The sequence below is a fragment of the Nicotiana tomentosiformis genome, chromosome 1 (genome assembly GCF_000390325.3).
Source record: "Nicotiana tomentosiformis chromosome 1, ASM39032v3, whole genome shotgun sequence".
NCBI classification, from domain to species: Eukaryota; Viridiplantae; Streptophyta; class Magnoliopsida; order Solanales; family Solanaceae; genus Nicotiana; species Nicotiana tomentosiformis.
This window is the reverse complement of record NC_090812.1, coordinates 1,948,331-2,020,419: the sequence shown is the minus strand read 5'-3', so window position 1 is coordinate 2,020,419 and position 72,089 is coordinate 1,948,331. Positions and strand designations below refer to the sequence as shown.

At 37.5% G+C, this 72,089-nt stretch overlaps 3 protein-coding genes across 3 annotated transcripts; all 3 read right to left on the bottom strand.

Annotated features, from left to right (window-relative positions):
- Window positions 1–32,564: 32,564 nt before the first annotated feature.
- On the bottom strand, window positions 32,565–43,247 carry LOC138892292 (uncharacterized). The gene is made up of 2 exons (XM_070176000.1): window positions 42,596–43,247; window positions 32,565–40,035 (listed from the first exon to the last, which is right to left on the bottom strand). Exon 2 carries the CDS (start codon window positions 39,160–39,162, stop codon window positions 38,110–38,112), a length of 1,053 nt encoding a protein of 350 aa, XP_070032101.1. The 5' UTR covers window positions 39,163–40,035; window positions 42,596–43,247; the 3' UTR covers window positions 32,565–38,109.
- Window positions 39,225–39,980, bottom strand: LOC138891538 (uncharacterized). The gene is made up of 2 exons (XM_070175107.1): window positions 39,609–39,980; window positions 39,225–39,503 (listed from the first exon to the last, which is right to left on the bottom strand). The coding sequence occupies exons 1-2, from the start codon at window positions 39,978–39,980 to the stop codon at window positions 39,225–39,227; spliced, it is 651 nt and encodes a 216-aa protein (XP_070031208.1).
- Window positions 43,248–47,507: 4,260 nt separating the features above from the next.
- Window positions 47,508–61,403, bottom strand: LOC104103475 (furcatin hydrolase-like). Its single transcript, XM_070175996.1, has 13 exons — window positions 60,966–61,403; window positions 58,680–59,922; window positions 58,530–58,599; window positions 57,996–58,054; window positions 57,791–57,866; window positions 55,661–55,738; window positions 55,457–55,544; window positions 55,120–55,363; window positions 48,464–48,579; window positions 48,105–48,325; window positions 47,926–47,957; window positions 47,715–47,817; window positions 47,508–47,615 (listed from the first exon to the last, which is right to left on the bottom strand). Exons 2-13 carry the CDS (start codon window positions 58,827–58,829, stop codon window positions 47,509–47,511), a joined length of 1,344 nt encoding a protein of 447 aa, XP_070032097.1. The 5' UTR covers window positions 58,830–59,922; window positions 60,966–61,403; the 3' UTR covers window position 47,508.
- Between the last annotated feature and the right edge of the window lie 10,686 nt (window positions 61,404–72,089).

The window sequence follows — 72,089 nt, the reverse complement described above, 5'->3', positions numbered from 1 at the left end:
CTCAACTGGCAAACTTGCCGGGTTATAATTGCCACCGGCTCCTCCTCGTAAGTCAAATCCTTGTCCAACTAGACAGAGCTGAAATCTAACACATGGGACGGATCGCCGTGATACTTTTGAATCATGGACACATGGAATATCGGATGAACAACTGCTAATCTAGGTGGCAACGCAAGCCTGTAAGCCACCTCTCCCACTAGCTCTAGAATCTCAAAAGGTCTGATATACCTAGGGCTCAACTTGCCCTTCTTTCCGAACCTTATTACACCCTACATGGGTGATACTCGAAGTAACACTCTCTCCCCGACCATGAATGCAACATCACGAACTCTACGATCGACATAACTCTTCTGCCCGGACTGAGCTGTACGAAGTCGATCCTGAATAATCTTGACCTTATCCAAGGCATCCTGTACTAAGTCGATGACTAACAACCGAGCCTCTCCCGGCTCGAACCACCCAACTGGCGACTGACACCACCTACCATATAATGCCTCATAGGGAGCCATCTGAATGCTCGACTGGTAGCTGTTGTTGTAGGCGAACTCTGCAAGGGGAAAGAACTGATCCCACGATCCTCCGAAATCTATAACACAAGCGCGGAGCATATCCTCCAAGATCTGAATAGTACGCTCGGACTGCCCGTTTGTCTGAGGATGAAACATTTTGCTCAACTCAACCCACGTACCCAACTCATGCTGAACTTCCCTCCAAAAGTGCAAGGTAAACTGCGTACCTCGATCAAAAATGATAGACATGGGCACACCGTGAAGACGGACGATCTCACGAATATAAATCTCTGCTAATCGTTCCGAGGAATAGGTAACTGCCACATGGATACGCTCTCACATCCACTCAGGAATCTCCATCTGCTAAAGCAAACCACAGGGTCTTTGATGCTCGTATTTCACCTACTGACAATTTAGGCACCGAGCTACATAGGCAACTATGTCCTCTTTCATCCACCTCCACCAATAATGCTGCCTCAAGTCCTGATACATCTTGGCGGTGCCTCAACTCACGAAGTCCATCCACATTAGGCACACAAATACGACCCTGCATCCTCAAAACTCCGTCATCTCCAACAGTAACCTGCTTGGCACCCTCGTTCCGTACTGTGTCTCTAAGGACAAGTAAATAAGGATCGTCATCCTGCCGATCTCTGATGCGTTCAAATAAAGAAGATCGAGCAACCGTACAAGCTAGAACACGGTTGGGCTCAGAAACATCTAACCTCACAAACTGGTTGGCCAAGGCCTGAACATCCAATGCAAACGGTCTCTCAACAACTAGAATATATGCAAGGCTACCCATACTGACTGACTTTCTACTCAAAGAATCGGCCACCACATTGGCCTTCTCGGGATGATACAATATGATGATATCATAGTCTTTCAATAGCTCCAGCCACCTTCTCTAGCTCAAATTTAGTTCCTTCTGCTTGAACAAATACTGCAAGCTCCGATGATCAGTGAATACCTCACATGGCACGCCGTAAAGATAGTGCTTCCAAATCTTCAGCATGTGAACAATGGCTGCCAGCTCTAGATCATGAACAGGGTAATTCTTCTCGTGAACCTTCAGCTGCCGCGAAGCATATGCAATAACCTTGCCACCTTGCATCAACACCGCACCCAGACCAATACGGGATGCGTCACAATATACTGTATAAGATCTTGTACCTGTGGGTAACACCAATACCTGTGCCGTAGTTAAAGCTGTCTTGAGCTTATGAAAGCTCGCTTCACACTCGTCTGACCACCTGAACGGGGCACCCTTCTGGGTCAATCTGGTCAACGGGGCTGCTATGGATGAAAACCCCTTCATAAATCGGCGGTAATAGCCCACCAAACCCAGGAAACTACAGATCTCTGTAGCTGATGTGGGTCTAGGCCAGTTCTGGACAGCCTCAATCTTCTTAGGATCCACCTGAATACCCTCTGCTGATACAATGTGACCCAAGAAACTGAACTCAACCAAAACTCGCATTTTGAGAACTTAGCATATAACTGGCTGTCTTTTAGAGTCTGAAGAATGATCCGAAGGTGCTGCTCATGCTCCTCTCGACTGTGGGAGTAGATCAAGATATCATCAATAAACACAACCAAAAAGGAATCCAAATAAGTCTTGAACACCCAATTCATCAAATCCATAAATGTTGTTGGGGCATTTGTCAACCCAAATGACATCACTAGGAATTCGTAATGCCTATACCGAGTTCGAAAAGCTATTTTAGGGACATCACAAGCCCTAATCTTTAACTGATGGTAACCAGACCTCAAATCGATTTTCGAAAATACCTTGGCACCCTGAAGCTGATCAAATAAGTCATCAATTCTTGGCAGCGAATATTTATTTTTGATAATGGCATTGTTCAACTGCCGATAGTCTATACACATCCGCATAGAGCCATCTTTCTTCTTTACAAATAATACTGGTGCACCCCAGGGGGAGACACACTAGGTCTAATGAATCCCTGGTCAAGCAAGTCTTGTAACTACTCTTTCAATTCTTTCAACTCTGGCGGGGCCATACGGTATGGTGGAATATAAATGGGCTGAGTGCCCGGAGCCAAATCAATACAAAAGTCAATATCTCTGTCGGGTGGCATCCCCGGCAGATTTGCAGGAAATACCTCTGGAAATTCACGAACAACTGGTACTGAGTCCATAGAAGGGACATCCGCACTGGGATCGCGAATATAAGCCAAATAGGCTAGACACATTTTCTCTACCATACGCCGAGCTTTCATATAAGAAATAACCCTGCTGGCAGAATGACCAGGAGTTCCTTTCTACTCTAACCGAGGTAACCCCGGCATAGCTAGGGTCACTGTCTTGGCATGACAATCCAATATAGTATGATAAGGGGACAACCAATCCATACCCAAGATGACATCAAAATCTACCATATCAAGAAGTAGAAGATCCACACTAGTCTCAAGATTACCAATAGTAACCACACATGAACGATAGACATGATCTACTATAACAAAGTCTCTCACCGATGTAGATACACACACAGAAGCACTCAGAGAATCACAAGGCACAACCAAATATGAAGCAAAGTAGGAGGACACATAGGAATAAGTAGATCCTGGATAAAATAGAACTGAAACATCTCTATGGCAAACTGGAATAATACCTGTGATCACAGCATCAGATGACTCAAACTCAGGCCTAGCTGGAAAAGCATAAAATAGGGGCTGGGCCCCACCACTCTGAACTGCGTCTTTGGGACGGCCTCTAACTGGCTGGCCTACACCTCTAATGGTCAGACCTCCACCTCTAATAGCCTGACCTCCACCTCTAATGGCCTGACCTCCCCCTCTAGCTGCCTGACCCCTATCTCTAACTGGCGGAGCAGGCGGTGAAGCAACCGGTGCTGGTATAATGGCACGAGAATCTTGTCGAGATCTGTTCCTCGCCAATCTAGGGCAATACCTCTGGATGTGACCAATGTTTCCACACTCATAACACCCATCCTGATGCCGTGGCTGCTACAGCTGAAGCTGACCCAGATGGGCCGGATAACCACTGTAGTAACTCTGGAGTGGTGGTGCACTGATAGGAGCTAAATGTGCACTGAATATTGGCTGCCTAGAGTAAGGCATAATAGGGTCGTGACTCCTTGAAGCACTGGGAGATGCATGAAGTGATGAATGAAATAGTCTAGGAGGATGACCCCTACCAAAATTACCCCTGCCTCCAGACGAGGCACCACTGAAACCACCGAACTGACGAGGCCTCTTATCGGACCTCTGCCTTCTCTCCTGTGCAAGAACCATCTCGATCCTCCTTGCGACATTAGCAGCCGCCTGAAAAGAAATCTCACTTCAGGTCTCCTTGGCCATCTGAAGTCTGATAGGGTGAGTGAGTCCCTAAATAAACCCCCTCACTCTCTCTCCCTCCGTAGGTAGTAAACGGAGAGCATGATGGGCCAAATCCATAAAATGGGACTCATACTGAGTAACAGTCATACTACCCTGCTGTAGACGCTCAAATTGCTTGCGGAATTCCTCTCTCAGTGTGATAGGGAGGAACTTTTCCAGAAATAGCTGAGAGAACTTCTCCCATGTAAGTGCAGGCGATCCGACTGGTCGGGTCAATGTATAATCTCTGCACCACCTCTTGGTGGAACCCGTCATCTGAAATACAGCAAAATCAACCTCATTGGTCTCAACTATACCCATGTTCTGCAGCACCTCATGGCAGCGTTCAAGATAATCCTGTGGGTCCTCAGAAGGTGTACCACTGAAGTGAACTAGAAAGAGCTTGGTAAACTTATTCAGTCTCAATAAGGCCTCAAAAGACATGGCGGGCATATCACCGATCTGTGCTGCAACAACTGGCTGAACTACCCCAACTGGCGGGATTGCTGGGGCCTGATTCTGGGGAGCCATCTGCTCCTGAGCGGGAGTAGTGGGAGTTTGTGCTCCTCCCCCAGCCTGTGAGACTGTTGGTGCCACTGGAAATGTACCATTCTGGGCCACGCCCTCCATAAGACTTACTAGACGGACTAGAGCGTCCTGAAGTACTGGAGTGGCTATGAATCCTTCCGGGAACTGAACTGGTCTAACTGGTACATTCTGAACTGGAACCTCCTCCTGAAGGTCCACATGAGGTTCTACAACAGGTGCAACTGCTCGAGCTCTGGACTGAGCTCTACCTCAGCCTCTGCCTCGACCTCTAGCACGACCTCGACCTCGACCTCTACCCCTGGCCATAGTTGCCACCGGGGGTTCTGGTCCCTGTCCATCGGTAGAGGTATTACATGTTCTCACCATCTGTGAGAGAATAAGAGAAGAATGGTTCAATCATCGATGATAGAATTAATTCGCACGACAGAATAAGAAAGAAGTGATATTGTTCCTAAACTTCATAGCCTCTGAAGGATAAGTACAGATGTCTCCGTACCGATCTTTCAGACTCTACTAAGCTTTTTCGTGACTCGTGAAACCTATGTAACCTAGTGCTCTAATACCAACTGTCACGACCCAAAATTTCCCACCGACGAGACTGTGATGGCGCCTAACATATCACTTGCTAGGCAAGCCAACGTTAGAAAAATTGTTAAACCAATTCCTTATTTCTATTCAGTAAATAACAATAATTAACTAAGATGAAATATAATAAGTGCGGAATATCATAAAACTATATTAATTACTACCACCCGGATCTGGAGTCACAATTCACGGTCTGTAAACGCCAACAGATCTACCTTGAGTCTCCGGACAGCGAACCAATAGCAAATCTTGATCAACCTGAGCCGGTATCAAAATCTGCACAGAAAGTGCAGAGTGCAGCATTGTGATGACCCAAAATGTTATCTTTAAATTTAATAATTAATTATGTGTTCTAAGACCTTGAAAAGTACTATTTATCATTCCTCCACTTGCTCTTACCACATCTCAGGCTGGGGGAGGAGCGCATACTCCCACCACCCGTACTCCAAAGCCACGTGCCCAAGTTGATCATACCCTAGAGGTTATACCAGTGCAACCAGTTGTCCCAGTTAGACCTGAAATTAGGACAGTAGTTTCAGAGGGGGAGCAGCTCAGGCTCGAGAGGTATAAGAAGTACCACCCTCCCACTTTCAGCGGTTTAGCTTCAGACGATGCTCAGGGTTTTCTGGAGGAATGTCACCGTATCCTTCGTACTATGGGTATTGTGGATTCCATTGGGGTTTCTTTCACGACATTCCAATTTAGAGGAGCAGTCTACCAGTGGTGGCAGGCATATGAGTTGGATAGTCCCGCTAAGGCATCTTCACTCACTTGGACTCAATTTTTGGATATGTTCTTAAGGGAGTATGTTCCTCAGAGTCTTAGGGATGCATGGCACGTAGAGTTTGAGCAGCTGCGCCCGGGTTCTATGACCGTGTCAGAGTATGCGGTCCGATTCGGTGATTTATCTAGGCATGCACCAGCCTTAGTTGCTACTATTCGAGAGCGGGTTCGTAGATTTATTGAGGGTCTTCACCCTAGTATCAGATACAGTATGGCCCGAGAGCTAGAGATGGACATCACATACCAACATGTGGTGTTAATTGCTAGAAGATTGGAAGGTATGCGGACTCGGGAGAGGGAAGAGAGGGAAGCTAAGAGACCCCGAGATTCTGGAACATATAATAATTCTCGTGCCCCAGTTGCAGCCCGTCATGGTAGAGGTTATGTGAGCCGTCCTATTTATTCAGTACTTCCAACTTCCAGTGGTATTCCGACTACTCTTAGACCTCAGGTTCCATATTATGCACCACCAGTGTCTTCTGTACCTCTTGTATAGGGTGCTTTCAGCAGACAGTCTAGTCGATCAGGCCCGAGCCAATCCCAACAGCCACGTCCTCCGAGGGCTTGTTTTGAGTGTGGTGACGCTCGTCATATTTTGAGATATTGCCCCAGATTTAGGAGGGGTGCACCTCCACAAATTTCTCAGGCCCCACCTATTCCACAGGGTCCTCAGGCTTCTCAGGCCATGATTACTGCACCAGTTGCCACTCCACGTGCACAGCCAGCTAGAGGTGGATGTCGGGCAGGTAGAGGTCACCCTAGAGGGGGAGGCCAGGCCAAATATTATTCCTTTCCTGCTAGGACAGATGCCGTTGCATCCGATTCTGTTATCACAGGTATTATTCCGGTCTGTCATAGAGATGCATAAGTTTTATTTGATCCAGGCTCCACTTATTCTTATGTGTCATCTTATTTTGCCCCGTATTTGGGCGTATCACGTGATTACTTGAGTTCTTCTGTTTATGTATCTACACCCGTGGGTGAATCCATTATTGTGGACCGTGTGTATCAGTCGTGTTTAATTGTTATTAGTGGTTTTAAGACCAGAGCTGATTTATTATTGCTAAGTATGGTGGATTTCGATATTATTTTAGGCATGGACTGATTGACGCCCTATCACACTATTCTTGATTGTTACGCCAAGACGGTGACATTGGCTATGCCGGGTCTACCGCAGCTAGAGTGGAGAGGTACTCAGATCATGTTCCTAGCAGGGTTGTTTCATTTCTTAAAGCTCAACGAATGGTTGAGAAGGGGTATGATGCGTATCTAGCCTATGTGAGAGATGTTAGTATTGATCCTCCTACTGTAGAGTCAGTTCCTGTAGTAAGGGATTTTCCTGATGTATTTCCAGCAGATCTTTCAGGTATGCCACCTGACAGGGATATTGATTTTAGTATTGATTTATTATCGGGTACTCAGCCCATTTCTATTCCACCATACCGTATGGCCCCGACAGAGTTGAAAGAATTAAAAGAACAGTTACAGGAATTGCTTGATAAGGGTTTCATTCGGCCTAGTGTATCGCCGTGGGGTGATCCTGTCTTATTTGTAAATAAGAAGGATGGTTCTATGCAGATGTGTATTGATTATCGCCAGTTGAACAAGGTTACAGTGAAGAACAGGTATCCATTGCCACGTATTGATGACTTATTTGATCAGCTTCAGGGTGCCAGGGTATTCTCTAAAATTGACTTGCGTTCAGGCTATCATCAGTTGAAGATTCGGGAGCCAGATATTCTGAAGACTGCTTTCAGGACTCGGTATGGTCATTACGAGTTCCTTGTGATGTCTTTTGGGCTGACCAACGCCCCAGCAACATTTATGCACTTAATGAATAGTATATTTTAGCCTTATCTTGATTCCTTCATCATTGTGTTTATTGACGATATTCTGGTGTATTCCCGAAGTCGGGAAGATCATGAACAACACCTAAGGACTGTGCTTCAGATTTTGAGAGAAAGGAAGTCATATGCAAAATTTTCAAAGTGTGAATTCTGGCTTGATTCAGTGGGATTTTTGGGTCATATAGTTTCATGCGAGGGGATCAAGGTAGATCCAAAGAAGATTGAAGTAGTGCAGAGTTGGTCCAGACCGTCCTCAGTTACGGAAATCCGGAGTTTCCTTGGTTTGGCTAGGTATTATCACCGATTTGTAAAGGGTTTCTCTTCTATTGTTGCATCTATGACCAAATTGACCCAGAAGGGTGCTCCGTTCAGGTGGACCGAGGAATGTGAGGAGAGCTTCCAAAAGCTCAAGACAGCTTTGACTACAACCCCAGTATTGGTATTACCTACAGGTACATGATCTTATATTGTGTATTGTGACGTGTCGCGTATTAGTCTCGGCGCAGTGTTGATGCAAGACGGTAGGGTGATTGCCTACGCGTCCAGACAGTTAAAGGTGCATGAGAAGAATTATCCTGTACATGACCTGGAGTTAGCAGCTATTATTCTTGCTTTAAAATTTTGGCGGCATTATTTGTACGGTGTCCATTGTGAGATCTACACCGATCACCGGAGTCTACAGCATCTGTTTAAACAAAAGGATCTTAATTTGCGGCAGCGGAGGCGGTTGGAGTTGCTTAAGGATTATGATATCACCATTCTCTATCATCCTGGGAAGGCCAATGTGGTGGCCGATGCCTTGAGTCGTAAGGCGGAGAGTTTGGGCAGCTTAGCATATTTACCGGTAGCAGAGAGGCCTTTGGCCTTGGCCAACCAGTTTGTTAGATTGGATGTTTCCGAGCCGAGTCGAGTTTTGGCTTGCGTGGTTTCTCAGTCTTCTCTTTATGATCGTATCAGGGAACGCCAGTATGATGACCCCCACCTGCTTGTCCTTAAGGATATAGTTCAGCATAGTGATGCGAAGGAAGTCAATATTGGAGATGACGATGTATTACGGATGCATGGCAGGCTATGTGTACCTAATGTAGATGGCTTGCATGAGTTGATTCTCCAGGAGGCTCACAGTTTGCGGTACTCCATTCATCCGGGTGCTGCAAAGATGTATCAGGACTTGAGACAACACTATTGGTGGAGGCGGATGAAGAAAGACATAGTGGGGGTATGTATCTCGGTGTCTAAATTGTCAACAGGTAAAATATGAGCATCAGCGACCAGGTGGATTACTTCAGAAGTTAGAGATTTCAGAATGGAAATGGGAGCAGATCACTATGGATTTCGTTGTTGGGCTCCCACGGACTCAGCGGAAGTTTGATGCAGTTTGGGTGATTGTGGATAAGCTGACCAAATCACCTCATTTCATTCCTGTGATTACTACTTACTCTTCAGAGCAGCTGGCTCAGGTATATATTCGCGAGATTGTCAGACTTCACGGTGTACCAGTATCTATCATCTTTGACCGGGGTACACAGTTTACCTCACAGTTTTGGAGGGCAATACAGCGTGAGTTGGGTACTCGGGTAGAGTTGAGTACAAAATTTCACCCTCAGACGGACGGGCAGTCCGAACGCACTATTCAGATACTGGAGGATATGCTTCGTGCGTATGTGTTAGATTTTGGGGGTGCTTGGGATCAGTTCTTACAACTTGCGGAGTTTGCTTACAACAACAGTTACCAGTCAAGCATTCAGATGGCTCCGCATGAGGCTTTGTATGGTAGGCAGTGCCGGTCTCCAGTGGGTTGGTTCGAATCGGGCGAGGCTAGACTATTGGGTACAGACTTGGTTCAGGATGCCTTGGAAAAGGTTAAGTTGATTCATGATCGACTTCGTACAGGCCAATCTAGATAGAAGAGTTATGCGGATCGGAAGGTTCGCGATGTTGCATTCATGGTTGGTGAGCGGGTATTACTCCGGGTTTCGCCTATGTAGGGTGTGATGAGGTTCGGGAAGAAGGGCAAGTTGAGCCCTATGTATATTAGGCCTTTTGAGATTCTTGAAAGGGTTGGAGAGCTGGCTTACAGAATTGCGCTACCACCTAGTCTCTATGCGGTTCATCTGGTATTCCATGTTTCTATGCTTCGAAAATATCACGGGGATCTGTCTCATATGTTAGACTTCAGTTCGGTTGAGTTGGACAAGGATCTATCTTATGTTGAGGAACCAACGGCTATTTTAGATAGGCATGTTCGAAAGCTAAGGTCAAAGAACATTACTTCCGTGAAGGTTCAGTGGAGGGGTCATCCGGTCAAGGAGGCGACTTGGGAGACTGAGCATGATATACGCAGCCGTTATCCACACTTATTCACCAGCTCAGGTACTTTTTCTAACTCAGTTCGAGGACGAACGTTTGTTTTAGAGGTGGAGAATGTGATGACCCAAAATGTTATCTTTAAATTTAATAATTAATTATATGTTCTAAGACCTTGAAAAGTATTATTTATCATTCCTCGACTTACGTGCACAGTCCGTAAAATTTTTCGAAAAGTTTTCAGGTGAAAAATGGATTAAAATATGAATTAGATGTTTAAAACATAACTGAGTTGACTTTGGTCAACCTTTTGAGCAAACGGACTCGGATTACTGTTTTGATAGTTCCGGTAGGTCCGTATCGTGAATTGGGACTTGGGCGTATGCCCGGAATCAAATTCTGAGGTCCCTAGCTCGAGATATGAAAAACTTAAAGTTTAAGTTCAAATAGTGACCGGATGAGTGACCGGATGTCGAATTATGTATAAATGACCCCGGAATAGAATTTTGATGATTCCAACAGCTCCATATGGTGATTTTGGACTTAGGAGCATGATCGAAATTTTATTTGGAAGTCCGTAGTGGAATTAGGCTTGAAATGCCGAAAGTTGAATTTTTGGGAAGTTTGACCGAGGGGTTGACTTTTTGATATCGGGGTCGAAATCTGATTCTGTAAATTTTCATAGCTCAGTTATGTCATTTATGACTTGCGTACAAAATTTGAGGTCAATCGGACTTGATTTGATAGGTTCCGGTGTTGTTTGTAGAAATTGAAAGTTTTAAAGTTCATTAGGCTTGAATCTATGTGTGATTCATGATTTTAGTATTGTTTGATGTGATTTGAGGTTTCAAATAAGTTCGTATGATGTTTTAGAACTTGTTGGTGTATTGGGTTGAGGTCCCGAGGGCCTCGGGTGAGTTTCGGATGGTTAACGAATCAAACGTGGGACTTAGCTGCTGCAAAAGCTGTTGCAATTTTTCTGCTGGAAATGCTGTCAAAAATCGGGTTGCCTGCCAAAATCGGGCTGCCTTTCAAAATCGGGCTGCCTGCCAAAATCGTCTGCCTGTCAAAATCGGGCTGCCTGTCAAAATCGGGCTGCCTGTCAAAATCGAGCTCCCTCACAAAATCGATCTCCCTGTCAAAATCGATCTCCCTGTCAAAATCGAGCTCCCTGACAAAATCGAGCTCCCTGACAAATCGAGTTCCCTAACAAAATCGAGCTCCCTGACAAAATCGAGCTCCCTCACAAAATCGAGCTCCGTGACAAATCTGTAAGTTATAAAAACAGGGGACTTCGTCTCATTTGCCTTTTTGACGAATTGAAGCTTGAGGAGAGGCGATTTTGATATATTTTCAAGGAAAACATTTGGGTAAGTGATTCTAACTTGGATTTGGTCGATATACACGAATATATCATTGTTTTCACCATTTAATTAGTGTTTTGAGATTGAAATTTGGGAAATTTTAGAAATCTCATAGAAACGAATTTTTGAGATTTCGGTGTCGATCCGGAGTCGGATTTGAGTGAAACTGGTATGGTTGGACTTGTAATTGAATGGGTTATCGGATTTTGTAAGTTTTGCCGGATTTCGAGATGTGTGCCCCACGGGCAATGTTTGAGCTAATTTCGGATTTCATTGAAAAATATAATATTTTCTTATGAAATTGATTTCTATAATTTTTGTTGACTGTATCGAATTAATTATGACTAGATACGAGTCGATCGGAGTCGAAAAATCGAGGAAAAAGCATAATACTTGGTTAAATTGGAGCAAATCGAGGTAAGTGACTTGTCTAACCTTATGTGGGGAAAATTTCCCCTAGAATTGATATTAATGTAATTATTGAAATGTGTTGAAAGTGGTGTACACAAGGTGACGAATGTGTACACGGGCTAAATGTGAAGGATTATATTTTTAAATTGTGTAGATCATTGTTGCGCATTTATTAAATTATTTTATCTTGTTGTATTCTTCATCATTTATTTGAGATATATATTTTAAATTTGTTTGACCTTTTCCTGCTAATTGTTTTACCTGTTTAATTGAAACTTGGTTTCTTTTATACTGTGCATTATTTGAAGGTCGATTTTCTTTAAATTAAATATTATTAATATGAAGTATTTGACATTTTTAAATTTGATATTGAAGCAACGTATTAAAAATTTGAAATATTATTTTTCTGAATTATTTATTCTTGAATATTTTCGTAAGATTTTTTTTGGTACTCATTGTGATGGAGCCGTGAGCTCTTTATTGTGAAAAAAATATTATTGTTGGATTATTCTAGCATGAGCCGTGAGCTCTTTATTATTGAAAAATATTGTTGTTGATTTATTGTGAAAAACTGAAATATTGGGCACTTGAGGTGCAAATTGTGATATATTGTGATATTAATACGCATGCGGTGGTATAAGATCTGGGTATTGAAACGCATGCGCTGAGATAAGGGTGGCTTGATACGCGTGGCTAGTAGGGGTGACTACTAGAAGTCATGCGGTGTGATAAGGATGGCTAAATCGCGGGATGCTATTTCGAAAAAAATATTTTCTTTAAATAAATCGTGAAGGCTCCTGCGGTGATATAAGAAAATGAGATATTGTGAAATTATTTATAATTTGGGACTACGAGGCGGTACCTCCTACGGAAGGAATTTGGGGTCGTGACAAGCATCAGTACAACCGACCTCATGTACTGGTAAATGTCGAGCCTAACCTCGGCGAAGTAGTGACGAGGCTAGGACAAGACACCCACATATAACCTGAACAGTATAATCATGCTAGTGGCAACAACAGTAAATAAAGAAATAACGCAGAAATAATGGGAGGGGAATATACAGTGGGGGAATACAACATAAAGAGTGAGAATAATCAAAAGATATAATTAAACCGGAAATCCTTAAACGAATTGAGCAATTAAGACAGCAAGGAAAACTGCACGGCATCACCCTTCGTGCTTTTACTCTCAACCTCACCAAATAATAAATAAGACTGCACGGCATCACCCTTCGTGCTTTTATTCTCTTCCTCACAATATAAATAATTCATGCACGGCATCACCCTTTGTGCTTTACACTCTTCCTCACCATCTAAATAAATCATACACAGCATCATCCTTCGTGCTTTACACTCTTCCTCACCATCTAAATAAATCATACACAGCATCATCCTTCGTGCTTTACACTCTTTCTCACAATATAAATAAATCATGCACGACATCACCCTTCGTGCTTTACACTCTTCCTTACCATATAAATAAACCATGTATGACATCACCCTTCATACTTTACACTCTTTCTCACAATTCACAGAATCAATAACAACGGATAGAGAGAAGTTTCATAAAGAAATCAATATTTCATCAATGATTATTTTCACAATTTAACATCTCAACCTCAAATCAATATTCACAACTTTATCGACCTTGGTGGAACCGGATACAATTCTCCCAACATTTCAACAACAACAATAAGCATGGATAATAAGATTTAAGATTACAAATTTGCAAGAATGGAATTTCACTCGCATACTATGACTCGACCATAACGTATAGATGCTCGTCACCTCAACTATACATCGTATTCAACAACAAAACACGTAGCAAATACTCACACAATACCTATTCCCTCAAGCCAAAGTTAGACACAACACTTACCTTACTCCGAAGGCCATTTAATTCTCAATCACAACTTTTTCTTTAGAATTCACCTCCAAATCACTCGTATCTATTCACAAATGACTCATTAATATCAAATATTGCTAAAGGAATCAATTATATTTCATAAATTAAATTTCTCAATTTTTTCCTCCAAAAAGTCAAAAAATCGACCCCGAGCTCGCTTGGTCAAAACCCGAGGTTCGGACCAAAATCCTTTTACTCATTCATCCCCGAGCCCGAATATATAATTGGTTTTGGAATCCGACCTCAAATTGAGGTCTAAATCCCCAAATTCCCGAAATCCCTAGTTTTACCCTAACCCCTTATTCTACCATGAAAACTCTAGATTTTAGGTTGAAAATTCAAGAAATGTAATGGGTAATTGAAAGAAAATGGTTTAGAATCACTTACCAACAATTTGGGGAAGAAATGGCTCTTGAAAAATTGCCTCTCACCATTTGGTTTTTGAGAAAATGCATTTATGGCTAAAATCCCGTTTTTGGATTCTGTTAAGTGCTTGGCGACAATTTTCATCGCGTTCGCGAGAGCACTGTCGCGTTCGCGAAGGGTACTAGCTGCCAAGCCTACACGTTTGTGAGACCCAGCTCACGTTCGCGAGACCCAGCTCGCATTCGCGATGGTTACTCCCCCCTGGCCTTCGCGTTCGCGAGGCATTGCCCGCGTTCGCGATGAAGGAACGGCTGACTCCCCCTCCCCAATGCCTAACACTATGCATTAGTGATGGGCTTGTCATGTTCACGAAGGGTAACGCCCCCATCACTTCGCGTTCGCGACCAAGCCTTCGCGTTCGCGAAGAAGAAATCTTCAGCTGCCCAGTTTACTCTCCGCGTTCGTGAGAGTACCTTCACGAACGTGAAGAAGGACATGCCAAAACACCTGTTGCAGCAAAATACCAGATTTCCAAAGTCCAAAACATCCCGTGGCCTATCCGAAACTCACCCGAGCCCTCGGGGCTCCAAACCAAACACGCACACAAGTCTAAAAAGATCATACGAACTTGCTCGCGTGATCAAATCGCCAAATTAACACCTAGAACTACGAATTTAGCACTAAATCAAATGAAATTCTCAAGAACACTTTAAAATTTCTATATTCTCAACTGGACGTCCGAATCACGTCAAATCAACTCCGTTTCTCACCAAATTTCACAGACAAGTCTTAAATATCATAATGAACTTGTACCGGACTCCGAAACTAGAATACGGACCCGGCACTAACAATGCCAAACATCAATCAATTCTTAAAAACAATTAATTTTTAGACTTTTAATTTTTATAAAAATTTATAACTTGAGCTAGGGACCTCCGAATTCTATTCTGGGCATACGCCCAGGTCCCATAATTCGATACGGACCTACCAGGACCGTCTAAATACAGATCCGGACCCGTTTATCAAAAATGTTGACCGAAGTTAGCTAAAATCAACTTTTAAGGCATAAATTCTTATTTTCATCAATTTTCAACATAAAAGCTTTTCGGAAATCTGCCCGCACTACACACGTAAATCGAGAAGGGTAAAAATGAGATTTTTAAGGCTTAAGAGTGCATATTCGAGTTCTAAAGCATAGGATGACCCTTTGGGTCATCACATTATAGGTCGACCATTACACTTACCATGAGGGTATCAAGTGTAATTATGGATGTAAAGTTAAACATGAACTTGAGTTCCCCTCTTTCGAGGATGAGGTATCGAATAACTATCTATTGGAGTAGCAGGTGATGTCTGAGTATAACGAGTAATAAGATCCTCTTGTTAGTAGAGAATCCTTTCCGAATGTGATCGGATTTCTACATAGAGATTTAAAAAAAACTTAATTGGTTTGAAATATATTATATTTCTTGATGCTCGTAGTTCGCACGAACTACTTGTCTATATGAATTAAGTATGTTATTTATTCATGATACTGGTTTGAGTCCAGCCCATCATGAGCAAAGTGGGTATGGAATTCAGATACGGGGTTGCTCTATGTGGGCTGACCCAACCCATTTTGGGAGATATGAAATTTGAGAATAAAATAACTTCTCTGGAGAGGTTACTACACGTTTAGGTATAGTTTAGAGCACTTTTCCCATAGCAGTTAATTCCCTTTTCTTTAAAAAAATGGATTTGGCCTTCTTCTTCAGATGGGCAAGAACGAACAACAAAAAAGAATTACTCTCCCTTCCTCCTTAATCTTCTTCTTCCTCAACAGAGAATATTTCTCTTCTTCTTTTTGCAAAACACCCAAAAAAGAAAGGCATTTAGTTTGTGGAACTAAACTTTGTTTTTCAAGAGAATAAAAGTTGAACTTAGGGGAAATCTTTCTGGGTTATGATTTTACTCCACTGCGTAACAGGTACATGATTCTAATTTATGTTTTTACTATATTTTATTAACACTTTTTGTGGCATAGATTTTACTTTGAGTATAATATGTGACAGTCGGAACTTGACTCTTCCATGCTAGGCATTTTATCGTTTTCTTTTAACTATTATCCTGACAACATATACATAAGATAATGGAGAAAAAGAAGGAAAATTAAGAGGAAAATAGTGAAACTTCGAAGAAAGGGTTGAGTGAACCTTTTACGTAAAAAGATTAGGCAAATCTCCCTAAAGATCAAACAATCAATAAGTCGTACAATTTCAATCCCAAAAAACATTAGCTAGATTATAACTCTTGACTCTCTTCTCTTATTTTTCCCGTTGGATCTTCCCATAAAAAAACCTCTTCTTCTCCCAAGGTTCGACCACAGAAGAAAAGGAAAGGTAGAAAAGACAGCGGGCTCAATGCCTAGACAAATAGAAATTATAGTGGTTAGAATGCCAGTATCTAAAGTGGAAAAATAAAACTACTAACTCAGCTTAGACTAAAACCTCCAAAAGAATGGCTTTGTCTTTTGGGTATTCAGTGTGGTAATATTTTAAAACCTTTTAGACAAGTATCTTACCCAAAACCATGTGGTAGCCCATCTAGAAGCCATAAGATAAATGAAAAAATACTTTTGAAAAATGACAATTGTATTTGCCACGTTCTTTCCCCTCGGCTTGATGGATCTATGCACATGTGCCTATAAATCAGCTCTCAACTAGACAAGAACATCATCATTAGAAAGAAAAAGAAATTGACCTACTTCTTTCCTTTTAATTTTGTTTTTCACCAACTTCCATTTATTGTTTTTCTTTTCATTTTATTAGTCTAATTTCTCTTGTTCCCCTATTTTAAAATACCTGGGTTTGTAATTTTTTTTTCCTGATTCTCGTATCCTCTAAATAAATAGGGGTAAGCTCGTTTAATCCCGGGAGAAATATTTCACACTGCTGAAATAGTTTCTTAGGACAGTGCCCAACACCACTCAAGCCAATTCGTGTATCTACTCATAGATAATACTATAGTAGTGTTATTGTTATTTTTCTCATGTTATTTTACAACAATCTAAGAAACTATGGAAAACAACACTGATGCTTAAAATACTACTACTACTACCAATACTGGCGCTACCTCCGCTGCTCTAGTCCCAATGTAACGACCCGACCGGTCATTTTGAGTATTACAGCTCTGTTCCCCCATTTTCTGCTCAATTTATGCCTTAATGTTGTTATATGACTTGCCGGGGTAATTGGTTCGGGTCCGGTGAGGTTTTAAAATGAATTGAGACACTTAGTCTCCAAGATGAAACTTAAGTTGAAAAGGTTAATCGGATATTTACTTATGTGTAAACGACCCCGAAATAGAATTTTGATGATTCCAATAGCTCCGTATAGTAATTTTGGATTTAGAAGTATGTCCAAAAAATTATTTAGAAGTACGTAGTTAAATTATGTTTGAAATGACGAAAGTAGGAAATTTAAGTTTGGAAGTTTTACCGGGGAGTTGACTTTTTGATATCGGGGTCGGAATCCAGTTCTGAATTTTTTTTTAGGTCCGTTATGTCATTTATGACTTGTGTGCAAAATTTGAGGTCAATCATACTTGATTTGATAGGTTTCGGCATTGAATGTAGAAGTTGGAATTTCTTAGTTTCATTACGCTTGAATTGGGGTGCGATTCGTGGTTTTAATGTTGTTTGATGTGATTTGAGGCCTCGATAAGTACGTAATATATTTTGAGACTTGTTGATATGTTCGAACGGGATCCAGAGGGGCTCAGGTGAGTTCAGACCATTTCTGGACCATTTTTAACTACTGGTTTTTTGCTACAGGAGTGAGCATCGCAGATATTTCTGCTGCACAAAGCTAATTTTGGAAGCTTATATCCCGTAATCTGTAAGGAATTTGGAGATAATCCAAAAAAGAAAGTTGTATCTATTTGAGTCTAGTTTCCAGAAATATAAACTATTTATTATTTGGATATTTTTACAGAAAGTTATGATCGATTAACTAAAGCCTAGTACTACAGTTATTTTGCCTGGCAGTGTGCATCGCAGAAATTTCTGCTGCACAGGACTGACTTTGGAAGCTTATATCTCGTAATCTATAAGTAATTTGACCATAATCTAATAATAAAAGTTGTATCCCTTTGTATTTAGTTTTTAGAAATTTAAACCGTTTGGCAGTTGGAGTTGGGTAGAAAAAGTTATGGTTGATACACTACAAGCTGTCAGGGAAGAGTTTTTGGAAGAGTTTGGTGTTTTGAGCAAAAACATGTAATGATCCAAAGGTCCATTTCTAGTTATAGAGATCGAAAGTCAATTCGAGACTTCCGAGAGTTTGATAATGAATTATAGGAATGATCTGAAATGTTTGGTCTAATTTCATCAAGTCACGATTGGGTTTTTAGAAACATGAGTTAATTGTTTAACGAGCGAAATTGGTATCGCATTGAACAAATGAGCTATGAATTGAGTTTTGATTGAACGACTAGATTCGTATTATTATTTGTGACTCATAGGAATAAGAATCGTCGAATTCCGAGTTCGTATGATGGAGTTAGAGCCTTTTTAGTGAAATATTAAATTGCTGGTGCAAGCAGGTTCTAATGCGGACCTTTAGTGACAGGAAATGGACTTTAAGTGACAGAAAATGGACTTTTAGTGACGGAAAATGGGTTTTTATTGAGCAATTGTTTTTTTTAGCTCATTTCAACATTTTTTGGCGAAAGAACACGGGTTGAGGCGATTTTTAAGCGAGAATTCACGGAAAAACTTGAGGTAAGTCCCTTGTGATCATTGTTAGTCAATAATATTGAATTATCATTAAGTATTTCGACTAGATAATATATTTTTGAGGTGAAATTCGAGAATTTGGGGTCTAGAATTTGAAAATAAGATTTGAGATTTGGAGGTCGAGTTGATGTCGGAATTTGGTAAAATTGGTATGGTTGGACTCGTGGTTGAATGGTCGTTCATATTTTGTAACTTTTGTCGGGTTCCGAGATGCAATTTTTGGGTGCAATTTCGGATTTTATGGGAAAATTAGTATTTTCATATGGAATTAATTCCTATGATTTGTATTGACTGAATCGAATTATTTGTGACTAGATTCGAGACGTTTGGAGGCCGATTCGCGAGGCAAAGGCATAGCAGAATAAAGAATTATATGATTTGAGATAAATAACAGTTCTAAATCTGGTTTTGGGGGTATGAAACCCCGGATTTTGTATTATATGATCGGTTTTGATGTGACACACATGCTAGGTGATGGGCGTGCACCGTAGGAATTGTGACTTGGTCAAATTCCATAGAATTGTGTAGTTGAATAATCTGTTGTTATCTGTACATTCTCCATGTAGTAGAGAAATTGAACCACAAATCATGTTTAGATTATGTGTTGGCACTGTAAGGACCCACAGAGGTCGTGTACATGTTGAATTATCTGCTAAATTAGAGTTTTGTACTCAGTCATAATTTACTTATTTATTTTATTTCAGTCTCTATTGTTCATTATTGATGCATCATATCATTGTTGTTTGGGCTGATTTTCATGATTATTGAGAGCCCGAGAGATTGGAGAGATTTATGACTGAGTGAGGCCAGGGGCTTGATTGTGAGATATTATACTATAGCACGTGAGTTGTCCGTACAAAACGTGAGTTGTCCGTGCTAATCCAGATATTATACAATAGCAAGTGAGTTGTCCGTGCATCACATAAGTTGTCCGTGCGGATCCAGATATTATACTAGCACGTGAGTTGTCTGTGCAACACGTGAGTTGTTCGTGCGGATTATAGCGCTTGGGCTGAAGGAACCCCTCCGGAATCTGTACACATCCCCAGTGAGTGCAGGTACCTACGGAGTGCGAGTGCTGAGTGAAAGGAATGGCTGAGTGACTGTGCTCCTGAGAGGATGCATTTCATTTCATTATTGTTGCACTTCAGTTGTCATATACCACTTTTTTGAAAATTTTCTAGATATATTATCTTCTGTTTCAGTTGAACTTGACATGAAATTACTGTGTTGGCCTTAATTTTCGAACTTGAAAGCATGCCTACTTTCTTATGTTGGGAATTACTGTAATTGGACTTAGCTGTGAAGGTCGTCACTACTTTTAGTTCTTTATTTAGTATTGCTACTTGCTGAGTTGGTTGTACTCATACTACATCCTGCACCTCGTGTGCAGATCCAGGTGCTTCCGAATACGGCAACTGTTAGATCTCAGAGTATTATCAGTTGGAGACTATCAAGGTAGTTGCTTGGCGTCCGCTGACCTTGAATCTCTTCCTTGCAGTTATTGTACTATTCTATATTTTTAGACAGTGTTTTTATCAGTCAGACTTTGTTATCATTTAGATTCTTATGTACTCAGTGACACCGAGTTTTGGGAATATATTTTATGCCAGTAGTTTGTGAGATTTTATATGAAATTCAAATATTATGTTTTCAAACTCAAAAGAAATTGTGGTTATTTGAGGTTGTCGGCTTGCCTAGTATTGAGATAGGCGCCATCACGATATGCGAATTTTGGGTCGTGACACCCAGTTGCACTATCATATGCTAGGCCATTTTCGGAAGTGTTAAATATTGAAATTTTGCTAATAAAAAATTCAAGTGTTGGCAAGAACGTATTTTCTCACTACTTGATGTCCATGGTGTTGCACATGCACTGTTGCATCTACAATCTAGTGCAGACGTTGAAAATAAAATAGTGGAATCATGGCAACATTCCAGTAATATTCCAACAAGGTATGCCGTCATACTATATTAAAAATTATTTCTAATGAACTATTTGACGTGTATTGCAGTAATAAGGAAGCAAAAGCTATCTGGGAAGCCTTAATTAAAAAATTAACTGTTGAAGATGCTACAAAACAAAAATTTGTAGTAGAAAAGTTTTATTAGTGACAGATGAGAGATGATAAAGAGATGAACGTGCAAATCAATGAATATCAAAAAGTGTTAGAAGACTTGAAGGCCGATGGGATGTCTTTACCAAAAAATTTTGTTGTTGGAGTACTAATTGAGAAGCTGCCTGATTCATGGAGTGACTATAAGAACAACTTAAAGTACAAACAGAAAAATTTTACCATTGAGAAAATTGTGATCCACGTCCTAATTGAAGATTCCAACAGAAAAGAATTTGACAAAGCTAGGATGACAGTTCTTAAAGCATACTTAGTGCAAAGTAGCAGCAACAACTACAAAAGGTATGAGAATAAGTCTCAATGTTACAAATCCAAAAATCCTACCCTTAAGAGAAAAAAAGGCTCTTGTTTTGTTTGTGGAAAACCAAGCTATCATGCCTCACAGTGTAAGTACAGAGCAGGAAATGACCAAGGGAAAACTAATACTCCTAAGGCTAACTTAGCTGGAGGAGGTGATATTATTGTGGCTGTCATTTCTCAAATAAACATTGTAGCGTATGCAAAAGAATGAAAGGTAGACTCTGGGGCTACTCGGCACATTTGTGAAAATCGAGAAGCATTTTCTTCTTATACTCATGTATAGGATGATAAAGAAAAGGTCTACCTTGTAGACTCAAGTACTACCAAAGTTTTGGGTAATGGTAAAGTTCTCCTAAAACTCATTTCGGAAAAAACTTTAGTCCTTGTTGATGTACTACATGTTCCTACTATGAGGGAAAACTTGATATTTGTATCCTTATTGGGAAGAGCTGGAGTGAAAGTGTTATTTGAATCTGATAAGATCATAATGACAAAAAATAATATGTTTGTGGGAAAGTGCTATTGTAACTAGGGACACTTTGTACTTAATATTTCTGATATTATCAATAGAAATGCATCTTCTTCTGCTTATAGGGTTGGGCCTATTTCTTTATGGCATGCTGGATTAGGACATATTAATATTACATATATAAGAAAAATGTAGTCATTAGGTTTAATATTTGGTTTAGACTCAAACAATATAAACAAGTGTGAAATATGAGTTGAAGCTAAAAGTACTAAAAAGACATATTTTTCTATAAATAGAGAAACTGAATTATTATCCTTGATTTACACTGATTTAAGCGATTTAAAACAGACCATGACTAGAGGTGGTAAAAGATATTATATGACTTTTATTAATGATTTTTCCAGATATATTAAGTTATATTTGCTTAGAAACAAAGATAATGCCTTTAATGCTTTTATTTCTTATAAAACTGAGGTTGAAAATCAACTTAGTAGAAAAATCAAGAGGATTAGATCTGATAAAGGTAGAGAATATTTATCCTTGAATGATTTTTGTGAAAAATAATGAATAATTCATGAAGTAACTCTGCCTTATTCGCCTATGTCAAATGGAGTAGTTGAAAGAAAAAATAGAACATTGAAAGAGATGATGAACTCCATGTTAATTAGTGTAACGACCCGGCCGGTTATTTTGAGTATTATAGCCCCGTTCCCCCATTTATTGCCTATTCTATGTTTGTTTGTTGTTATGTGACTTGCCGGGGTAGTTGGTTTGGTTCCAGGGATATTTCGGAATAAATTAGGACACTTAGTCCTAAGGTTGGAAGCCTAAGTTGAAAGAGTTGACCGAATGTTGATTTATGTGAAATTTACTCTAGAATGGAGTTTTGATGGTTCTGATTGCTCCGTATGGTGATTTTACTTAGGAGTGTGTCCGGATATTGACTTGGAGATCCGTAGGTGATTTTGGCTTGAATTGGTAAAAGTTGAAAAAGTTGAAATTTGGAGAGTTGAGAAGTTTGACCGAGAATTGACTTTGTGATTACCGGGCTCGGATTTTGGTTCCGAAAATTGGAATAGGTCTGTTGTGTCATTTATGACTTGTATGAAAAATTTACAATCGGAGTTGGTTTGGTATGTTTCGGCATTTGTTTTAGAAGTTAGAAGTTTATAAGTTCATTAAGCTTGAATCGATATGCGATTCGTGATTTTAGTGTTGTTTGATGTGGTTTGAGGCTTCGAGCGAGTTCGTATGATATTTTAGGACTTTTTGGTATGTTTGGTTGAGGTCCCGGAGGCCTCGGGTGGTTTTCAGATGGTTAACGGATTAAAATTGGAGTTGCTGAGTCGTTGAGTTGCTGCTAGTCTGGTGCGATCGCACTTGCGGAGGATTGGTCGCAGGTGCGTGACCGTAAAAGCGAGCCTGGGGTCGCAAGCGTGGTCTTGTGTGTAACACCCCAGAAAATTTTGAAGTATTTAAGTGTACAACCCCGTAAAATTTCGCAAATGAATTTTGGGTTGAACAATGCACCGAAAAGTAAAGGAAAAGTTTTGGCGGAAAAACGTGTTTATGCGGTCCATTATGCAACCGCATAATCACTCTGCGGGTCGCATAATGACCGCAGAAGTGAGGTAGGAGAGGGTTAATCTGGGAGCAATTATGCGGTCGACTATGCGACCGCATAACTGTTCTGCGGTGCATTATGCGACTGCATAGTGATCGCAGACTCAGACAGATTTTTTGGTCATTTTGGACACCAATTATGTGACCGATATGCGGTCGCATATGCGATCGCAGAACCTGTTCCGAAGCTCCATTTTTGGTTTTTTAAAACCCGACCCTACTTCATTAAATACATGCTTTGGGCCATTTTTGAGCAAAAATCTGATATTTTAGAGAGAAGGGAGAGTTTTTTAGAGAGAGAGGAAACCCTAGGCTAAACATTCATCAAGTCTTGCTCAGATCTTGTAAGATTAACAAGGAAAACCCACAAGATCTTCATCTAAGAGGTAAGTTCCATACCCTAGTTTTCAATTTCGAATTTGGGGTAAAAGAAGGTTGAATTGGAGTATGATTCTTGGGTATAAGAGTATTATTTGTACATGCTTGTACTAATAAGGTTTGTGGAAAACTTCGTGAGCTCAAATAAGTAAAGATTGAGTTGTGGAGTGAAGGAAATCTTGTAGAAGAACCTTGTAGTTAAATTTGCACACCTAGTGTTTGATAAAATGCTCAAATGAGCTGAGACCATGAATATCTTCCTAATTATGGTTCAATTTTGTTATGTCTTAAAATAGATTGGGATTGCTAGAGTTTCTGAAATGTTGTAGTAATTTAAGGAAAGCTCAAAGCGAGGTATGTTGGCTAAATTTTCTCTCTTAGAATAGATATCCATAATGTTTCCGTAATATTAAGTATGATTGGCTCAAGATTCCTAACTTCTATATTCCGGGTTATTCCCTATAAACTTGTTTATTTCGAATGAGCTTTATGTCGATAGATAGATGTTCAAAGTATGGTTTGCATATTAAAATATTGTGGCTTTGAGTCGTGTTTTAGATGAGAACTAGTATACTAATTGTGTGAGAAAATTGCAATATTCTTAAGATTCGAAATTGCTCATATGTGTACCTTAAGTCTGGATTGAAAATGTATTATTGTTGATAACCTATAAAGGTGGTTGGAAATGAAATAAGTGAATTGGGATATAAAGTGTGGCCAATGTGCAAGAGTGAAAGTTATACTTGTGGCCAATGGTGCCAATGAAATGAAATGATGTAAGAAAGGTTATGAAATGAGCCTCGACTCAAATGTTTTAAAATGACTTCGAAAATAGAATTGCCTAAAAGCTTTCGTACTCAAGTCATGCCATAAGTGGTTGTTTTAACAAATACTATGCTTTGTGAGTATTTCCAATGTATTTTGCATTCTTACATATTCGTGAGTGAAAATTGTGTATTATTCTTTTTGGGAAAAAGTATTTCAAGAATAAATGGTGTGTTACTTGTTGATGATTTTAACTTGCGCATCAATTGCCAATTATATTACTCCATTTCTCGGAAAGAAATCTATTATGCTTAAATTGTTCATTTTTAATGAACTTAAAGTTGTGATTGCCGGAATATTATATGTATGTTGATATTTATCATGATGATACATGAGAGGGAAGAAATGAAAGTGTGGAATATCAAATATGGCCATCGTGCCTTGAATAAAGAATCTTGTGAATGGCCAAAAGAGCCAAAGAAATATTGTCGTTGTGAATGACTAAATATACTAGTGGAGATTTATACAATGTGAAAGATGATGAGGTAAATATATTTACACCTATGTTATTTTTGTGAATTATTCTCCTTATTTAGGATGAGATTGACGTGATAAAATTATTCCTCTTAATGGAAATTGAGATTTTGGTTGATGTCTTCAAATAAGACAGCCTAGCCGATCGGGTCGTAATCGGACTCCGTACTAAATTTACGGTGGTATTGGTATTGATAGTAATTGTGGTTGATTCTCTAATGAGATAGCCTAGCCGATTGAGTCGTGATCGGACTCCGTACTAAATTTATGGTGGTATTGATATTGATAGTAATTGTGGTTGATTCTCTAATGAGATACCCTAGCCGATGGGGTCGTGATCGGACTCCGTGCTAAAAGTACGGTGGCATTGGTATTGTGAATACTAATATTGTGAACATAGGTATTGTGAACACTGGTATTGTGAACATTGGTATTGCGAACATTGGTATTGCGAACATTGGTATTGTGAATACTAGTATTGTGAACAATGGAATATCGGTGCTAATGATCTCCCAACCAAAAATTGTATATGAAGTTCGTATTTTGAAAATTATTATGTTTTAACTGGACATTTGGATATTGTGAATTTTGACTTGCCGTTTCTATGTGTTGCCTTTTCTTATATGGGCATTCTATTTTGAAAGAGGATTTTAAGCTATACATACTAGTGCTATTCGACAATACTAACGTCCCTTTTGCCGGGAGCGATGCATCTTTAATGGATGCAGGTGGTTCTAAAGTAGGTGTCATTGATCAGTGATAGCAGTATACTCATTTTAGCTGATTTGGTGAGCCCCACTTCATTTCGGGGTCATGTATTTGTTTCTCATGTATTGTGTTTTGAGGTATAGCAGGGGCCTTGTTGCCGGCATTTCCATATTACTCTTCTATTGTACTTAGAGGCTCCGTAGACAGGTTGTGGGTTGTGGTTGATGTTGGAAACTGAACTAGATATGTTGGTATTTGGAAATTATGTTTTTCATTAATTCTATAAACTCGTAATATTTTGGAAATTATGAAGGAAGCTGCTAATGGGAATGAAAAAAGAAGTTGTTAATGAAATCTTTTCAGTGTTTGATTAATGGAATACATCTCCTATTATTTCATGAATGAGTTTGGGCAGAATGAAATCTAACACGCTTACTCAGCCGGGTTTACACGGTTGAGCGCCGGTTGCGCTCCCCGAGTTTGGGGCGTGACATTGTGGGAGTTGGGCAGTGGTCGCAGGTGCGAGGAGGTTTTCCGCATCTGCTAGCCCGCAGATGCGACGAGTCTCCGCAAATGTGGAGTTTGGTAGACATGGCTGGCGATCGCAGAAGCGGAGAGGAATGCGCATGCACGGATGTGCAGAAGCGAATGGTGGACCGCAGAAGCAATCTCGCAAGCGCAATGGTTGGGCTGCAGGTGCGGCTGGTCGGATCCTTAAGTGGATTCCGCAGAAACGGACCTTTTTTCCACAGAAGCTGAGCCGGAGGTGCGGCTGGGGAGTCTGCAAATGCAAAGATGCTTGGGCAGAAGATAAAATTGAGTGTTTTGAGGTTTTTCTCATTTTTGAACTTTGCAAGCTCGGTTGGAGGCGATATTTGAGAGGGTGTAATGACCCGGCCGGTCGTTTTGACTATTGCAATCTCGTTCCCCCATTTACTGCTCAAATTGTGAATTACAATTGTTATTTGGCTTGCCGGGATAATTGGTTTGGGTTCGGTGAGGTTTTGAAATGATTTGGAGCGCTTAGTTCCAAGGTTTAGAATTTAAGTTGAAAAGGTTGACCGGATTCTAACTTATGTGTAACGACCTCGGAGAAATTTTGCTAAGGAAATTAAGTTTTGGTGGTGTCGAGGAGCAGGAGGAGGGCAAGATTTGAGGAAAATCTGCGGTGCACTATGCGACCGCAGACCTGTTTTGCGGTGCATTATGCGACCGCAGAACAAGTATGCGGACCGTATAATGACCGCAGAACAGGTCAGTAACGCCCAACTTTGGAGGCCAAATTATGCGGTTGGTATGCGGACCACATACTTGTTATGCGATCGTATATGCGACCGCATAACTGCGTCGGAGCTTCCATTCTTTCTAATTTTTGACCTGACCCAACTTCGATTTATAGCCCTTGAAGCTCATTTTTTAGCCAAAAATCTCATATTTTAGAGAGAGGTGAGAGCATTTTAGAGAGAGAAAGTGAAGACTTGGTCATTTATCCATCAATTCTTGTTCAAGGTTTGAAGATTTCACAAGGATCTTGCTAGGGCTTCAAAGAGGTAAGAATTTCTTTCTCTAATTCTTCAATTTCGGGTTTGGAGTAAAGATGGGTGATTAATAGTATGATTATTGGGTGTAGAGTATCATATATACATACCAATAAGGTTGTAGAAAGATTGTTAAGTTCAAATGGGTAAGGATTGAGTTGAAAATGGTAGAAATCTTCATATATTTTAATTGAAGATTTGAGGGTCGAGTTGGTATCGGATTTTTGTAAAATTTATATGGTTGGACTCGTGGTTGGATGGGTGTTCATATTCCGTAACTTTTGTCGGGTTCTGAGAGTAAGCCCTACGGGCGATTTTTGAAGTTAATTTTGGATTTTATTGGAAATATTAGTATTTCCTTATGGAATTAATTACAATAATTTGTATTGACTGATTCGAATTAATTATGGCTAGATACGAGGCTTTCGGAGACCAATTCTCGTGGCAAGGGCATAGCGGAATAAATAATTATACGGGTTGAGGTAAGTAACAGTTTTAAATCTGGTCCTAAGGGTGTTAAACCCCAGATTTTGGTATCATGTGATTATTTTGGAGGTAACGCACATGCTAGGTGACGAGCGTATGGGCGTGCACCAAGGGGATTGTGACTTGGTCCATCCCGGGAAACTGTAAAGTTGAATAATTTATTGTTAGCTGTATGCCCTCTATGTGTTGATAAAATTTGACTGTAAATCATGTTAGAAATCATGCTTAGGCTATGTGATGGTACTGTTGGGACCCACAAAGGTCGTGTACATGTTGAATTGCCTGCTAAATGCTATATTTACTCAGTCTCAATTTTTACTTGCACATTTTATCTCAGTCTCTGTTATTATAATTGATACATCATATCATTGTTGTTTGGGCTGATTTCATGATTATTGAGAGCCCGAGAGACTGGAGAGATTTATGACTGAGGGAGGCCGAGGGCCTAATTGTGAGGATATTTTATAGATCGAGGTTGCCCGCCTGCAGCAGGCCTTATTGGCTTATTATTGCACGTGATTTGGCCGTGCGGAACCTTATATTATTATTGCACGTGAGTTGGCCGTGCGGATCCAGACATTTATATTATGGCACGTAAGTTGTCCGTGCAGCACGTGAGTTGTCCGTGCTTATAGCGCTTGGGCTGTAGGAGCCCCTCATGAGTCTGTACATCCCCAGTGAGCGCGGGTACCCATTGAGAGTGAGTGATGAGGGCTGGAAACCCAGCGAGTGATGAGGGATGGGAGCCCAGTGAGTGATTGTTGTCCTAAGAGGTTGTACTTGATTTCCATTTGTTGTTGCACTTAGTTGCTATCTGTCATTGTTGTGAAATCTCTGAAAGATTGTTGATATACGGATTACATGAACAGGAACTGTATAAAAAATTGATTTGACTTTAAACTGCCAGATTTGATAGCATGTCTATTCTTTTGCTGGAATTACTGAAAATGAACCATAACTGTGTAGCTCGTTACTATCTTCAGTTCCTTATTTATAATTATTACTTGCTGAGTTGGTTGTACTCATACTACACCCTGCACTTCGTGTGCAGATCCAGGTGTTCCCGGCCATAGCGGGTGTTGATACTTTTGCGCGGTTGATTTTCAGGAGATTTTGAGGTAGCTGTCGTATTCCGCAGACCTTGTCTCTCCTTCTCTATCTCTTTGTTCACTCTATTTGGTCTCAGACTAATATAGACTATATTGTTCAGACTTATATTCATATTAGATGCTCATGTACTCAGTGACACCAGGTTTTGGGAGTATTTTATCGGAAATTGCTAGATTTTTGGTATTGTATTAAACGTTACGTTTTTAAATTTAAAGGAAATCGTGCGTTATTGATGTTGTCGGCTTGCCTAGTACTGAGATAGGCGTCATCACGATATGTTAGGATTTTTGGCTCGTGACAGTTTCACTAGATTTCAAGAGGTAAGCAACTTTTGATCATTTTTATCTATTAATATTGAACACCTATTGAATTTCCCACCTAGATTATGTGTTCTTAAGGTGGAATTTTGGACTAAGGATTGGAGAGTAAGATTTGGGGATTTGAGTGATGATTTGATGTCAGAATTGGGAAATTTTGGTATGGTTCGACTCGTTGGTGAATGAGTGTTCAGATTTTGTTAATTTTGTTTGATTCCGAGACGTGGGCATGGGGTTGACTTTTTTGGTTGACTTTTTGACTTTTGTTAAAGAACCTAGCTTTATCATATGGAATTGATTCCTATAGCTTGTGTTGATTGTATTAAGTTGTTTGTAGCTAGATTCGAGTCGTTCGGAGGCCGATTCGCGAGGTAAGGGCTTATTGGAGTAGAGATTTGCACGGTTTGAGGTAAGTAATACTTCTAAAGTTGATACTGAAGGTATAAATCCCCGAACTACGTGTTATGTGGTTGGTGTTGAGGTGACGCACATTCTAGGTGACGGGCATGCACCGTAGTAATTGTGACTCGGTTGATTCCGTGAAACTGTGTAGTTATCTAATCTTGTTATTATTCGTGTATTCTCCATGTTTTAGAGAAATTGAGCTGTGATACATGTTAGAAATCATGTTTAGGCTATATGCTGGTAATGTTAGGAACCACAAAGATCATTTTTGCTATTGAGTTATTTGCTAAAATTACAATTATATAATCAGTCGCATTCATCATTTACATATCATATATCAGCCTCTGTTGTCATTTATTGTACATCATGTTATCATTGTTTGGGCTGATTGGCATGAGATTTAAGAGCCCGAGAGACTGGAGAGATTTATGATTGAGTTGAGGCCTGAGGGCCGGAGTATGAGTGATATAGATGGGATCAGGCTGCACGTCGTAGCAGGTTTTATTGGTTCATGATAGGATCGGGTTGCACGACGCATCATGTATTATTGATTCATGATGGGATCTGGTTGTGCGCTGCAACAGATTTTATTAGTGCTTGGGCAGGATCTACCCCTCCGAAGTCTGACATACTAGCAGTGAGCGCAGGGACCGCACAATGCTGAGTGAGAATTGAGACAACCAGATTGAGTACTCTGAGAGTGTGAGTACGTGAGGTTATCATTATGATGCATTACGATCGTGCGTAGTTCGGGAGGATTATGAATAGGTAAATAAGCTAACATTTTTTTTTACTTTTGAAAACACTCAGAAAATGAAAGCATTTAAAAAAAGAATATGTACTTTTTGCAATTTGTTTTTGTTAAATTTTCGAAAGAAATTCTTTTAAAGAGGAAATAAAATATTTTTGAATTTTTTGTTTTGATTTTTTTTTGAAATTTTTGAAAAAAAAGGACTTCTAAAGAAGAAAGAAAATATTTTTTTTTTTGTATTTTTGATTATTTTTGTTTTTTGAATTTTGGGAAAAAGACTTATAAAAAAAAAGGTAGAAAATATTTTTTTGGATTTTGATTTCATTTGTTTTCTTTTTCTAATGAAAGACTCATACAAATAATATATTTTTTGGTTTAAAAATTTTCTTATTTTGTATATTTTTTTGGGATTTTCTAAAAAAAAGACTCCTAAAAAAAGAATTAAAGGATAATATTTTTGGAATTTTGAAAATTGTTGTCTAAAAAAAAGACTTTCTAAAGAGGAGGTAAAGGAAAATATTTTTGGATTTTTTGAAAATTGTGGGCCGGAACCGATGAGGTTTGCCTACGTATCTCACATCCGGTGAGAATCAGACCCGCGTAGTTCTGCCAGTTTTGACGGAACAAGGGAAACAGTGACTTTTGAAAGCATTGGCTTATTTTCTCTCTTTTTTTTTCAAAATTTCCGCAGAGTTTCGAAATGTTTCAAATACCTACCTCACTTTTTTTTTCTTGATTTTCTTTTCCTATTCTAGAAGCCGGTCAACATACAAGCTGAAGCAGATGAAAACATAAGTAGCACATAAAATACATCAGGATGGTCTTTTAATTTTTGGGTACACCTGTCCTAGACGGACCCAACCCCTGTGTTGAGTCCCTAAGGTCAAATGCACGTGATGCAAATAAATGTTCCTATTAGGGATCCAGCATGAGGCTATGTTATTCTAAGTTTGAATCCTGAAGTGTGTTGTTCTAGACCTGGCTCACCCGAGCGGACAACTCGAGCCGGGGGGGGGGGGGGGCAACGTACTGGTAACCAAAAGGCCATCCGGCTTTATAACTGATCCGATCCTCGTTCTAAATTAGGATATGACATTAACAGAAAAGAAGTCATGCCAGCGTGCACTTCCTAGAAGATTTAGAAGACTCAGAGAGAAGAAGGGTTTTCGTGACAGTTTATATACAGTCCAAACAATATCAAAGCGGTAAAAAGAGGCATTTAGCACATTAGGCTCAAACACGTAAAAAAATCAGATAATAAGTAAAAGCCAAGTATAACAGTCATCTAAGCTCGAATTCTGAACCCTGAACCAGAGATTCTGGGTTCGATCCCCAGCAGAGTCGCCAGAGTTGTCACACCTCCTTTTTCCCGCGGGGACAGGGGATAAGGGAGTTTTTCCAATTTAAGTGACATTAATCAAAATGAGATTATTTATTTATTTCAGAGTCGCCACTTGAGATAATTTATGGTGTCCCAAGTCACCGGTTTATTTTAAATCCCAAATCGAGAAAATTGACTCTATTTTTACGGTCCGCGAACACAGAAGACCGGGTAAGGAATTCTATTAACTCGGGAGAAGGTGTGAGACATTCCCAAGTTCCGTGGTTTTAGCACGGTCGCTTAACAATTAATACTTGGCTTGATTATCTGAATTATTACATGTTTAAAATCTATTGTGCATTTTACTTTTTAACCGCTTTTAGTGTTTATGGAATTATTACATGTTTAAAATCTATTATTATTATTATATGTTATGGTCGAGTCACGTAAAACGCACACTCGAATTGGGGATTACGTCTCATGACTATGCCACGGGAACCGAACCCATAGTCACGTTGTTTTATTATTAATCGCGCCTAAAGCAAGCTACGATGTTCATGAATTGTTCATTCTCTAGGTTTCAGTTTATTATGAAGGTCATATGTTATGGAATTATTTGTGATCAATCCTTTAGATTATTCTTCAATATGTCTACTGGATAAATAAAACATTTGGTTCATTTCTTAAACTCCAATTTATAAAAATTCACCGTTCCCCTCCAAGATGTTCCAACAGGTTTATCAAATAAGCCTACTAGAATTCAACAAAAGGAAATAATAATTGATATAGGGTTCTGCATTCATCCTTACGGCATGACTTATAATTCCAAGATCAATAATGTCCAAGTAGAACTCCTAAGGACTACTAATCCCATTTCAGTTTAGCATGCTAGAATTTGGAATCAGATTTAACAAGCTAATTTAACGAAAGTTAAGGAAAATAACTACACTAATTCACCTCAATTAAACAAAACAGACCGTGTCAATTAATCATCCAAAGAGACCAATTAAAGTAAGAATCGCAAGCAAACATAGAACATTCAAGTAAGGTAAATCTAGATTAAGTGAAGAGCAAAGGAAAGAATGGACCTTAAGTAGAGCCAAAATACTCTTTCAAATTTGATTAATACTAAACCGATCCCATCTGATTATAGCAGAGTTGAACTCCGACCTTCAAACTTAACCCAAAAATAGACTGCGGCAGGCACCTTAGACCGAAAAATTTCGATGGCAACCTCGACTGAATTTTCAACAGAACTCTAAAACAAACTCGAAATGGCAATCAAATTCGGACGGAATCACGAACCGAGCCGCAAACAGACTCAATTTAGCTGAAGATAAATAGGAGCTCTAATATGCTTTACAAGTGAAAAGATGCGCTGATTTTGTGAGGAAGAAGACGACGACCCCAACTCCTTTTTCTTTTCCTCTCGTTCTCTCTTATTTTTCGTGCCCCAGCCCCCTTCTCGTGCTCTCCCTTTCAGTTTTTGGCGTCATACTGAAATTTGCTTATCGCTAATTGGGTGCGACTTTGAACTTCGAGAATGTGATTTGCACTCCGATCAATTTCGTGAATATGAGATGACGGCATAAATTATTATTTTTTTTGGTATTTGGAACCCCCTGGAAAGGGGAAGATAAAGGCACCCTCTTTTAAGAGGAAAGATTAGGGGTAGGGTTTTTAGGGTGGAGGGATTTGGGCTTGCTGCTATTGGGCTTGGTGGGGATAGAGCTAGTCCAAAATTGGCACTAAAATTGGGCTTCTTTTAAGGTCTGAAAGTTTATGGCTTAAGTCATGGCAAAAATTAAAGTATTATAAATATAAATATACTAATTGACCTTAAACTAAAGATGAAAATATTTTTTGTGTTTTTAAATTATAATTTGAAGTAAAAATTGACTAAAACTCCATAAAAATTAAAGCTAAGTTAAATAAATCTTTTAAACACTTAAAAATAGCTCAAAAACGTGTCGGATCAAAAATTACGTGCTTACAGCTGCCCCTCTTTGCTTGGAAACACGAAGAGTTTTCGGAGCAAAGAACAATAAGCAACGTAATTGATTTATGACCCGACACTTATTCAAAGCAAAACAAAGACGGACAAAAGATTGTGACCGAGCCCTGGTATCTGAGCTGCCTACATATCCTTGGCTTTAAAGGAATCAGGTCATGTGTAGTTCAGAGGTGAATGAAGTAATGGAGTGTGTGGAGAGGATGATAGAATCGAGTTTGATACCATTCCGTCGAGGTTCCGGTCCGCGGTCCCTGCCATTACATCATAAATCGAAAGCAAAAATTACAACAAAAATAAAAGAAAAATACAAGATCCTATCTACTTCTTGTCTTGAATCTTCTTTGAAGATCCACTTGATCCTTCAACTTGAAACTGAAAATTCACCCTATTTTTCAGGTGGGCATCCTACTGACTTGAATTTGAAGAAATCTAGAAGTTGACCATGTTCTTCAGGCTGGCATCCTGCTGCTTGCACTTGAAATAAACTTGAACTTGCGGTAGACTTGAGCTTGCAAAAGTTGTTCTTCAGGCGGCTCGCGCTACTTCTGATTTTAATTGAAAAACCGGATATTGCCTCTATTCTTGAGGCGGGATCCTACTGTCTTTGACTCGAACTTAAAATTAAAAGTTGACCCTGTTCTTCAGGCGGGCTCCTGGTGCCTCTAACTCGAACTCTAAATGAATTCTGAAATGACTTCCCTCGTTCTCCAGGTGGGCGCCTGCTAATGACTTGAAACTTAAAATGAATTCCCTCATTCTCCAGGTGGGCGCCTGATGACTTAAAACTTGAAATGAATTCCCTCATTCTCCAGGTGGGCGCCTGATGACTTAAAACTTGAAATGAATTCCCTCATTCTCCAGGTGGGCGCCTGATGCCGACTTAAAATTTGAAATAAATTCCCCCATTCTCCATGTGGGCGCCTGCTGACTTAAAAACTTGAAATGAATTTTCTCGTTTTTCAGGTGGGTGCCTGATGTTGACTTAACACTTGAAATGAATTCCCTCATTTTTCAGGTGGGTGCCTGCGACTTAAAACTGAAATGAATTCCCTCGTTCTCCAGGTGGGCGCCTGCAACTACAACAAAATGGAAACAACAAAAGAAATTTTTTCTGCCCCAGTTTACACTAGGAAGATTTGTGAGTTATTAGCAGAACTATAAATTACCTATGCTATTGATGAAAGATGCAATGATGAGAGTAAAATTAAAGATTCGACTAGGATGTGCGTCTCCTAAAGAAATAAAAATGTGAAAAACCCAAACTAGGAAGTGCGTCTCCTAAATTTGAGATTGAGCTTGCGAAAAACTATAAAATAAGCTTGACTAAACTAAAAACTGACCCTATTTTCCAGGCGGGACCCCTGATTTCAAGAAAACTAAATATTGATAACTTAAGAAAACTAAAAATTGACCCCTTTTTTTTTTCTTTCAGACTTCCTCTTTTTTTTTTAAACTTATTATCCTAGGAGAAAATTCATCAGACTAGTTTTTTTTTTTTTGGGTATCTTAGGAGAAAGATTCATCAGACTAAGATTTTTATCCTAGGAGAAAGTTCATCAGACTAGGTTTTCTATCTTAGGAGAAAGATTTATCAAACTAAGACGTTTATCCTAGGAGAAAATTCATCAGACTAGGTTTTCTATTTTAGGAGAAAGATTCATCAGACTAAGACGTTTATCCTAGGAGAAAATTCATCAGACTAGGTTTTCTATCTTAGGAGAAAGATTCATCAGACTAAGACGTTTATCCTAGGAAAAAATTCATCAGACTAGGTTTTCTATCTTAGGAGAAAGATTCATCAGACTAAGATTTTGATCCTAGGAGAAAGTTCATCAGACTAGGTCCCTTTTTTTTTTTTAATCTTAGAAGAAATATTCATCAGACTAAGATTTCTATCCTAGGAGAAAATTCATTAGACTAGGTTTTCTATCTTAGGAGAAAAATTCATCAGACTAAGATTTTTATTGGGAGAAAATCTATCGGACTAGGACTTTTTATCCTAGGAGGAAAAATGTGAAAAGCAATGGCAACATTTATGCACACTAGCAAGACAGATAAAGACAAAGATTTGAGAAACTTACCTTTGTCGGCTCTTCTCTTCTTTTTCTTTCTTTTCTTCTTTTTTTTTTTTTTTGGAATCCCAAATTTCTTGCACTGCTTTGTTCCTATTTCAAGCAAAGAAAATTTTGTCAGTTTTTAAAAGTGGTGGTCAGTTTGCGGCCTTGAGTCTTGGGTGGCTTGACTTTGTGATCATCCAACTTTTGGAAGACTGACTGCATTGGTAGTTGGCTGCACTGCTGGGAGACTCTGTTGTTCCTTACAAGGGACCTTTACTTTCTGTATCAACCCTGATTGTTTCGCTCCCAATGCCATTTGTGTTTTGTGGCTCAATCAGCCTTATCTCAAAAAAGAGATTTCTTTTCTTGGATAACCTTTTCAGATATCTTGAATGGCTTTTGCTTTTGGAGCAATTTTGTCTCTCAGACAGAATCACAACTGGTAAGTGTCTTTTGCACAATGTGCCACTTCATAGTCCTTATTCGGTACTACAGGGAATCCCTGATTAACCTTGAGGTTATCTTTGCTTGCTTTAGCCAAATAGGCTGACAAGAGTCTTTTGGGGGAAACCTTCATATTGCACGAATCCTCAAGACATGTTGGCTGTAATAACTGAGTGTGCTGGCCAAATTTACTTTGTGCAACTGAAAAGCTGGTAGCAGATTTTGAAATCTTTTCTTGCTTGTTTTGACAAGGACTGACTCAGAGCGAATGACACAATGATGCGAAGAAACAATATTAACAAGAAATACCCTTTTCGGGAAGGAAAGGAGGAAGATTTTTTTTTTTGGGGCAGCTAGCCCTTATGATCATGACATGCATTTTGGACTTAGCGGCCTGATCTTTCAAACTATTCAAATCTTTCCTTTTACCATTCCTATGACATTTGAAGTCGGGCTTGTTTGTGCCAATTCTTTGCATCAGCTTCATGACTCACTTTCGACTAGTGGTGTCCCGAGGGGTTTTCACCAACAAGTCTCTCTCATTTATTCATCTCTGCTTACTGTCGTCTTACAGTGCCCGTGAGGGTTTTCACTAGTAAGACTCTCTCATTTTTCTTTTTTTTTCTTTGTGTGAGCAACTCGACAGTGTTCTATGTCGTGTGACAACTGCTGCTCTTTGCATGCGTTTCTTGGCATTCTTGAAGGCATATCGGGAGGTCTTTATTTGAAAGGTTTTTGAATAGGGTTGGAAAGATGGGTCGGCATGGAGGCTCTAAGTAGACTCAAAATTAGGGGTTGTAGATTTACAACTCTTGGAATCGACTCTTTCAAAAGTGAAATAAAATCTTTGCCCCAGTTTCATATATTGGGGATTTTTGGATTTTTTTTTTGAATTCTTATTTGGTTGGACCGAACCGTGTAAGGCTGCCTACGTATCCTTTTTAAAGGAATCAGGTCTAACGTAGTTCAAACATCTGACCTAATACTGTTTTTTTCATCTTTCTTTCTTTTTCTTTGTCTTTTTTTTTTTTTTTTTTTCATTTATTCCTTCTTTCTTCTCATTTTGTTTTTCAAAACAAGTTGTCCCGGCTTTTATTTTCTGGGGGCATGGACTTTGACTGTTCTTTTCTTATTCTTTTTTTTTCACTTGAACTTTCTAAGAGTCGCCCCAGTTTGTACTCTTGGGACATGGACTTTTCTTTTCATTTTCTCTTCTTTTTTTTGTTTTTTTGTTTCTTAGACTTTTGATTCTAAACTTGATTCCAAAAGAGGGTGGTCGAAGAAAATAACACAGGCTCAAAAGGGGTAACAAAGGGTATAAAGTTTTTAGGTAGCACAAAAAGGGCCTCCCAGCCTCGAGAACGCCAAACATATTATCTTTTGCGGTCACAACATTGATGACCATGTTTGTCTTCTTGGTTTGTCGTGGTCGAAAGACACTTTCCATCCCTTAATGTCAAACTTTCCAACAAACTTCAATTGATTCTTTCCCAAACCCGATCTTCACCATGATTTGAAGGTAAAACTTACTCGAGCTTAATTCCAAAGTGTTTCGACTCTTTGTTCAACCTCAAAAATATATATTTTTTCCGGTTATCCGATTCAAGACTAAATCAATTTTCTAAGATCTGGCCAAAAGTTCCGCATGCAGGTCATGTCACTAGAACTAGCGACGAAAGAACTAAGCATAGAATGAAACAAAGACAAACTATATTTCATTGAATAACGGATAGAAGGATTTGACAATAAGACAAACAAACTGAAATCCGAGTTACGACCCTAAAATAACCCGGCTAATGAAAATAGCAACAAAACGAATAGACAAAACTCACACAAACAAAATAGAGGGATAGAAGGGTTTGACTCAATAAAACAAATAAAATCTGGATCACACCCTAGAATAACCCAGATAATAGAAAAAACATCAAAACAAACTACCAAGATTCCTTCCTAGTGAAGAGGGAATGACTTTTCAATTGCTAAGCTTGACATTTAGCCACAAATTTGCTCATCAGAATCACCATGGCCTTCTCCAATTTCAGTCGGCAAGTTCCCGAGAGGATTCTCATACTCCATGTCACCACACATCATCCCTACAAAGTGTGCATCATCATGTGCATGTAAAGGATTCTGCGTGATATTCTGGGTGTCATTATCTTGGATCACAATCAGTTTTTCCTGGATCATCCTTTCTATTTCTCTTTTCAAATCCCGACAACTTTCAACATTGTGCCCCTGGGCATTGGAATGGTATTCACACCTTTTAGAATGATCAAAGCTTCTTGCACGTGGGTCCACATGATTTGGAGAAATAGGTGCAATCATGTCATAATGCTTTAATTTCTCAAACATACTTGCATAGGACTCTCCTATTGGTATAAAATTATCTTTCAACCTTTGTTCCCCTCTATACCCCTGGCTCCATTGTGGGTTATAGGGCATTTGAAAATTTTGTGGAGACTGGTGGAGATTTTGCGGTGTTGGTGCTCGCTTTCTGGGGTGTCTTGGTGGCTGGACAACATACTGAAATGGAGCAATAGAGTATTGTGGGTTCTGAGGTGGATAGTAGTGCTCAGGGGAATCATCGGAAACCTGATGAGGCTGCTCATACCTTCGAGATGTTCTCCTAGAACCTCTTCTCGACCTTATTGTCATCATGGTTTCTTCATCCTTCTCATTCGTGTCACTAAAATTATCAGATTCAATCTTTACAGCTTGAGTTGCAGCTTTGAGAACTGCTTGACTTATAATTTTGCCTGTCTTAAGGCCATTCTCAACCATTTCCCCAATTTTGATTGCTTCCAAGAAGGATTTGCCAACTGCGGACATCATGTTTTGAAAATAATCTGGCTCTTGAGCCTGAAGGAAGACAGTGATTAGCTCGTGGTCATCCATGGGTGGCTTAACTCTAGCCGCTTGCTCTCTCCATTTAATGGCATATTCCCTAAAACTTTCAGTTGGTTTCTTTTTCAGGTTTGAAAGGGAATTGCGGTCTGGGGCGATATCGATGTTGTATTGGAACTGTTTGACAAAGGCCTGGGCCATGTCATCCCAGACATGCCAGTGAGAGGTTTCTTGATCTATAAACTATTCAGAGGCTACCCCTGTCAGGCTTTCCCAAAATAAGCCATTAGTAGTTCTTCATTTCTTCCAACACCTCTTAGCTGATTGCAATACCTTTTCAAGTGAGCTATGGGGTCGCCGTGTCCATCATACTTTTCAAATTTTGGGATCTTGAAACCAAGTGGCAAACGAACATTGGGGAACATACATAGATCCTTGAAGGCAATACTCTTCTGACCTGCCAACCCTTGCATGTTTTTCAATTGTTGTTCTAAGCTTTTTATTCTTTGGGTCATTTCTTCTTGTGCCATCTTTTGGACAGGCTTCTCAATTTTTGCAAGAAGATCAAATAGGTATGAGTGGTACTCAGGAGAATGGTACTGTTCTTGCTGGGTAGCAAATTGTGACTCATGAGTTTTCTTTTATACCACTGTCGGTTGTGGGAAGGTGAAGACGGGCATAACAATAGTGGTTGTCTGATTGGTTGTCAATGGCACACTTTGGGAGCGCGCAACAGAAGTTCTAGCTGTAGTCATACAGTTGGGATAAAGACTCAACCCAGGTGGATAAGATTGATCATGCAATGAGACCGGAATGGTAGTAGTCAAAATGGATGTGAACTCTGGGAAACCATGAATAGAAAAAGGCGGTCCTTGGCCATTGGCCCATGCTTGACACATTTCAGTCATTTGCTGCTTCAGTACTCTATTTTCCTCAACCACAGTAGACTCTTGTTGAACCCTCTGACCCTGAGTCTTTTGAGCACTTGTAACAGCTTCGATGCCAGTTGTCAATGGCATTTTTCCCTTGGATCTTGTGTTGCCAGCTTACCACAAACCGACCACCTCAAACTTTCTTTACAATTCAAAACAAGAGACACGTTAGAATGGAATCAGTTGGTCCTTATTATCATCATCATCATTATTTTTTAACACTTTTTTTTTTATGGTCGATCAAACCTGATGTGGGTTGCCTACGTATTATGTGGGAACATGAATCAGATCGTGCGTAGTTCGGGAGGATTATGAATAGGTAAATAAGCTAACACTTTTTTTTTACTTTTGAAAACACTCAGAAAATGAAAGCATTTAAAAAAAGAATATGTACTTTTTGCAATTTGTTTTTGTTAAATTTTCGAAAGAAATTCTTTTAAAGAGGAAATAAAATATTTTTGAATTTTTTGTTTTGATTGTTTTTTGAAATTTTTGAAAAAAAAGGACTTCTAAAGAAGAAAGAAAATATTTTTTTTTTGTATTTTTGATTTTTTTTGTTTTTTGAATTTTGGGAAAAAGACTTCTAAAAAAAAAGGTAGAAAATATTTTTTTGGATTTTGATTTCATTTGTTTTCTTTTTCTAATGAAAGACTCATACAAATAATATATTTTTTGGTTTAAAAATTTTCTTATTTTGTATTTTTTTTGGGATTTTCTAAAAAAAAGACTCCTAAAAAAAGAATTAAAGGATAATATTTTTGGAATTTTGAAAATTGTTGTCTAAAAAAAAGACTTTCTAAAGAGGAGGTAAAGGAAAATATTTTTGGATTTTTTGAAAATTGTGGGCCGGAACCGATGAGGTTTGCCTACGTATCTCACATCCGGTGAGAATCAGACCCGCGTAATTCTGCCAGTTTTGACGGAACAAGGAAACAGTGACTTTTGAAAGCATTGGCTTATTTTCTCTCTTTTTTTTTCAAAATTTTCGCAGAGTTTCGAAATGTTTCAAATACCTACCTCACTTTTTTTTTCTTGATTTTCTTTCCCTATTCTAGAAGCCGGTCAACATACAAGCTGAAGCAAATGAAAACACAAGTAGCACGTAAAATACATCAGGATGGTCTTTTAATTTTTGGGTACACCTGTCCTAGACGGACCCAACCCCTGTGTTGAGTCCCTAAGGTCAAATGCACGTGATGCAAACAAATATTCCTACTAGGGATCCAGCATGAGGCTATGTTATTCTAAGTTTGAATCCTGAAGTGTGTTGTTCTAGACCTGGCTCACCCGAGCAGACAACTCGAGCCGAGGGGGGGCAACGTACTGGTAACCAAAAGGCCATCCGGCTTTGTAACTGATCCGATCCTCGTTCTAAATTAGGATATGACATTAACAGAAAAGAAGTCACGCCAGCGTGCACTTCCTAGAAGATTTAGAAGACTCAGAGAGAAGAAGGGTTTTCGTGACAGTTTATATACAATCCAAACAATATCAAAGCGGTAAAAAGAGGCATTTAACACATTAGGCTCAAACACGTAAAAAATCAGATAATAAGTAAAAGCCAAGTATAACAGTCATCTAAGCTCGAATTCTGAACCCTGAACCAGAGATTCTGGGTTCGATCCCCAGCAGAGTCGCCAGAGCTGTCACACCTCCTTTTTCCCGCGGGGACAGGGGATAAGGGAGTTTTTCCAATTTAAGTGACATTAATCGAAATGAGATTATTTATTTATTTCAGAGTCGCCACTTGAGATAATTTATGGTGTCCCAAGTCACCGGTTTATTTTAAATCCCAAATCGAGGAAATTGACTCTATTTTTACGGTCCGCGAACACAGAAGACCGGGTAAGAAATTCTATTAACTCGGAAGAAGGTGTGAGGCACTCCCAAGTTCCGTGGTTTTAGCACGGTCGCTTAACAATTAATACTTGACTTGATTATCTGAATTATTATATGTTTAAAATCTATTGTGCATTTTACTTTTTAACCGCTTTTAGTGTTTATGGAATTATTACATGTTTAAAATCTATTATTATTATTATATGTTATGGTCGAGTCACGTGAAACGCACACTCGAATTGGGGATTACGTCTCATGACTATGCCACGGGAACCGTACCCATAGTCACGTTATTTTATTATTAATCGCGCCTAAAGCAAGCTACGATGTTCATGAATTGTTCATTCTCTAGGTTTCAGTTTATTGTGAAGGTCATATGTTATGGAATTATTTGTTATCAATCCTTTAGATTATTCTTCAATATGTCTACTGGATAAATAAAACATTTGGTTCATTTCTTAAACTCCAATTTATAAAAATTCACCGTTCTCCTCCAAGATGTTCCAACAGGTTTATCAAATAAGCCTACTAGAATTCAACAAAAGGAAATAATAATTGATATAGGGTTCTGCATTCATCCCTACGGCATGACTTATAATTCCAAAATCAATAATGTCCAAGTAGAACTCCTAAGGACTACTAATCCCATTTCAGTTTAGCGTGCTAGAATTTGGAATCAGATTTAACAAGCTAATTTAACGAAAGTTAAGGAAAATAACTACACTAATTCACCTCAATTAAACAAAACAGACCGTGTCAATTAATCATCCAAAGAGACCAATTAAAGTAAGAATCGCAAGCAAACATAGAACATTCAAGTAAGGTAAATCTAGATTAAGTGAAGAGCAAAGGAAAGAATGGACCTTAAGTAGAGCCAAAATACTCTTTCAAATTTGATTAATACTAAACCGATCCCATCTGATTATAGCAGAGTTGAACTCCGACCTTCAAACTTAACCCAAAAATAGACTGCGGCAGGCACCTTAGACCGAAAAATTTCGATGGCAACCTCGACTGAATTTTCAACAGAACTCTAAAACAAACTCGAAATGGCAATCAAATTCGGACGGAATCACGAACCGAGCCGCAAACGGACTCAATTTAGCTGAAGATAAATAGGAGCTCTAATATGCTTTACAAGTGAAAAGATGCGCTGATTTTGTGAGGAAGAAGACGACGACCCCAACTCCTTTTTCTTTTCCTCTCGTTCTCTCTTATTTTTCGTGCCCCAGCCCCCTTCTCGTGCTCTCCCTTTCAGTTTTTGGCGTCACACTGAAATTTGCTTATCGCTAATTGGGTGCGACTTTGAACTTCGAGAATGTGATTTGCACTCCGATCAATTTCGTGAATATGAGATGACGGCATAAATTATTTTTTTTTTTGGGTATTTGAAACCCCCAGGAAAGGGGAAGATAAAGGCACCCTCTTTTAAGAGGAAAGATTAGGGGTAGGGTTTTTAGGGTGGAGGGATTTGGGGTTGCTGCTATTGGGCTTGGTGGGGATAGAGCTAGTCCAAAATTGGCACTAAAATTAGGCTTCTTTTAAGGTCTGAAAGTTTATGGCTTAAGTCATGGCAAAAATTAAAGTATTATAAATATAAATATACTAATTGACCTTAAACTAAAGATGAAAATATTTTTTGTGTTTTTAAATTGTAATTTGAAGTAAAAATTGACTAAAACTCCATAAAAATTAAAGCTAAGTTAAATAAATATTTTAAACACTTAAAAATAGCTCAAAAACGTGTCGGATCAAAAATTACGTGCTTACAATTATGAAGCAGGATATGAAATTATTGTTCAAATCTCATAGTGGACAATCTATTTTTTATATATATATATGCACCAACCTAACCCCTTGATTTTAGTACTTGCATTTCGTTTCGCTGTCAATATTAAAGAATACTAAACATGTCATGTTGTGATCTGTCTTGTTTGAGCACATTAGATCATATTATTTTTACGAAACTCTTACGTATCACTTTGTTTTTATCTGAAAGTCAAATATGTCTTATTCATCACATCTTTTTTACGCAAATGATTTTTCTTTTTGTTATTTATAGTTATTGTATTATTTATTATTTAATATTATTATACTATCAAATAATTTTTTATTAGCTTAATAACTAAATTAATGGCTTGCTTATTATCCTTTTAATAGTCTTTCTTGAAATTTGGTATATTTTTATGCTTGTATCCTCTTATTCGAAATTTTTTAACCATTTAAATTTATCAGTAATATTTTTTAAATATAATTTAATTATTTAATTTATTTATTTTTAAATTAATTTAAAGTATAAGTATCCTCACACTACCTCTATTTTCTTTTTTATACATTTTCTTCCCTACTATAAATTTTAATTAGTTTTTATATTAATGTTTTATCTATAATCAAAATAATATTATATTTTATTTTAAATTGAACTTTGAATTGGTCTAAAATATTAATACATAAGTTATTTGATTATTATGTTCCAAATGTATTGAGTTCTCTTATAATTATTTTTGTATTAGATGCAATTAACGTTTCTTTCTTTTTTAGCTTTAAGATACAAATTTAATTTTTAATTTTCATTAGTAAATTACCTATATTAGAAATTTATTATGTATTTTTAAAATTTTTATTTTAGTCATAGAAAAATATTTTCTTAATTGTTTGAACACATTATATCTAAATATTGTAGTAATGTTTTTACTGTCATTTTATTTCTTTACGTAATATTTTCAAAAATAAAATTATTAAATAAAAAAATCTCATCTCAAATTCAAATAATTTTTATCATTCTATTTTCTAAATTGGACCGCATTTTCAAAAATAATTATGCTATACTTGCTAACTTAAACTAACTGCACTCAATTCAGATATTAATCATAGAAAAATATTTTCTTAATTGTTTGAACACATTATATTTAAACGTTGTAGAAATATTTTCACTGTCATTTTATTTCTTTACGTAAATTTTCTTTCCTTTTTATTTTTAAGATACAATTTTAATTTTTAATTTTATTTAGTAAAATCACCTATATTGAAAATTTATTTTGTATTTTTAAAATTGTATTTTTTATTATTTTTCATAAATAAGATTTCAAATTTGTGATATTAATCATAGTCTAAGCATTCTCATCATAGTTTTAAGAACAGTCTAATCTCAAATTCAAATAGACTTTCCCTTTCATTTCTAATAGTATATTTTTAGTAATTTAACATAATTTTGCTATTTTTTAATCTAATATATAGTCTTGGCTTTTCATCAACTTGTAAATTTATTTAATATCATTATCAACTACTATTCTTTAATATATTATAGTTAAATATATAATTATTTTAATCATAAAATAAATATTTATTTCGTCTTAAAAATATTGATCGAAAATTTAAATTATTTATATTTTAATAATATTTTTATGTATTGTATATTTTCTTTATTTTATTTTCTAAACTTATAATTTATAAATATCCTCAAATTATCTCTAATTTATTTTTATTATTCAATATTTTTAATTTTTGATTTTATCTATTAGACTTGAGTTATATGGACTCATCCATATTATGAATTTTCTTATCATAATATAAAAAACTTTCTCATCTCAAATTTAAATAAGTTTTACCTTTTTTTCTATGATAAAAAATCTGAATTTTTATTTTTCCCCAATTTATTATTTATTTTTGGTATTATATTATTCAATACCTTATATTATTACATTGTTTGAATTTAATACCTATTTTTACCACGCTCATTCTAATATAATATAGATAAAATTGAAAAACATTCTCTTCTCAAATTCAAATAATATTTATCATTCTATTTTTTAAATTGGACTGCATTTTCAAAAATTAAGTTATGCTTTCAAACTTAAACTAACTGTACTCAATTCAAATACTAATCAAAGAAAAATATTTTCTTAATTATTTGAACACATTATGTCTAAATATTGTAGTAATATTTACGTATAAAATATTTATTTGCCCGATTTATCAATATTAATATGACTTTATTATTCTTGTTATTAAAATATTTTGTACTGATTATTAATTTTTTTCTTACCTTATAAATAATTTGTATACTTTATGTAAGATCTTATTTTGCTGCTTGAATTTATTTAATTTTTAAACTCAATAAATCCTTAATATCTTAAGTAAATTATAGTTTTATTTTATATTTTAACTTACTCCAAAGTATAAATAGTAATAGATTTACGTCTTTCTATTATTTTTATTTTTTTCTATTATAGTTTTTTAATTAATTTTTTACCTCCATATTTCTAGCTAATATAAAAGTAAATCTATGAGTGGATCAATATGTAGATATAGATATAGATATAGATACAAATATACATATACATATACATATATAGATTAGGTTTGTCTAATATCTATTTAGATTATGTATAAGATTCATTAAACTACTTCAATTAATTATGCTTCCATTTATAATTTTTTATTATTAATGTTGTCCTAAAATTGCCAAGTGGCTTCATTTTAGCTTACCATTTGGCTTATCCACAATGCATACTACCCTTCTTTTAATATAACTAGTATTAGAACCCGCGCGATGCGCAATAACTATTAAATAAAATTAATTATAACAAATTATTTTGTTTGTTTGAACACATTAAATCTAATTATTTCAATTAAGTTGCATAATCAAGCATTTATAAATTCAATTATATTTAATAATAACACATTTATTTATATTCGCTTCTAGTTGCAAAGTCAATCATCTTGTAATTTTAGTTAAGCAAACAATTCTTCTAAGTTCCAACCATGCGCCATGTTGTAATCAACACAACCCAATTAACCTCAATTTTTTTTTTCTTTTTAATTAATTAAAATCAAAGAGATTTTATTTTCTAGTCTTGTAAGAGCGTCGAGACTTTGGTAGGGACTTCCAATTTTCTTCTTTTCATGACAATATATTTCTCTACTACTCATATGACTGCAAATAATATGCCAAACATATAAATTGTGATTAATAGCTTTCTATATAGCAGCTGGTTTACATATTTAAATAATTCCTATTTTTAAAATTTTGGAAGTCTCTTAAAAACATGCATTTTAGAGGTAATTTGTTTTGCTCTACACACATTCAGGAACTATTTAGAAGAAAATTTACTCATGCCTGGTCTTAAAATCTCTATAATATAATATGTAAAATAATATTTAGCGCTTTATTGTCTGCAACTTCAAATGGAAAAACTCTCTTCTCGTGAAACCTTCTTTAAGCAAATAATATAACACACTCAATTTTAAGTTCTTTAATTTGTGTCACCCAATCCATCATTATCGTCATCTCACTTACATATATGGTTAAGATGTGATTTAAGATTTTTACTTTGAAAAACTATTTAAGGAATACAGTCCAACAATCCTAACCGTTTCAACATGATATAACTAAGTTTAACCCTAAAAAAGAGCCTCAAAACTATTTCAAGGAACAAAAATATATTTTGCCATAATAAACGATGTCCAGACTACAACCAATATTTCTTTTGTATAACTTATTTCCTTTGTTGGCCGACACTAAAATGCTTTTGCTAGTTTACACAATAGTGGACTCATATGATTCAACCGACTACCAAGTATGATGTGGTTCTATATAAGAAACAGAGAATACTTCATTCCTTTTAAACACCTTCCAACAATAATGAGGATAGTTAAGTAATTATTTCACTTATATTCATTAGATAAAATCATTAACTAGTGGAGCAAGATAGTTTTGTTTTAGATATTAGCAAAAAGAAAAGGAAAGACAAAATTATATTTGTGAAGGATAGACTTACTTAATGGCTGTGTTGAGGGCCATGAGATGGCGACGTAGGAAATCCACCCTTTGAAAGTCTTTGATTCCTTCTTGAACCATTCTTACATTGCCATCACTCATCCCTATTGATAATTAAACAAATAACATTTCAATTTCTACTAAAATAATCCGGCAAAATTAATTTAGTTAAGACAGTTGTGAAAATTAATTTCTTATCATACCGTTCTCTGTTATGTAAATCTTTGGATTGTTATACTTTTCTTTTGTGTAGACAAGAACTTCTAAAAGTCCTCTTGGGACAACAAAAAAAAAGGCCGATCCTGTCTACATCCCAAGATGAAGAGGAAAAAGAAAAAGACAAACGTAATATTATTAAACCATTAAATAAAATATATGGCAATTTCTTTATCATGAAAAAGAATGAAGACGTGCCGGTTCACCGATGAGCTCTCCATTTCTTTCCACTACAAAAGAGAGAAAACAACAAAAGATAAAAAATGTTATATAGAATTTTGTGTCTAATAAAAAACTATAAAACAATAAGATGAAAAATTAAAGGAGGTGGAGAATCTGTATATTGGTTCACAAATTAAAGTCTTAGAGAAATTAACCTGTTTGATTTACTTGGTAATCTGTTGAGTAGCTAATGTTCTCTTTACTTGGAGTAAATATATTATCTGCTACATAAAATGATGTGTAGTAATTTAGTCCCATGAAATCACAGGATCCCTTCACTATCTCAGCTTGCTCGGTTGTGAATTTTGGTAAACGATTTCCTACGTTTTTGCACATTCTTTCTGGATAATCACCATATGTTAATGGATGCATAAACCTGAAAAAAAGAACATGTAAATTAAATTAAAAATCTCTTCTATTATCACTAATATAATGCAGAAATCAAATCGACTTTATCGCTTTTGTGTCTAGTGTGATATAAAATGAGAGTATTAATTATGGAAAGTGTACTCACCATCCAATGGAGAAGTCAATGGCTCGTTGAGCTGCTTCTAAATCTTTCTTCATTTTGGAATAGGGCTCAAGCCAACTAGCCACTAGTACTATTCCTATCTCCCCTTTTTGTGACGCCTGCATAATTTCTCAAAAATATTTCTTAGATTTCAAGCAAATAAAATAATTTCCAATGGTGACAATATTCTCATAGAAATGACTAGCTAGTTGCATTGTTTTTTAAAGAATATTCATATTTCCCCCTTTTCAGTTTATACTCTTAATGAAAAGTTTTTTATATTCACGTAAATGTTATAGCATGTTAAAAATCAAAATTTCAAAAGTTTTATAGTCACACATATATTACGATTATAAGTTTCAAAAGTCTTCATTTCTTTCTTAGATTCTGTTTCGAGTATAACTATGCCATATAAATTGAAATCAAACATAATTAATGTTGAGGTTTTGTTTTTAAGATGAAATATTCTTAAAATGAGGGTGAATGGGAAATGGAGGGAAAATAAAATTTTGAGTAAAATTTTAAGTTTCCCCTCTTGACAATGAGACATTGTCCCATATTGGAAGAGGAAGACATTTTTGGTGGGTATATATATAATTGCTCTTCTTGTAGCTCTTAAAGAGTTAAGAAGAAAGCAAGCCTCGCGCCGTCGTCGTCGTCGCCCGCTCGGCTCGGCTATGGCTTCGGCTTCGGCTTCGGCTTCGGCTTCGGCTTTGGATTTGGATTTGGATTTGGTCAAACGATTGATTGATTAATTTTTTGGACCAAATTTATTTGTTAATAGTAAATATTAACGTAAGATTATCCGCATTTATAACGGATATTTTCCAATCCGTGTATTGACCATTTGGCAGCCGCCTAATGCTCTTCCCACCATGAAGTGCTTGCTTCACAAACATGTAATGCTTGCTCTACCATGGAGGGTGGACGTTTGGTCTTCTTTAATATTTTGCTGCTATATATATGTGCAGCAGATGTTGAAGAAAGACACTCAACACACAACACACAATTCGCTCAACAAATTGGCTATACATTTGCACTCCTTCCTCTCAGCATTTCCATACGATTTTCTGAGTTTATACTCCTTCGTTCTGCATTGTTTTTAACTTCAAACAAAGCAACTGTAAGTGTGATTTGCTACCGAACTTTGTGTTCGCTGAAACACTGGGGTTTGAAGTACCGCTACACCAGTGTGTTATTCGTTCTATCCTGGGAGGAAATAATCCATTACCTTGGGTACTAGGAGGGGATTAAATTCCTTAAGAAAATACTGTGAATTCAGTGGGCTCGAATTTATTATTGTTTCATTACGTTAACTTATATTTTGCAGAATTATTATTTACAAATATAATAATATTGCCGGGAATAACAATCTTAAGGAATTTAATATTAATTTCTGTATTGGTGTTATTCTTATTATTCTGCAAACTAAAACCTTTGTGGTTTGTGTACTCCCGTTTTGGAGAGTTAAGCCTTTGTGGCATTTTGTTGGATATTAAAATCTACGTGATTTTTACTCCAGTTTGAAAACGTGTATTAAACGTTTGTTTGTGTCATTCTTTTACAGAAAAAATGATGACTGAAAGCGAAAACCAAGCTGTTCCGATGGTAACTGCCAACGCATCGACAAGCCGAACACCGGCGTTGGCACCGGCAGAAAAACCCGAAAAATTTTCCGGGATTGATTTCAAGCGCTGGCAGCAGAAGATGTTCTTCTACTTAACTACGTTATGTCTACAGAAGTTCATCAAGGAAGATGTTCCTGATCTTCCAGATAATGAACGCTTTCTCGTGATTGAAGCATGGAAGCATTCTGATTTTTATGCAAGAATTATATTCTTAGCGGACTGGATGATAATCTGTATAATGTATACAGCAGCGTGGAGACGTCAAAAGAATTGTGGAATGTGCTTGAAAAGAAATATAAAACTGAAGATGCCGGAATGAAGAAATTCGTTGCCGCAAAATTTTTGGACTACAAAATGGTAGATAGCAAATCTGTTATTACCCAAGTCCAGGAATTGCAAGTGATTATTCATGATCTACTTGCTGAAGGTCTTGTCATCAACGAAGCATTCCAAGTAGCAGCAATGATTGAGAAGTTGCCTCCGTTGTGGAAGGACTTCAAAAATTATTTGAAACACAAACGAAAGGAAATGTCCCTTGAAGATCTCATTGTTCGGTTGAGAATCGAAGAGGACAATAAAGCTGCTGAAAGGAGAGGCCGTGGAAATTCAACAATAATGGGAGCAAATATTGTTGAAGCTAACAAAAAGAGGAAGAAGGCTTCTGGTCCGAAATACAACCCAAGCAAGTGGAAACTGCTACAACTGTGGGAAAACTGGACACAAGTCTACGGAGTGTCGTGCTCCAAAGAAAGACAAGAAAAGAGGTCAAGCAAACATGGTAGTAAACCATGATGATGTTGATAACTTGTGTGCCATGCTTTCTGAATGTAACTTGGTGGGAAATCCTAAACTGTGGTGGTTTGATTCAGGAGCCACTCGCCATGTTTGTGCAGTTAGAGAGGCTTTTGCTACCTATGCTCTTGCTGAACCCGGAGAGACAGTTTATATGGGAAATGCTTCAACAGCAAAAGTTGAAGGATATGGAAAGATATTTCTGAAAATGACTTCTGGCAAGGTCATGACTTTGAACAATGTCCTTCATGTTCCCGAAATGAGAAAGAATTTAGTCTCTACTGGACTTCTTGTTAAGCACGGTTTTAAGTGCGTTTTTGTGTCAAACAAGGTTGTAATTAGTAAGAATAAAATATTTGTAGGAAAAGGTTACCTAACCGAGGGCCTTTTCAACCTAAATGTAATGGTTGTGGAAAATAATAATAATATTTCAGCTTCTTCTTACTTACTTGAGTCAAATGATTTATGGCATGTACGTTTGGGTCATGTCAATTATAAAACCTTGCGAAAAATGATTAACTTGGAAGTACTGCCCAAGTTTGAATGCGAAAAATCAAAATGTCAAACATGTGTGGAATCTAAGTATGTTAAACATCCTTATAAGTCAGTTGAAAGGAATTCAAATCCTTTAGACTTAATTCACACAGATATTTGTGACATGAAGTCAATATCATCTCGCGGTGGAAAGAAGTATTTCATAACTTTTATTGACGATGGTACTCGATATTGCTATGTTTACTTACTGAATAGTAAAGATGAAGCAATAGACGCATTCAGGCAATACAAAAATGAATTTGAAACGCAACTTAACAAGAAAGTAAAAATGATAAGAAGTGATAGGGGTGGTGAATATGAATCTCCTTTTGAAGAAATATGTTTAGAATATGGAATTATTCATCAAACAACAGCCCCTTACACGCCCAAATCTAATGGGATTGCGGAAAGAAAGAATCGCACATTAAAGGAGATGATGAATGCGTTGTTGATAAGTTCTGGTTTGCCACAGAACTTGTGGGGGGAAGCCATTCTTACGGCTAATCGAATATTAAATCGAGTGCCCCATAGCAAAACACAATCCATTCCATATGAAAAATGGAAAGGAAGGAAGCCCAACTTGAATTATTTTAAAGTGTGGGGGTGTTTGGCAAAAGTGCAAGTTCCTAAACCCAAAAGGGTAAAGATAGGACCGAAAACCGTTGATTGTGTTTTCATAGGATATGCGACAAATAGTAAAGCATATCGATTTCTGGTTCATAAATCAGAAAATCCCGACATTCATAATAATACGGTTATAGAATCAGATAATGCTGAGTTCTTTGAAAATATATATCCGTATAAAAAGGAATGTGAGTCGTTTGATGAAGGATCTAAATGACCTCGGGAAGAAACAAAAGAAAGTACATGTAATCAGGAGAATCCAAGACGTAGTAAACGTCAAAGAACGTCTACTTTATTTGGACCAGATTTTATGACTTTCTTATTGGAGAATGAGCCTCAAACATTTAAAGAGCTATGACTTCTTCGGAACCATTATTTTGGAAAGAGGCAGTCAATAGTGAAATAGAATCCATATTGAACAACCATACATAGGAATTGGTTGATCTTCCTCCTGGAAATAAACCTTTGGGTTCTAAATGGATTTTTAAGAGAAAAATCAAAGATGATGGCACTATTGATAAATTCAAGGCAAGGCTCGTAGTCAAAGGGTATAGACAACGAGAAGGTCTAGACTACTTTGATACATACTCTCCAGTTACAAGAATTACGTCCATACGAATGTTGGTAGCATTAGCTGCAGCGTATGGTCTTGAAATTCATCAAATGGATGTTAAGACTGCCTTCTTGAATGGAGAGTTGGAGGAAGAAATTTACATGGAACAACCTGAAGGGTTTGTAGTTCCAGGTAAAGAAAAGAAAGTATGTAGACTTGTTAAGTCTCTTTACGGACTAAAACAAGCACCCAAACAATGGCATGCGAAATTTGACCAAATAATGTTGTCAAATGGTTTTAAGATAAATGAATGTGATAAATGTGTGTACATTAAAAATGTTCCAAATCACATAGTCATTGTTTGCCTATATGTGGATGATATGCTGATAATGAGTAATGACATTGCCAACATAAATGCTACTAAGCGTATGCTCAATAGCAAGTTTGATATGAAAGACTTGGGAGTTGCTGATTTAATTCTGAGAATTAAGATCCATAAGACTCCTCAAGGTCTGGCATTGTCACAATCTCATTATATTAAGACAATACTTGAAAAATTCAAGCACTTGGGCTTTAAAGTTGCAAAGACTCCAATTGACGTGAATCTTGCATTAGCAAAGAACAAAGGCCAAAGCATATCACAATTGGATTATGCTCGTGTATTGGGATGCTTAATGTATATCATGAATTGTACACGACCAGATATAGCTTGTGCTATAAGTAAACTGAGTCGATATACGAGCAATCCAGGCCAATCTCATTGGATGGCAATGAAACGAGTTTTGGGATATTTAGAACATACCCAGAACTTTGAATTGCACTACAGTAATTTTCCTGCGGTGATTGAGGGATACTGTGATGCAAATTGGATCACCGGTTCAACTGATTCTAAGTCCACGAGTGGATATGTATTCACTATTGGTGGAGGAGCGGTATCTTGGAAGTCGTCCAAACAAACATGTATTGCCCGCTCTACAATGGAGGCTGAATTCATAGCCTTAGATAAAGCCGGTGAAGAAGCTGAATGGCTCCGGAATTTCTTGGAAGACATTCCATTTTGGCCCAAACTGTTGGCACCAATATGCATACATTGTGATAGTCAAGCGGCAATTGGAAGGGCTGGGAGCGTTATGTATAACGGTAAATCTCGTCATATACGACGAAGACATAAAACTGTTAGGCAATTACTCTCTAGAGGAATTATCACGATTGACTATGTAAAGTCAAGTGATAATATGTCGGATCCACTTACAAAAGGCCTAACTAGAGAGGTAGTTGAGAAATCATCAAGGGAAATGGGGCTATGGCCGAGAACAAGTCATTGTGGCGGTAACACTACCTAGAAGACTGGAGATCCCAAGATCTAGGTTCAAGGAGATCAAACAAAGTCATTAATGACGGTTCAACATTGTCAAATAAATTTTAGTCCGTTCTCGTGATGAGACAATGTTCAGTACTAAGAATAAAGCATTAAGGCTTTTTAATGATTTCTAAATTTGATACGAGGTATATCAAATAGTATATCTACAGGATGACACGTTTAGGAATCACCTATGTAAGTGTGAAGTGTTAGCCATTCCCCATTCATGTGGTGGATTGTTGAGGTTTTGTTTTTAAGATGAAATATTCTTAAAATGAGGGTGAATGGGAAATGGAGGAAAAATAAAATTTTGAGTAAAATTTTAAGTTTCCCCTCTTGACAATGAGACATTGTCCCATATTGGAAGAGGAAGACATTTTTGGTGGGTATATATATAATTGCTCTTCTTGTAGCTCTTAAAGAGTTAAGAAGAAAGCAAGCCTCGCGCCGTCGTCGTCGTCGCTCGCTCGGCTATGTCTACGGCTTCGGCTTTGGATTTGGATTTGGATTTGGATTTGGTCAAATGATCGATTGATTGATTAATTTTTTGGACCAAATTTATTTGTTAATAGTAAATATTAACGTAAGATTATCCGCATTTGTAACGGATATTTTCCAATCCGTGTATTGACCATTTGGCAGCCGCCTAATGCTCTTCCCACCATGAAGTGCTTGCTCCACAAACATGTAATGCTTGCTCCACCATGGAGGGTGGACGTTTGGTCTTCTTCAATATTTTGCTGCTATATATATGTGCAGCAGATGTTGAAGAAAGACACTCAACACACAACACACAATTCGCTCAATAAATTGGCTATACATTTGCACTCCTTCCTCTCAGCATTTCCATACGATTTTCTGAGTTTATACTCATTCGTTCTGCATTGTTTTTAACTTCAAACAAAGCAACTGTAAGTGTGATTTGCTACCGAACTTTGTGTTCGCTGAAACACTGGGGTTTGAAGTACCGCTACACCAGTGTGTTATTCGTTCTATCCTGAGAGGAAATAATCCATTACCTTGGGTACTAGGAGGGGATTAAATTCCTTAAGGAAACACTGTGAATTCAGTGGACTCGAATTTATTATTATTTCATTACGTTAACTTATATTTTGCAGAATTATTATTTACAAATACAACAATATTGGCGGGAATAACAATTAATTACCTGATATTTCACTCTGTATAACTTAGCTGCTTGTGCATGAGCAAGAAGCAAGTGATGGGCAACTATGTAAGGCTCAGTGGCAGAGTTTCCAGCAATACAACCAATGGAGCATCTCAAAGGGGGGAAAATGCGTAAGTCATAACCAGTAAGGGCATAACCACTTGGCTCATTTATTGTTGTCCAAAGTTTTACTCTATCACCAAATTCTTTAAAGCACAACTCCGCATAATCTCGAAAATCAAAGCTACAATAATAATGTTACACACTTTACTATCTCTCTTCTTTTAGAAAAAAATTAAGAATAAAAAAAATTTTATTTTATAGAAGTGTTACTTACATAATTTGAGGGTTTAGAAAGCCAATATACTCATCTTCAAGAACTTGAGGTAGATCCCAATGGAATTGGGTAACCATAGGTTGTATACCTGAATGGGTTTGTGGGAGAATTAAACTTAATTAAACGTGTTTTCGCCCCTTATTTAGTCGCAATAAGAAAAAGTTAAGAATTAAAAAATAAATGTATAGAGATAATATATTTGACCTTTAGCTAGGAGCTCATTGATAAGGTTGTTATAGAAGGCAATGCCCTCTTTGTTTACTCCTCTACAAGGTTTCCCATCTGAGACAAAGTATAAAAAAGAAGAAGATAAGATTCGTTAGTTGGGGAAATTATTTGTATAATGTCATTAATGCGAGCGATTACTACTTCCAATCTATGAGATTATTTGTTATTAAAGAATCAAATGGAGCCAATTGGTAGAAAACCATGCTGTTGCAATATTAAACAAAAAAGAATTCATATATCTAGCCACTTGACTTGTCAATTAACCAAATAATAACCACGTTTATTTTCTAAAATAAGTAGCTAGATATTTTGTTTACTCTATCACCAAATTCGGGTTTTTTTGACAAAATAGCTAGATATTTTGTTAATCAAAGGTTCGCGGTTTTTGCTCATTTTCAATATTTTAAACTCGGGTTTGGCGATTTCTTGGGAGCATTTTGAGGGGTTTTTTGAGTTAAGTCCCTTGTGCTTATTTTTGATCAATAATCTTGCTTCCCCATTTATTTTTCTACCTAGTTAGTGTGTATTTAAGGTGAAAATTGGGAGTTGGAGGCTAGGGATTTGAAGAGCTTGATTTGGGGTTTTGAGTGGTCATTTGAGGTCGGATTTTGATAAATTTGGTATGGTTGGACTCGTGAGTGAATGGGCTTTTAGATATTATAATTTTTGCCCGATTTCGAGATGTGGGCCCGGATCAACTTTTTAGGGCAAACGAAATTTTTGTTAAAGTATTGATTTCATTAATTAGATGAGTCTATTATGGTTCTATTTATGATATGTAATTGCTTTTGGCTAGATTTGGGTCATTCAGAGCCGGATATTTGTGGGAAAGGTATTGTGACCGATTGATTGAGCTTGGTTCGAGGTAAGTGGCTTGCCTAACCTTGTGTGTAGGAAATTCCCTTAGGATTTGATACTGTTTTGATATGTGAGCGCCGTGTACGTGAGGTGACGAGTACGTACACGAGCTAATTATTGTAAAAACCCGATATATGCTAAGTAATAACCTGTTTCCTTCTTATTAGAGTTACATCAACATGTGTAGTATCCTGTTAGATTAGAGTAGCATGTCTACTTGCCTTAATTGCTTATCTGAACTCCGCGCAGCATGTTTAGTGAAATTCTTGCTTTTTCTTGACTTGTACTTTGTATAAATTGTAGGATTTCGTGTTGTAGCTGTTAATTCTATTGTTTGAGCTGTATTTTTACTTTTGGGTCTACGGAACAGTATTCCGGGAGATCCCCCTTTACTGCATATTTACTTTGGGACTACCGAATGGTATTCCAGGAGATCCCACTGTACTGCATATTTATTTTGGGACTACGGAACGGTATTTCGGGAGATCTCCATGTACTACATATTTACTTTGGGACTACGAAACAGTATTTCGGGAGATCCCCTATACTACACATTTACGTTTGGGACTACGAGACAGTATCTCGGGAGATCCCCTGTTGTTATCTCTGTGTACTGAGCTGTTGTCTTTTATGATTTTATTCCTGTTAAATTTCAGTCTTTATTTTACTGCGGTATTTTATTCTACCTTATTTTATTATATATATACCAGTAGGACCCTGACCTGACCTCGTCACTACCCGACCGAGGTTAGGTTTGACACTTATTGGGTACCGATTGTGGTGTACTCATGCTACTCTCTGCACATATTTTTCGTGTGCAGATCCAGGTGCTCCTTATCAGCCGCACTATTAGTGAGCCGGGACAGCTTTGGAGACTTCAAGGTATATCTGTCGCGTCCGCAGACCTCGGAGTCCCCTTCTACTCTTTCCCATGTCCATTATCTTCTGTATTTTTCCTTTGTTAGACTGTGATGTATAGACACACTAGACTTTCCTTCTGTAGTTTGTGATTCATGATATTTCGGGTTTTGGAATTTTTGTGTATTACATGCCAGGTGTCATGGTATCCAGTTATGTTGTTACTGCTACAGTTAATTGTTAAATTTATATTTTTATTTTATTATTCCGTAAATATTAGACTTATCTAGTCGTAGAAACTAGTTGCCGTCACGATGTCACACAGAGGGAAAATTGGGCCGTGACATATAACATGTTGCAATAAAGTAAATCTAACAGAAGTATTCTTACATGGTAAAACTCTTGACCAGGAGATGGAAAATCTGAAACCATTTAACCCTTCAAATTTCATCAGCTTTATGTCATCCTAAGGAACATTGAATAATAGGGTAGAATTAAAATAGAAGTTTAGCATTTAGAACCATGGATTTCCATTGTCAAAAACTTTCGTTTCCTTGGATTTTTGCTTCTTACTTTAAAATGCTTGAACTAATACCTTGTAGCGATGGTAAAAATCAAGGGCTACGTCACCGTTGCTACGGTCTGCTATCCTTTCTGCAGAAACATCAGGAAATAAAAAACAAAACTGTATAATTTATTTTTGTCGTAAATCGGATCCCTATATTTGCCAACTTAATTATTCTCACTGTGTCATTAATAAATAGACAAGAAAAAGATTTAGCAATGTTCGAAACAAGCTAAGAAAGAAACATAAAATGGATACAATGACGATCATTGAAATTTGTTAGCTCACATCCAATTACTAAGAAATTTCACTTGGACGAACAATAAATAAATAAAACTAGAGATTTGGAAAGTTTCCCTTAACAAAGATTGCTACTAACAAATACTTGCTACTACATCTAAAGAAGTATTCTACCTTTATGATAAATACGAATTCAGGATTTAAACCTAAATGGTTCAAGCCTTCAAAAATCTTGATATTGGAAATAATGAAATATTGTACTTTTAAAATTATGGATCGGATCGGAATTAAACTTTAATTTAGAGGGGAAAGGACATTAATTACCAGGATGATTGTGGGTAAAGGTATCCCAGATACTAGGACCTTTACCATCTTTATTTGCTGCTCCTTCATACTATGCAAACGTACATATATAGGCATTAGAACGAATTATATATGAAGAAATGCATTAACAAAGATATTTAATACAAAAACCTGATAAGAAGCAGAGGCAGCTCCAAAGATGAAATCTGATGGAAAACTGCTTCTATTAAATGGAACTGAGATCTTATAACTTGACACAGAAGAACTTGTGGTTACAAGCATCCCAATTAAGAGAAAGAAAGAGATCTGAAGCACCCCCATCACTTAATTATTAGTAGTATATGTTTCTAAGAATTCCATATTAAGTCCTTTATATATATAGATTGTGCCTAAAATATTAATTCTATTTTAATATCTCGTTTTCTTTTTAAAATTTTGACGACGTCAAAGATTGATTATATTATGATAAACCGTTCATGTGCTACAAGAATCCGTAATGCTGAGGAAGTGAAAACGGATTATTCTGTGTCCTTTTTCTGCTTTCTCTAATGAAGAATATCTATCGAAGTTGTGTTGACTAATTATGAGTAACATATTTGTAAGTGTTTGATTAAAATTAGTATCAGAAGACGGTATATGGAAACAAACCAGTTATTGTTTTGTGAATGTATCTATTTTTTTTAAACTAGTACTAGTATTTTATTTTTGGACATGAACTCAGTCTAACACATCAGCCAAAGGATAAATTAAATGGTAATAGCACTCCAGCTTTGATAAATAATCTGTTTGTGAAAAAGGACCGTCTTGCCGTCTCTCTGGAGTACAAAGGAAAGTTTCGCAGTAAATATACTGTATTGGAGTTCAAAATCTTCACAAAAAATTCATGGAGCTCCAAGAAAAAAATCATGAAGTTTGAATTTTTTTCAATTCAAACTCTATAAAAAAACTCATGAAGGAATTACTTTCTCAGATACCATCCAAAATTTTACCCATTATATTCTCTCGTATCACCATAAAATTACCCAATTATGATTTTATTTGTACATTTGAAACCATGGCGCTGAGGTACCACCCATAAAAAATTTCCTTGAATTCGAAATTGCACAAGTGGACCTCGTTGGGTTAGAAATGGTGCAACCGGAACTCTAAGGACCTGTCACGATCCAATTTAGGATCATGACTGGCACTTAGTAGCAACTTTGATAAGAATGAGCGATACTCAACATAAGTCTATAATAACAAAAGAATACTCATGATACTAAAAGAATGACTATGTAGCGATTCTAAGAGTTCAAAGAAAAGACCATAACAATAAATAAAATCTCCGCCCACGCGAACAAGTGCGAGACTCACCAAGAACTATCAACCCGTGCGCTCTAATTAACGAAATCCTCGCCCGCGTCAACTGCTGTCTCTGTAAAAAAATTAGCGGGGAATGAGTCGCTAGCTCAGTGAGTAATAACACTTAACCACAACCGTTTTTATTAGGGACAAGTCAGAAAACATGCTAGTATAGTATACAGAAAATATCATAAGAATGCCCTTTCAGAAACAATAAATAATAATCAGTCTCATCATGTGTTTCCTGTGATATAAATCAATTGACAATTCGATAATAAGCTCGGTAAATACTGTGTAATATCAATATTCATGTTTGGGAGGTTTCAATGAATGGATCATGTAATCGGTATAACTGTGGACTTTTTCGCAAGAAATCAAATATAACGGTAGTCCCTACTAGAGGGAAATCAGTAATGGTATGCTAGTTCTACCTTCCCACTAGCGAGGGTTGTAACGGTAATCGGTAATTACAAGGTGCACCAGGTCTAACGAACCCGCCGTTAGCTACAGAATACTTCAAAGTCTACTCCCATTTATACTTGTCTCTGTAATCCGTATATACTAGTACGAAAATATTTTAAAACAATATTGAATATTTCGGTTCTTATCAAATCATGAAATTTCGTTTCGACAACGGTAAATCTTATCTCAAGTAGCGATAAATCATATTCAGTAACAATGAGGATATTCAGAATAATGGTAATCATCTCAAATAAATATAGTTGTATCATATCAAGTAAAGAACTCGTCCCACATGCAAATTCAAAACGGTCGGTAACATGTTCATATTAAAATCATATGTAAATCATGCTAGTTGTAGAAACCTAAATTGTGGTAAGATTACTACTCACAGTATTCCTGTCCAAATACCATGCTTGCCACCTCGAGCAATTCATGAGACTCCTTTCAATCAATCTATAATCGTCTCGTGTTAATTTCCTTGTGCATGCTAGCTAATTCATAACTAGATTGGAATACTAAACCCTCGGGGTTCATATTTGAAACTTAATTTGTCCAATTTTATTTACCCATGCCATGAGAAATTCAACTAAATCATAATTTAGCTTGCCCATATTATATAAAAGTCAAATTCATGGTCATGGGTTAGAGAACTACCTTTCAAAGCTTGATTCTCTATATATTTGTTTCCCTGCGTGAGGCGTTACTGAAGAAGAACCAAGAATTTCCTTGTTTCCTTTATTCTCAGATTCTTGCTGCCAAAATCCCGTTTCTCCAATCTCCCTTCAATCACGTCTCCTCTAATTGCAAGAGAAGGCTTTTGAAAGCTTCTTGAAGAGATGATCTTCATAGCTTCTGCCGAAGTTTAAATCTTTGGTTCTTCTCTTCTTTCTTCCTATTGTTCTTTTCTTTTCTTTTCTTTTCTTTTTTTTTTTTTTTTTTTTTTTTTTTCATCCTTTGTATGAGTCTGCGTTGAGTACTCCTCGTGCTCCTTCACTCGAAAGAGAGGCACAAGTCTAACATTATTTTTGTTCTCAAAAGTGGCTGGTTAAAACTTTTCCCCCAAATCTCTTTAGCTTATTTCCCTTCCCCTGATGCTATTTACGTTTATGATGGGATAAGGCCCACTTGCACTCCTTTTTTTCTTCCTTTATTGCTTTTATAGTAATTAGGTAAATGCTCTTATTTTAATAAGGGGTATTACATGACCCGTTTGGACTTAGGTTCTCAAATATTTTTTGAAAAAGGTGATTTAGGGAAAGTTTAATTTAAAATTAAAAATGTATTTGGATATGAATTTTGGGATAAATTTTGACATGTTAAAATCTCTTTTTCCCTTCCTTCTTTGAGCTAAAAAGTCCCAAATGATCATGATTTGTCCCAAAAAAAGGTCTAAAGCTATATTTGGGATTTGAAATTTTGTTTTTCAAAATCTCCCAACAACTAGATTTAATTATTTCTATAAATAAATATATATTTGAATTTAATTTTCTATTTTGACAAAAAAACTTCCGAAACTTATGGCCAAACGCCTACTAAAAAGATCTCTTTGAGTTTGAAATGGTGTAAGTGGAACCTCAGAAATTTTTTATTACATAGGAATTGTTACAAGCAGAGCTCTAGAAAATTCTCCTTGAGTTCAAAACTTATACAAATAAAATTCAGCATGGAAGACCTCCAACACACTATAAAAATTTCGAAAATCCATCACGCTATGCTAAAATTTTACATATAAGGAGTTTTTGAACTCCAATACAATGTGTTGAAGTTTCACATATAAAACTTTAAAATTACACCATATTATATTGTGCTGACCTTTTTTAATGTTTTAGATAGAAGTATTTTGTCCAAATTTTGTTATACCCAAGTTTCAATGATGACAATAGTGCAAATCTAATCTAATCTACTTGATTGCAAGAAATCAGGATGACAATGCTAAATCAAAGAGAGTTAAAGGAAATCAAGATATCAATGCTATCAAAAAGTAAACAACATCAAGTGCAATCGTTATGGGAAGTCAGTTCGTAATTCAATGTCACGACCCAAAACTCTAACCTGTCGTAATGGCACCTAACCCAACCCGCTAGGTAAGCCAATTAACCACTAACTAATTTTAATAATAATTAATAAAATAATTAAGTAAAGAAAGATATGAATCTAATACATTCCCCAAGAACTGGTAGTACAAATCATGAGCTTCTAAGAATAGAGTTTACAAAGCGGAAATGAAATAAATACACCATCTGTTTGAAAAGTACATAAATAGAGTTTTATAGATCTAAGGCTACCATGAACAAGAGGCAGCTACAACCGGGACGCAGGTACATCTTCAAATCCAGCTCCCATCGAACACAGCAACATCAGCAACCAACATCTGCACGCAAGGTGCAGAAGTGTAGTATGAGTACAACCGATCCCATGTACTCAATAAGTAACAAACCTAACCTTAGGTTGAAAGTAGTGACGAGCTAACAGAAAGATCGGGTCCAACACCAATATTTCACAATAGTTCATAACAATATAGAATATGTAACAAAAGAGTATCTCAGAAATAAAAGGCTCAGTCCGTTCACAGTTCCAGAAAAATAGGCATTTCTTTTCAAGTATCTCAGTAAAAACCCAAATTTTTTACCGAAAAAGCCAAAAATACGAGTAAGTTTGAAAACTGTAATTTTTTTTTTCCAAATATCCTGTCCACAATAAATAAGATATTTTATTTTCTTTCCAGATAGCAAGTATAAAATACCTCTCTATGCCCACATATTAATGTGTGTAAAATATCATGAATGGCGTGATACCGTACAACATGAGAAAAATACATCTTTATGCATGTATGTCACGTATGTATGTCAATGCAATGTATTTTAGAGATGAACTTATGTACTGACACTCTCAGAGTACTCAATCTCACTTTCTCACACATTTCACTCATTATGCCCAATCACTCGGTATTGTATATGGCCAGTCCAGCCCAGGAAAGATCCATCCCGGAATATACACATCCACTGATCATCAGTCACTCAGTACCGAATAGGGCCAATGCAGCCCGTAGAGAAGATCCATCTCCAGGTATATAGTACTTCGGACAAGATACATGTACAGTGAAGATCCAACCCTTAATAATATCAACCACGCTCACTGGGGGTGTACAGACTCCAGAGGGGCTCCTTCAGCCCAAGCGCTATAAACCGCACAGACAACTCACGTGCTGCATGGATAACTCACGTGTTGCACAGACAACTCACGTGCTATAGTAAAGCCTATGAGGCCTACTGCAGGCGGGCAACCCCGATCCACATAATAATAATAATATATATAAAGTTAATATGGCCTGCTGCAGGCGGGCAACCCCGATCCACATAATAATATCCTCACAGTCAGGCTCTCGGCCTCCCTCAGTCATCAATCTCTCCAGTCTCTCTCTCATGGGCTCACAATGTCATGAAAATAGCCCGAAAAAATGATGATATGATGTAACAATAAATAATAGAGATTGAGATATGATATGCAATAAAATGAATATGACTGAGTATGAAATTTCATTTTTAAACAAATAATTCACAACAATATGACCTCCGTGGGTCTCAATAATACTGGCACATAGCCTCACATGATTTTTAATATGATTCTCAGCTCAATTTCTTTAACACATAAAACTGCATGGAAAATGCCAAGATTATTTGACTATAAAATTTCATGGAACAATTACGTCATAATTTCTATGGTGCACGCCCACACGCCCGTCACCTATCATGTGCGTCACCTCCAAAAAATTCACATAATACATATATTCAGGGTTCATACCCTCATCTCCAAGATTATAAGAGACACTTACCTCGAACAAGACGGATCCAAAATTCGAGCAAGCTAAACAATGCTCCAGAATTCCCATTCCTCGCGTATCAACTTCTGAACGGCTCGAATCTAGCCACAATAAATTTGATTCAGTCCACACAATTATAGGAATTAATTCCATATCAAAATACTAATATTTTCCCATAAAATCCGAAATTACACTCCAAAAATTGCAGTGGGACCCACATCTCGGAATCCGACGAAAGTTACAAAATCCGATAACTCATCCAATTACAAGTTCAACCATACTAATTTCACTTAATTCCGACTCCAAATCAATGTTTAAAACTCAAAAATTTGTTTTATGCAATTATAGGAATTTCCTTCGATTTCTCTTGAAGATTCGAAAATCTTACACAAAAAATAAAGATAAATTCATGAAATATAATCACAATAGAGTCAAGAACACTTATCCCAAGTTGTGTAGAAATATTTCTCTCCAAAATCGCCCAAACCGAGCTCCAAAATGACCAAAAAGGAGAAAACTCTCGGAAACCCTCGTTTTTAACACTGCCCAGGAATTTTCGCACCTGCGGTGCCTGGGCTCGCACTTGCGCATCCGCTTTTGTGGAAGGAATTGTGCTTCTGCGGACCTCATTTACCCAGTGCCCTCCGCTTCTGCGATGCTTAAGACTGCATCTGCGGTCGCGCTTTTGCAAAAATCGTCGTACCTGCGAAGACCCCAGGCCAGCCACAGTCCCGCATCTGCGCCAACCCAGTCGCACCTGCGGCATCTCACCTGCGGCCAAGACCCTCGCAGGTGCGATTATATCAGAGGCAGCAGTTCCAGCATTTTCTTTAAGTCCGAATTTGATCCGTTAACTATCTGAAACTCGCCTGAGGCCCCCGAAACCTTAACCAAATACACCAACAAGTCCTAAAACATGCCAGGAACTTACTCGAGGCCTCAAATCACATCAAACAACATCAAAACGACGAATCATACCCCAATTCAAAATCTATGAACTTTGAACTTTCAAATTCTATATCTTGTGCCGAAACACATCAAATCAATCTGGAATGACTTTAAATTTTTGCACACAAGTCATAAATGACATAATGAAGCTATTCCCAAAAATTCCCAAAAATTTAACTTTCGCCATTTCAAGACTAATTCCATTACGGACCTCCAAATAACTTTTCGGATATGCTCCTAAGTACAAAATCACCATACGGAGCTATTGAAATCATCAGAATTCAAATCCGAGGTCGTTTACACATAAATCGATATCCGGTCGACTTTTCCAACTTAAGTTTTTCATTATGAGACTAAGTGCCTCAATTTATTCCGAAATTCTTCCGGCCCCGAACCAACTAATCCGATAGGTTATAATACAGCTGTAAAGAATAAATGGAGCAGTAAATGCAGGAACGGGGATGTAATACTCAAAACGATCGGCCGAGTCGTTGCATTCTCCCCCACTTAAACATATGTTTGTCCTCGATGCATAGAACCATGAAATAATCCGCTCCTGTAAACTCCTAGTTTCCAAATGCATAGAACACACGAATCACCATTTCTGATTCCATATCCACTGCCCGAATGTCCAATATATCTCTCATACATGATCTTCCCTCGAGGAATACTTCACCCATTCTTTCGTGTAATATAGAAATATCTTAAAATCAATAGTCGATCAACGAGGAGAGTGTCGCAATACTTATGACGTATCCATAATTCAAAACATAGTGCACCTTCTGAAATGTACACTCTACTCACGCAATACCAAATAGTTATAGAGTTCATCTAAACATCGAAAACCATCCATACCATCTAAGAATTTATGACCTCACCTTCAAAACTAAACTGTGGCCTTGCACACACAAACTTTAATCCCACACAACACACTGCATCTATCATGCCATCATATGAAAAATACGAGAACCTCATAATCATTCTGGGTCGCAAGTAGAATACATACCCGATCAGTTAGAATCCTTCCTCTTGCTTCCTTCCAGGAGAAAATCACAATACACAACACGTTCCACACCGGTAGAAAATATTTGATTCAAACCATGGTAGAAACCATCAAGAACACTTTGAAATCCATTTGCACATAACCAAGCTATTAGAACTGAATTCCTCTAACTCGACCTAGCCACGCAGGTCACCAAACCCAAGAATATTGCCACCAAAACATCTGTAAAGTCTTACCATATCGTGATTATCCAAAGAACTGATCATATCCATTACCATACTGATCCAACATACTACCAAGCTGTCCTATTTCTCCGAGTCCCTTCCAAATTTTTCTTCAGATTGATACTTCTTCTTGCTAAATCACCACGACCTTTAACCACAACTCACCCTACAAACCTTAGCATAGAACCACAACGCCCTACGACCCATAAGCAACTGTATTCTTCTTAAGCACCTCCATAATTACCACAACTATAACGCTCACTATGAAAATACCTTATGTGAAATTTAAAAAATGTTTCTATTCCCTTTCTTACACTGAAATGTAGAATCCATAGTCATATAGAATTACCGTAAGTCTCGGCACTATCAAATGCTGATCTCAGACTTTATCCATACACAAGTCCGGAGAAATCCTCAATTGCTATATATAAATCTCGAACCCATTAGCACTTTCTCAAGAGTCGTCCACTCAGCTCAAATATCAATTGCACAGCCCAAACGGTCCGGAAGACATATGCCTCATTTAGCACAATAACAACCAAAGAAGTAATCCTGCCTTAACACCACTGATCAAATTCATACTCCGTATGCACTACATCATTCACAATTAACAACTCACCCATCCCATGATTTTCATATTTTTATAAAGTGTTATAACCCGTATTCAGGAATTTTCTTGCTCGAGTCACCCTCGATCTCAACCTCTACAGTCATCACTAATCCACAAGTATGTCTCAAACCAAAACTAAAATTTAACATGTCACCATAAAATTAAACTGTCAACAGCAGGCTCCCCCGCTTGGCTCAAATCCATAGATTAAAACACTCGATAACTCACAATATCCATACTTTATTATTTTCATATTACCGTAGCTAGTTCAACGAAAATTCTTCTCTTGCTCATACAACGCCAACCATAAAAATACCTCAATCATTCGCTAAACTCGTATTCATTCTCTTGACACTCAAGTCAACTTTTTCAACCAGATTCAAATTCAAATCTCAACACATACACCCAACTAGCAGAAAAGAAACTCTCCACTCACATTATAAGGAACATACCTACATAGATTACTCCACAGGGGATAACCCACCTGCTTAGCCTCAAATTGGTATCTTGTTATATCTTTTCGCATTCACAATTACTATGCAATAACTTAATCTTTCTGAGTCTAAACTCATTAACAAGACATGAAAATTTAATTTGTCTCAAAATTTAACAATGTGAAAGATCTTTCAAAACATTCATGCTCGAGGCTGTACTTCACATCAAAACGAAAATCAAGCACCCAATGGCCCTTTTAACAATTCAAGGAAACACTCCTCATCACATTCAAATCATCTTGACACATCCCGCAGTTACATCATACTCATCACAAAGCCATTCAACCGCTCATCGAGCCACCAATTCCACTCGTAGGGACATTACTAGACATAAGAGTCCAAATGTACAAGTTACAACTGAAGCTACCGAGCTTAAGCTGCGGTCTAACCCTGGCCTCAAATCCTCCATACTGGCCCATCACCAAAACATAAAATACTCATCTCGAACCTTGTTCATGAAATCACAAAACGGCGATACACAGCTGATACCGAGCGCTCATGTGCGCATAAGAATCAGTGGAAGGAATTCAAAGAGTTATGTTTCAAGCTGAATCAATTTCGTACGATAAGGAAATAAAGATGGAAATTATCCTAAATGCCCTATAGCCTCTCAAAGATAAGTATGGACGTCATCATACCAATCCGTAAGACTCTACTAGACACATGCTCATGACTTGTAGAACCTATGAACCTAGAGCTCTGATACCACCTTGTCACGACCCAAAACTCTAACCTGTCGTGATGGCACCTAACCTAACCCGCTAGGTAAGCCAATTAACCACTAAACAATTCTAATAATAATTAATAAAGTAATTAAGTAAAGAAAGATCCGAATCTAATACATTCCCCAAGAACTGGTAGTACAAATCATGAGCTTTTAAGAATAGAGTTTACAAAGCGGAAATGAAATAAATACATCGTTTGTTTGAAAAGTACATAAACAGAGTTTTATAGATCTAAGGCTACCATGAACAAGAGGCAGCTACAACCGGGACGCAGGTACATCTTCAAATCCAGCTCCCATCGAACACAGCAACATCAGCAGCCAACATCTGCACTCAAGGTGCAGAAGTGTAGTATGAGTACAACCGATCCCATGTACTTAATAAGTAACAAACCCGACCTTAGGTTGAAAGTAGTGACAAGCTAACAGAAAGGTCGGGTCCAACACCAATATTCCACAACAGTTCATAACAGCATAGTACACTTAAAAAAAGAGTATCTCAGAAATAAAAGTCTCAATCCGTTCACAGTTCCAGAAAAATGGGCATTTTTTTCAAGTATCTCAGTGAAAACCCAAATCTTTTACCGAAAAAGCAAAAAAATACGAGTAAGTTTGAAAACTGTAATTTATTTTTTCCAAATATCATGTCCACAATAAATATGATGTTTCATTTTCTTTCCAGATAGCAAGTGTGAAATACCTCTCTATGCCCACATATCAATGTGTATAAAAAGTCATGAATGACGTGATACCGTACAAAATGAGGAAAATACATCTCTTTACATGTATGTCATGTGTGCATGTCAATGCAATGGTATTCAGAGATGAACTTATGTACTCACACTCTCAGAGTACTCAATCTCAGTTTCTCACACATTCCACTAATCATGCCCAATCACTCGGTACTGTATATGGCCAGTCCGGCCGAGGGAAGATCCATCCTGGAATATACACATCAATTGATCATCAGTCACTCAGTACCGAGTAGGGCCAATCTAGCCCGTGAAGAAGATCCATCTCTAGGTATATAGTACTTCGGACAAGATCCATGTCCAGGGAAGATCCATCCCTCAATAATATCAACCACGCTCACTGGGGTGTACAGACTTCGGAGGGGCTCCTTCAGCCCAAGCGCTATAAACTGAACGGACAACTCACATGCTATAGTAAAGCCTATAAGGCCTGCTGCAGGCGGGCAGCCCCGATCCACATAATAATAATAATAATAATATATATAAAGTCAATATGGCCTACTGCAAGCGAGCAACCCCGATCCACATAATAATATCCTCACAGTCAGGCTCTCGGCCTCCCTCAGTCATCAATCTCTCCAGTCTCTCTCTCATGGGCTCATAATGTCATGAAAATAGCCCGAAAAATGATGATATGATGTATCAAAAAATAACAGAGACTGAGATATGATATGCAATGAAATGAATATGACTAAGTATGAAATTTCATTTTTAAACAAATAATTCACAGCAATATGACCTCTGTGGGTCTCAATAATACTGGCACATAGCCTCACATGATTTTTTATATGATTCTCAGCTCAATTTCTTTAACACATAAAACTGCATGGAAAATGCCAAGATTATTTGACTACAAAATTCCACGGAACAATTACGTCACAATTTCTATGGTGCACATGCGTCACCTCCAAACAATTCACATAATACGTATATTCAGGGTTTATACCCTCAGCTTCAAGATTAGAAGAATTACTTACCTTGAACAAGACGAATCCAAAGTCGAGCAAGCTAAATAATGCTCCAGAATTCCCATTCTGCACGTATCAACTTCTGAACGGCTCGAATATAGCCACAATCAATTTGATTCAGTCCACACAATTACAGGAATTAATTCCACATCAAAATACTAATATTTTCCCACAAAATCTGAAATTACACTCCAAACATCGCCAGTGGGACCCACATCTCGGAATCCGACAAAACTCATAAAATCCGACAACCCATCCAATTACAAGTTCAACCATACTAATTTCACTCAATTCCGACTCCAAATCGATGTTCAAAACTCAAAAAATCGTTTTATGAAATTATAGGAATTTCCTTCGATTTCTCTTGAATATTCGATAATCTTACACCAAAAATGAAGATTAATTCATGAAATATAATCACAAGGGAGTCAAGAACACTTACCCCAAGTTGTGTGGAAATATTCCTCTCCAAAATCGCCCAAATCGAGTTCCAAAATGACCAAAAATGAGACAAATCTAGGAAACCCTCGTTTTTAACACTACACAGGCATTTCCGCATCTGCGGTGCCTGGGCTCGCACCTGCGCATCCGATTTTGTGGAAGGAATTCCGCTTCTGCGGACCTCACTTACCCAGCGCCCTCCGCTTCTACGAGGCTTAAGACCACATCTGCGGTCGCGCTTTTGCAAAAAATTGCCGCACTTGCGAAGACCCCAGGCCAGCCCCAGTCCCGCATCTATGCCAACCCAGCCGCACCTGCGACCAAGACCCTCGCAGGTGCGATCACATCAGAGGCAGCAGTTCCAGCATTTTTCTTAAGCCCGAATTTGATCCGTTAACCATTCGAAACTCGGCCGAGGCCCCCGAGACCTCAACCAAATACACCAACAAGTCCTAAAACATACCACGGACCTACTCGAGGCCTCAAATCACATCAAACAATATCAAAACGACGAATCATACCCTAATTCAAAATCTATGAACTTTGAACTTTCAAATTCTATATCTTGTGCCGAAACACATCAAATAAATCTGGAATGACTTCAAATTTTTGCACACAACTCATAAATGACATAACGAAGCTATTCCCATTTCCAGAATCGGATTTCGACCCCGATTTCAAAAAGTCAACGCCTCGGTCAAACTTCTCAAAAAATTAACTTTCGCTATTTCAAGCCTAATTCCACTACGGACCTCCAAATAATTTTTCGGACACACTCCTAAGTCCAAAATCACCATACAGAGTTATTGAAATTACCAGAACTCAAATCCGAGTTCGTTTACACATAAATCGACATCCGGTCAATTTTTCCAACTTAAGCTTTCCATTATGAGACTAAGTGTCTCAATTTATTCCGAAATTCTTCCGGACCCGAACCAACTAATTCGATAGGTCATAATACAATACAAAGCATAAATGGAGCAATAAATGGGGGAACGGGGATGTAATACTGTCACGACCCAAAATCTCACCTGTCGTGATGGCGCCTATCTAAATACTAGGCAAGCCAAAAATCCCAATAAACCACCATTTCTTTTAAATTTGAAAATAAAATAACTAAATTCAGCGGAAGAAATCTCAAATTTTCAAATATATCACTCCCAAAACTCGGTGTCACTGAGTACATGAGCATCTAAATGAATACAAAGTCTGACTGATAAACATCACTGTCTGAAGTATAGAACAATACAATAACTAAACAGGAAGGGAATAAAGTCTACGGTCATCAAACAACTACCTTGATACTCTCCAACAAAAATAACTCTGAATTCTAACAGTCGTCGTATCTGGGAGCACCTGAATCTGCACACGAGGTGCAGAGTGTAGTATGGGTACAACTAACTCAATAAGTAACAAGACTAACCTCTGGGCTGAAAGAAATGATGAGCTCCGCAGGTACAGTCCAGTAAAAATAATGGTACAGAAATGTAGGCATGCTTTCAAGTTCAACAGTTAAACTCAGTACAAGTGAAATAGATCAATACTGCATGATATGAGGCATATGACATCTTAGTAGAAGGACCTCTTGTAAATACTGGTAATAAATTATCCGGTCACTCGGTACTGTTTATGGCCAATCCAGCCCAGGGGTGTTCCAACCCGTATATAAGTACACATCGACTGACAGTCAGTCACCTAGTACCGTATAAGGCCAATCCAGCCCTGGGATAATTTATCCCCAAATATAAATAATACTGACAAGATCCATGTCCAGATAACTCATTACAATACAAA

Excerpts from the sequence above, each read along its gene's own strand:
- LOC138892292 (XM_070176000.1), bottom strand. The coding sequence starts at position 39,162 with ATGGCCCAGGCCTTTGTCAAACAGTTCCAATACAACATCGATATCGCC.
- LOC138891538 (XM_070175107.1), bottom strand. The coding sequence starts at position 39,980 with ATGCCATTGACAACTGGCATCGAAGCTGTTACAAGTGCTCAAAAGACT. Across the intron at positions 39,504-39,608 it reads CCTTCCCACAACCGACAGTG|CCTGTCCAAAAGATGGCACA; the intron begins GTATAAAAGAAA and ends AAAATTGAGAAG.
- LOC104103475 (XM_070175996.1), bottom strand. The coding sequence starts at position 58,829 with ATGGGGGTGCTTCAGATCTCTTTCTTTCTCTTAATTGGGATGCTTGTA. Across the intron at positions 55,545-55,660 it reads CAATGAGCTCCTAGCTAAAG|GTATACAACCTATGGTTACC; the intron begins GTCAAATATATT and ends AAACCCATTCAG. Across the intron at positions 47,818-47,925 it reads GAGAGCTCATCGGTGAACCG|ACAGGATCGGCCTTTTTTTT; the intron begins GCACGTCTTCAT and ends CTTGGGATGTAG.